Here is a 70,322-nt window from a genome sequence, read left to right on the forward strand (position 1 = left end):
AACATCTGGTGAGGAGTGAGACACAAAGCTGATAACATCTGTATCACCAGGTTTCACTGACGTTTAGAAGGTGCAGAAAGTTTTCTTCTTAACTTCGACGGTGACTGTCACACTGCGTGTTTGGCTCTGCTCCGGTTTAGTCTGGACAGAGGCTGGAGCAGGGAGAAATACGTGTTTAGAGATTTAACCTGCTTAAGGTTGACCTACTCTCAGAGGAAGAGCTCTGGGTGCTGGACCAAAGAAACCAGCTGTTTCTGGGAGACCCAGAAACAGGGGTGTTGTAGCGAGGGTTCCCGGGACCCTAACATGGGAGGGGCACTTAAAAAGCCTGGAACCGGGGGTTCGTCTGGGTCTGCGTTGACCGCACCGAGGAACGGTGCCGATGGTGAAGACTTGAGGCGAACCAGTCGTGTCACTGAAAGACCGAGCGAGAAAGGAAAGAGAGAGAAAACAGCCGCTGGTTGAATTCGGGTTCGTGACTCGGATGCTTTCGCCGTGAGACCCGTCTTTCTTCAGAGTTCACCTCAAGTCGTGACCATCAGCGTCAAAGCATTTACCCGAAGAAGACGGAGACCATCAGCGAGGATCAGAGGGGGCTGGGGGTCTGTCAAACTATTCAGCCAACGGTAACAGTCTACGTATCATGCTAATAGACGAGGCCTGAGAGCCCTCCCCGTGTTAGCGGTCGGGTCACCGACCCCCACTTACTTCCGTCCGTCCAGTCTGTGTTTGTTTTCTGGTTAAATAAACCTACCATTGTGTCATCTCTCACCTGGAACCTGTTGGACAGGAAACCACAGTGAACCTAACTGGGGGGGTCTGAGAAGGTCTCGTCACCGCTGTGTGTGGTAGCCTACAATGGGACAAACATCTCTTCTCCAGCTGCTCTGTAAGTGCAATATTTCAGTTCTTATATTTGCAGCATGTGGATGTTATAACGGGGGGAGGTGGCGTAGGATTGAGAAGGATTCAGATTTACCAGTTTGATTCGCGTGGAAACGTCCAGTCTCTCTACTGCGACGCAGCCTTGAAGAGCAGAGACGTGTTTGATCACTGTTCCTTGAGAGCCTCATATCAAAGTACGTCGGGAGCCTCTCCCACCTCCGCTGCCGTCACGGCAAAAGCAGTTGACGTTGACGAGGGGGGCAGGGACACGCGGAGACATTCGTCGGAGACTAATAATATAAAAACAGAGACTGGCGTGGAAATGTGACTGTGGTGACCGAAGTGACGGCTGTTTTATCTCCTTATCGGTCGCTGGGCTAAACTCGTCATCATTTCTTCTTTATTACAACCAGTGGTCAGTTTCTTTATCTTTGTAAAACCCAACTTTCATCCAGGGTCCAGTCAGCTGATAGTTGGAGCAGTACGTCTCCACCTTCAGAGCAAGTTGGGCCTTTTTATTTGGACATTTTTCTTTTACTTCAAAGCGCAGGCTATGACGTGATTAAGAGCCCGTCATGCAACCGCAGTCCTCGGTTTTGGGGGCCGCAGGTCCACGCGAGGAGCAGGTCGCCAGGACGTCCTCAATTTCAAAGGTTCCTCTTGTATCGCGTCATTGAAAATGAAGTTGTCTTCGAATGAGGTGCTACATTCAGGCCTGTAAAGTCCATCACCTGGGCTCTGGAAGGTGTGCAGGAGATTTCTACCATTGTCTGGCAACTAGACTAAACCATTCATTAAAAATGAATCAACACATTCATTGACTATAAAAACAAACGGATCTTATCTTAATCAATCATGATGCCGAGATTTCAAGTCCTGGTTGTTTCTGCTCAGCACTCGGCCTCTTTTCCACTTCAGAGCAGCACCGCTGGCCGCATGGTGTCACTTCCTGACGCTTGTACAAACACGGGAAGTGGTCAGAGCAGAGCAGCCAGGAGCAAATGCCATGAAAGTGCTGCTCTTCCGCAACGTTAGCACGCGTGGGATTTTGCACAGAAATCAACAGGCGGAGAAGGGTGGAGAAAAAGGCCCCAGGTGTAACTTCATCTCACCGCGCACCCCCCGAACCCAAACCACAGGGGTTCGGCTCAGTTTGAATCACAACTATATGGTTATGGTCTGTGGTTCGCCCCCACACACACACACGAAGCACACAGGTGCCTTATTTTTCACTGAAAACGCTGAATTTCTCCGACAGGTGAAGATTTCGCGGCCCTGATAATAAAGACTCGTGAATCTTTTTCTACGTGACCTTTAGACTTTCTAGTGGTCTTGGGATCTACATTAATACGAAAGTAGCAGCTCATTTTACAACTAGAGCTGAAATAATCATTAAAAATATGTAAAACCAACACAGGGACCCCCTCAAATATAACGACAGGCCTGCAGGAGCAGATTTGTGTCCTAAATCTCAGATTGGTTAAATGTCTAAACGTTAGTTTAATGAGCCTTCGGCACATGAAGTGTTGTAGTTAATGTGTTTGAAATGATACAGGTGAGATATCTAGTGGCTCAAACTCACACTACATTCATTTATTTCAAGTGCACTGTTTTCTTTACCGTTGTTACATGTTAAACCAACCCGAGTCTCCAGTGCTGACCTCGCCCCTCTGCCGCAGACCAAACCAAGGTCAGTAGGAGGAGGCTGCTGGAGCAGTCCCGAACTGTTTGGACAGAGCTGTGATCAAACTAATTCACCACCAGCTTAATACCAACACAGAGTCTGCCGTGTTGAAAGGGTGCAGTTGAAAACAGGCCACGACATGTCAAGACGCATTACACACACTTAGAAATCCAATCGGCCGTTTACGAGGCTGAGGATCTGCGACATCATTTGAGGAACACGTTTACAGACTAATGTTCGTGCAGCAAACCCAGAGAAATATCAAGCATTTTTGATGCTTTTACATACAGGAAATATTTTTCTCAAAATTGACTGAATTCCCTCCCAGCTCGTCTGACGGCGGCTCAGCAGCTCTCAGCTGTTCGACGGAGAGTCTGTCTCCCTGAGCTGCGAGGAGGACGACGGCTGTGCCGGACGGACGCCGAGGAGGAACACGACCAGGGACAGCAGGACTCGGTGCGGAGCTGGGTGGGGGAAACCAGCTGGTTCGTCCTGTAACATCAGCTACGTCCTCCCACTGGACAGTGGAGTTTACTGGTGCGAGTCCGGAGAGGGAGCGACCAGTGACGGGGTCAACATCACTGTCACTGGTAAGACCAGACTGTGGACTTAGTGTTGGTGAAGCCGTGATGCAGCGGATGAAATGCTGTAGTTTGTCTCCACGTCCAGATCGAGACGTGATCCTGCAGAGTCCTGTCCTGCCCGTGATGGAGGGACGTGATGTGACTCTGCACTGTAAAGCAAGGACCGCTCCCTCCACCCTCCCGGCCGCTTTCTATAAAGATGGCTCCCTCATCGGGACCGAGCCTGCAGGTCGCATGACCCTCCGCCATGTTTCCCGGTCTGACGAAGGCCTCTACAAGTGTCGCATCGGCAGCCGTGGAGAGTCTCCGTCCAGCTGGATCGCCGTCACAGGTCGGGAGGTCAAAGGTTAGTCCTCAACCATGCCGATGACCACAAATCCTGCTTTTAATCTCTTGATTGTTTTTCACTTCCTCCAGTGACTCCCACCACCACAACTCCTCCGTCACCCCTGGTTATGTCCGTTACTACCTCCATCTGTGGTTTTGGGCTACCGGTTGTACTGGCTCTGCTGGTGAGACGATGTGTCCGGAGGACGCCCAAAGATGAGACGCAGACTCACGTCACACTCAGCATTTCAGGTGTGGGTTTGGTTTTTCAGCGTTTGTCTTTTCCAAATGTTTTCCAGTCACGTGTTGTACAACGAGGGCTTCATTTGTCCTTCCGTTTCTGTGTGGACCCACTTGAGCCGTGGACCTGGACAGCGAGGACGATTTTGGACCGTCTGGGGCTTTGTGTGGGTTAACTTAGTTTCAGTTGCTTAGCTTATTAAGTAAGTATAAAGTTAAGCATAAATTTGTGTTGTGAAAAACACAAACCGACTTTTTCATCTCGCCATTTCACCTTCTCCAGCTTTTGTTGACATTATTTTTCACAGCATTAACTTTTTTAGTCACTTTTACGTTTATACGTTTGGTCTTGTACATTAAACATATACGCGTAACAGCCTCTTAGTCGAGTCCTCCTCAGTCCATGAAGTTTTGGACTCTCGTTTAGATTGTTGGGCCTGATCGGAAGGTTTTTATTTTTCCTGTGTTCCAAGTGTGACAGGTTGGGGGTATCTTTAGTGACGTGTGGCCAAAGTGTTGAGATGTGAACAGAAGTTCTGGAGCCATCTAGTGTCCTGTTTTCTGATAAAAACGCTTTTTTGTACTTGCTGTGAAAGTGTGACTGCAGGACTGACAGAAGGGAAACGAGGCAGCTCTCAGTCTTGACATGTTACGTTGCTCCATGTGCAAACTTGCCAAGATCTGCACACTGACTGCGTAAAGCAAAGTGATTCTGTTCGATTATGGGTTTTATTTATTAAACCTTATCATTGATCTGTTTGGTCACTGTTGATCACATGAAATGAACTCACTCCAGCATCGTTCGCTGTTTTCCTTTCTACTGGATACATCTTCCCTCCATTGTTCATTTTATTGGAATATAAGAGATTATTAGGCCCATTACTACTATTAATATTAATAGAAGTGTTGAACTGGTTGAAGGGCTTGCAAAATATTTATCGCTTGACTTTATTTTCCAGATAGTGGTCCAGCTCCAGTCCACTCAGCGGTGAGAAGAACAGCAGCGGTCGGTCATGAGCCAAACAGGACGACAGGTACAGCTGCTGCAAGGAGGCTGGGATCTATGTTTTTAGTTGCAGGGAGGAAGGACAAGATGGCACAGTACAGGTTCCACATAAAGATGTATAATAATACAACTAATAATTAGAATAATAGGCTGAATAAAGGTACGAATGAAACTAAATGTAACAATAGATGATAATCAGAATAATTGAGGCAGGGGGTGTTGAGCAGGTTCATGGGGCAGTAGGTGGTTTGTAGTCACAGATCCAGACTCTGCAGCACCAGGGGCAGAAACACCTGCAGAAAGCAACAGGATCAGAGGAAGACGAGGAAGCAGAAAACTAAAATTCACCTCGGCTCATTCGTATAAAGGGAGAGGATCCAAGTCTTTGTCGCCCACAGCAGCGCAGTCACAGATGTTACAGACTCACCCCTCGTGGGGTTTACTTCAAGCAAGTGGTCGCTGGCTCGGTTGCTCTCCTGCTCTTTCAGCACTTAAACTGAACTGTTTTTTGGATTCTACTATAACAAACGTTCACTCACACCAGTCGTGTGTTTGTGAAATGGAACAACTCTTCATAAAATACTCACGTGAGGTTTTGGAGGGAACTGATTATAGACTGACTCCACTTTCCTGTTTCGTAAATAACCAGAATACAGTCTCTTTCGCCTTTCACGGCAGCGGTGTTAAAAGACGAAAAAAAAAAAAGGTTGTAAGAAGAAGTTGAGAGTGCCGACTTCCTGATATCATCATGTCCTGAAACCAACACATTTTCCCCAAAATAAACATGGATGCCATTGTTTTTTAACGTAGCTGTTTTTGGGTCATTTCTTCATGCGTTACATGGCGTAGCACCAGCTGATAATCATCAGCATCATCACTGCTACTTTCTTTCGCAGAGAGCGATCCGACTGCAGTTTACGCGGCGGTGAGAAGAACGACAGACGTCACTTATGGACAAATATCCATCAGACCGGACAGCAGGAGAGGTACAGCTGCTCCTCTGTACCACTGACCCGCCTGCAGGGTGATTCATTTGTCCCGATCTGCCGCGGTTCTGTAGCAGTGAACTTACCTTCACTGACAGATAAACAACTGACGCTTGGATCATCGGAGTCACGGTGAGAATCAGCTGTGACTCCACATTCAGTCAATGTGTCCATCTTGACCGGTATTTCTGTATTTGCGTCTTAGCCGACGGCACCTGTTGCTAGATTCAGCTTGGTGAGCACAGGTGCTGGTTCCTGAGCCAGAAACCCTGAGAGGAACCACCTGAGGAGCCCGGTTCTTTAGGCCTTTGTAGACGAGTCCGGGGACGTTCTCCCAGTGTGGTTCTTATCTTAACAGCGCTGCTCAGGCTCCGCAGACCGGCTAACGTGCCTATCACCTAAACATAAACTCAGTCAGATGGATCCATGACAAAGTCAGACGCGGTCCTCCAGCAAGTCCGACAGAGCCTGAAACGTCATTCTTACTGTTTCTTAAATCTTACTTGAACCGTGTGTGTGCGCGCGCGTGTGTTCAGAGCTTCCACCACGGCCGGAGATCGTCTACTCTTCAATGAGGTCGAGCTCCACACCTCCACACCAGTCCGACCGCTGACGCCCTCCTGCTGGCTCACTGCTCACCAACTGGTCTCCAGAGCCCCTCACGCCGCAGAATTTTTTTAATTGTACGTTGTGTGTGTCCAGACTCCTACAGCTGCAATCAGCCAAACTTCCTTTTGGTTTTTGTGTTTTTGTGGGTTTTATTCGAATGTAGATCAATGACCAGCTGCAGCTAAGGGTCCATTGATTGATTAGTATTTTAATGCTCACTTTATTATTGTTCAAGCAAAACCATCAGCGTGTTGTGAAGGAAACCGATGTGAAGCTGTGATGCTCTTTGGATTTGGGGCTGTTGGTCAAATACAACAAAGAGTGTGAAATCATCTCTGTGGGAGATTAAAACAAACATTTTCAGCCTGTTCTGACATTTTACAGACGGAAAAGTTCGTCGACAAAATAGCAGGCGACAAACCGTTGGCTGCGTCTCCGGTTGGAAAGAAAGGGCTTGTGGCTGCTTTTCGTTCTGCAGGTGACTCTCAGGCGCTGCCCTCGGTGTGAAGCCGGGTGTTTAGTTCACCCCGGAGCTGACCGGGAGCGGTCCGCCGCAGCAGATCCACACGGGTTGTGACCAGATACCGCAGCGCATTATAGGAGCTGTTGCGTGTTTTCTGGCCTCAGACCGATTGAAGCTCCAGTGATGTCCTCTCCTGCTCCGAGATCTCTCACATTACCGTCAGTAGCGACGCGTCTAATCCCACGTTCAACTGCTCGGCGCCCCGCACGATGGCTCGCCACCGTGGGAAGCGACTAAGTGCATTTGCTCCGTTACAGCAAAGTGCAGTTTTCAGGAGCATTTCCACTTTCCGCTCATCTGTGGTTAACGATTCGGATTAATAATACAACAGGTATTCAACAAATAAACTGTGATGGGAATGGAGGGTTTATGGCGCGATACGATACGAGACGACCAGCAGGTGGCAGCGCAGGGGCTTCGGTCTGGTCTCTGGCCTCACGGTCAAAACGAAAGACGACAGGGCTGCGAGTGAGAGCAGGTCGGTTGGAGCCGAATCCACCAGTAATCGATATTCAGAGAAGGCTTTCGTTGCACGCGAACAAGAGCGACGCGACTTGAGTGTGGGTCGCAGAGCTGGGATCAGTTCCGGCACGTATTTAAACCAGTGTCCTGGTCCCGGGACTGAGACTCCCCCATAAAGCTAGAGCTGCGCTCCGAGTCGTAACTGAGGCGTTCCGCGGTGTCTGTCAGTGGGTTGTATCTGTTCTAGGAGATACGCATGTTGTTTGCCCTCAACACACACACACACACACACACTCCAGCTCTCACTCCGGCACAGCAACATGTGACCCAGCCAAACAGAGACTTGAGAGCTGCTCTTTGCAGCTGCTGCTTCGACCCAAACCGTTGAAACCGTTGAGTCGGTAACGTTGAAAATACGTGTTCTGCTGATGGGAGACGTGAACGGGGCGTCAGTCTTGAGCCCGAGCGGCAGTAAAATTCAACTTGTTGAGTCCATCCTTCAAAACGTCAGGACTCGCGCATTCGTTTCGTTAAAAAGTTAAATTCACGTCTATTTATTAAAATACGGCAGAGTCTTAAAGACTGAGGTTGCTCACGGAGCTCTGGACCAGACTGTGCGTCCCTGACAAGCCTACAGAATCCACATCAGTTCACCAAGTCTGAGAGACTAGTCTCCCCCTGGTCCAGCAGGTATCAGGTTTAAACATAGTAAATAACATCATCTTCTTATTGGCTGAGACCTCCGTCACTCCTCAGGTACGTGCCTCCCTCGTACGGACGTTTCACTCTGGACGTGATGGACTCTCCCCATTTAACGACTTATCTGTAGAAAAAGACGAGACACGGGACCCAAGGACAGTTTTTCACATTGTCCTGCCGTTTCCATATAAGGGGTCGTTTGTCACATATAGACAACCATGTGTCTTTGGGTGCCTTCTTTACAGAATAACACCTCTGTTTAGTACAAGCACCTGAGTTTAATAAGCACCATCAGCCGCTTTCTTTTAGTCTCATAGTAGGATAATATATAAAAACACATAAAAATAACCCTTCAAACTTCTGGCTTCCTGATTCTCTATCGTCGGAGTTTTGAAATGTGTTTCAACCCACAGTTTGACATCGGCTGAAAGCCCTGAATTGCTTCACTGTTTCGGTTTCGTTTTCTCGGAATCATTTCAGTGCAGTTACCAGTTGCAGTCGAGCTGTTGGCACAAAGCCGACTTCCTCAGGACATGTTTGTGAGGCGAAGGCAGTGTTTATCCTTCTTACAGCTTCCTCTTCTTCTTACAAAAGATCCTCTGATGAGAGTAAAACTCGCCGCTACTCAGTGCTGTACATGATTCTCTACATTCTTAAAGTTTTGTCCCTTAAGATTTCAGTGCCGGTTGATTTAGTGAGGCCCGAGCGGCTTCTGCTAAACCACCTCCTGGGATATTTTCAGAAAACCAGAAGCTGAGTGAAGTAAATACGATGGGGATACGTGAGAGAAACAGACCGGGGCATGAAAAGGTCAATGTGATTAGTAATAATAATGATAGCAAAAAATGTCCCTGGGCTCTGACTTGTTTAAATACTTTGGTCACGAGACACTTCCACTGGTGATGTGACGCAGCGACATGTTTACATGGAAACAGGACCAGAGAAAACCAGTCTGGCTGATCACAGCTCACTGCAACAGACTTCGTGGAGTCCTCTGCCCGATATGAGCGGGAGAGTGAACAACTAACCCCTCTGTGGTGTGACAGTGCTTGGTAAAGGTTCGGTTGGGTTTGGGTGAAGATACCTGTGTCGGTTACGGAACGCTCTGAAGACGTCCCGGGGGCCAGGCCCTTCTGTGCTGCGGGCGCCGTGTTATCATTTGAAACAACAGGAAGTGTGTCAGGAAACCGCCGTCGGTGCGGAAACCATTGCAGCAACAGCGAGGCAGACGTGTTGACGAGCTTGTTGCTGCTCAGCCCCAATTCTGCTCTAACTTTCACGGATTTTCGTCTCACCGTCGTCATATTATTTTACTCTCCTAAGTTCATCGCCGCGGAACATGATTCCCCCCCTGCTGGGGAAATGAGACGCTGTACTTTCCATGTGAATCATACGTGGAAACCAGTCGTCCCCACACACACGAAACCCAGTCACAGTCATGAAATGAAAGCGAGCGCACCGTGTCTTCGGTTCAGTCTCACGACTCAGCCTCAGGCGTATCTGAGCTCTCAAATGTTGCTTCCATCTAAAGCCGTGGCTCGGGTCCAAGAAAAACAAGTCAGCTTTGTTTTCGAAGCTCGTTCAGCCTGAAGTGGTGAGGGAGGTGTCGCGGGCTGTGAAGCAGCTCCTCTGCCCTGTACACGTTCAACGGTCAAAGGCCGTGTTTGCGTACCGCTTTTAATGCCGTACAGTCTTGATCAGATCTGTCGTGTAAGCAAATAAATGAAACACAGGCTGGTGTCTGACCCTCTTTTATGAGAAGTCTGAGGACTGGAGCCCTGTTTTTGTTAAAAGCCCTTGAGATCAACTCCGATGAGAGACTCAATGACTGTTGGACTGAGTCAACGTCCCCCTTTGTGTGTCTGTGTGTTTTCCACCTGCCGTTGCCTGCTACGCAGCTCGGCTGTGGCACCCGGGAGAGATCAGCGGCGCCTCAACAGGATCTGCGGGGTCGACGACTTTTAGAGGAACTTCTGCAGAAAAGAAACCAACCAGGAAACAGAAAGAAAACACCTTCGACTTCAGAGCACTTCCTTTATTATCATGCATGTTAAGTAAATATTTCCATGGCCAAAGGACAGAGGCAAAGGTTTTCCAATACAGAAAGCTCTTGATCCGTTAAAAAACAATTAATAAAGTGATGTCTGCATTTCGGTCCATAGGGGAGATGTTCTGTGGTCAACAGTAAACGTTTGAAAAATGTGTATTACTGCGAAGGCTTAGAGAAATAATTTTTTAAATGAAGTTAAGCAGGGAACGGCTCCTTTACTATTTAGAGTTCGCACGTTTTTTTCAGCTGCTCACTTGCTTCATTGTCGGGTGGGGGATTGTTCTTCTTGCGTCTGAGATTCCTGGCTAAGATTGTTACGGATGCAGAAGCAATAACAACAGCAATCACAGCAAATGACAAACCAGCGACAAGCGCAACGTTGTTGTTCCCGCCCGCTTCTCCTCCATCCTCGCTCCCTCCATCCTCGAGACCTGCGGAGCAGAGACCAGGTGTTAGGTATCAGATGTCAGGTAGGTGACGACTGAAGAACAGTTTCTACAAAGTCTCATCGACGACGTCTTTAGAAAACACAAACATGTGATCTGTGATGGTTCACTCTCACATCAACAACCAGGAAGCAGCTTCACTTCGAACTCGCCAGGGTCGCGACTCTGCCGGACTCGCCAGGGTCGCGACTCTGCCGGACTCGCCAGGGTCTGTTCGAACTCGGCAGAGGACTCGCCAGGGTCGGGACTCTTCAAGCACACCACAGTCTGGATTCTAGGAACTCACCTGACTGATGAACACTCAGCTTGATGACCTGGATGGGCTCGATGTTCAAACTGGCTCTCTTCTGGCGCCTCATTCCTCTCTGGATGACCCGACACTTGTATATTCCTTGGTCATCGGTCGTCACGTTCCTCAGGATCAGAGACACGTCACCGGTCTTGATCTGATGCCGGTCCAGCCTCACCCGGTGCTTAAAAGATTCGTACTGATTTTCCGGGTCAGACTGCTCGTCCCGGTACAAAATGACATACTGTGGCTCCAGGTCAGGTCTGTCCCACTCTACAGCCAGGATGGGGTAGTCGCTGGGAGTCTGACACGGCAGGACGATAGTCTCTCCCTGGGCCGCGGTGAGGCTGATCTTTGCTGAAGAAGAGGAAAAAGATGCAAAACGTATTTCAGTACCAGACCGGTTCCTGTTGGCCCGGAAGTAGCTAATGTACCTGGCGTCGTACCTGATGAGAGAATAACAGTAATGAGACAGAAGGAGCTAAAGGGCAGGACGGGCACTGCGCCCGCCTCGTCGTCAGCTGCGCCTAAACCCTCAGGGGGGCTTGCTCAGCCCGCGTCCGACACTCCGCGGCCTCTGACGACCGTGTGTGTTTTAGCGTGGCTAGCCAACCTGGCCACCTGGCCACCGAATCTCACGGAGGCGAAATCGGACCAGAAAAAAACCGTCCTGCGTCGGTTCGTTTCCTGGTCGGGCCCCAACGACACTACACGGATCCTCCCCCGTTGTTACAGGTTGACACTCTGGTCGAACGAATACACGACGAAACTCCCCGTGTCCGGATCGGTACTAACACGAGATAATAGAAGAATTTCAAAAAGAATTTTCAAAGGCTTCGGGCAAAGAAAACGAAAGTATACGAACACTTCCGGTTCCTTCCGTCGGCACGAACATGCGGGAGCCTCCGACCCCTCGAACGTAACATTAGAACAGAAGCGCAGTTCACCTTCAGAAGCGGACACCAGGAGACTGAGGGCCAGCCAGAGAGGCGCGGCTGTCGCGGCCGACATGTCGATCCCGTACTGCGGACGGCGGGTGTTCATGTCCGGTGGAGGAGCGCGCTTTGTTGTCCGGTGGAGTTTTCAGCGGATGTGTGTGTGATCTGGTGTGAGGCGGAGCCTGTTTCAAAAGGAACTGTGGAGCTCGATCGACCTTCCCTCTGGACTGCTTATCGAGACCCAGCCAGGCTGTGTGTGTGTGTGATCGTGTGTGTGTGTGTGTTCGTGTGTGTGTGTGTTCGTGTGTTCGTGTGTGTGGGGGGGGCATGTCTGCAAACCCAGCCCCTCTGCTTTCTGGCGGGGCAGCGGAGCGGTCAGCTTGGAGCCCGACAACAGACCGAGGCACTTTCGGTTTCCATTTGACTCAGGCGGTCTGGAATGAGGAGCCTCCAGCTCAGTCCGACCGAATGTCCTCACAGCTCAAGGGTTATTTTTATATGTTTTTATATATTATCCTACTGTGAGAGTAAAAGAAAGCGGCTGATGGTGCTTATTAAACTCAGGTTAAACTTAAAAGCGGTACGCAAACACGGCCTTTGACCGTTGAACGTGTACAGGGCAGAGGAGCTGCTTCACAGCCCGCGACACCTCCCTCACCACTTCAGGCTGAACGAGCTTCGAAAACAAAGCTGACTTGTTTTTCTTGGACCCGAGCCACGGCTTTAGATAGAAACAACATTTGAGAGCTCAGATACGCCTGAGGCTGAGTCGTGAGACTGAACCGAAGACACGGTGCGCTCGCTTTCATTTCATGACTGTGACTGGGTTTCGTGTGTGTGGGGACGACTGGTTTCCACGTATGATTCACATGGAAAGTACAGCGTCTCATTTCCCCAGCAGGGGGGGAATCATGTTCCGCGGCGATGAACTTAGGAGAGTAAAATAATATGACGACGGTGAGACGAAAATCCGTGAAAGTTAGAGCAGAATTGGGGCTGAGCAGCAACAAGCTCGTCAACACGTCTGCCTCGCTGTTGCTGCAATGGTTTCCGCACCGACGGCGGTTTCCTGACACACTTCCTGTTGTTTCAAATGATAACACGGCGCCCGCAGCACAGAAGGGCCTGGCCCCCGGGACGTCTTCAGAGCGTTCCGTAACCGACACAGGTATCTTCACCCAAACCCAACCGAACCTTTACCAAGCACTGTCACACCACAGAGGGGTTAGTTGTTCACTCTCCCGCTCATATCGGGCAGAGGACTCCACGAAGTCTGTTGCAGTGAGCTGTGATCAGCCAGACTGGTTTTCTCTGGTCCTGTTTCCATGTAAACATGTCGCTGCGTCACATCACCAGTGGAAGTGTCTCGTGACCAAAGTATTTAAACAAGTCAGAGCCCAGGGACATTTTTTGCTATCATTATTATTACTAATCACATTGACCTTTTCATGCCCCGGTCTGTTTCTCTCACGTATCCCCATCGTATTTACTTCACTCAGCTTCTGGTTTTCTGAAAATATCCCAGGAGGTGGTTTAGCAGAAGCCGCTCGGGCCTCACTAAATCAACCGGCACTGAAATCTTAAGGGACAAAACTTTAAGAATGTAGAGAATCATGTACAGCACTGAGTAGCGGCGAGTTTTACTCTCATCAGAGGATCTTTTGTAAGAAGAAGAGGAAGCTGTAAGAAGGATAAACACTGCCTTCGCCTCACAAACATGTCCTGAGGAAGTCGGCTTTGTGCCAACAGCTCGACTGCAACTGGTAACTGCACTGAAATGATTCCGAGAAAACGAAACCGAAACAGTGAAGCAATTCAGGGGCTTTCAGCCGATGTCAAACTGTGGGTTGAAACACATTTCAAAACTCCGACGATAGAGAATCAGGAAGCCAGAAGTTTGAAGGGTTATTTTTATGTGTTTTTATATATTATCCTACTATGAGACTAAAAGAAAGCGGCTGATGGTGCTTATTAAACTCAGGTGCTTGTACTAAACAGAGGTGTTATTCTGTAAAGAAGGCACCCAAAGACACATGGTTGTCTATATGTGACAAACGACCCCTTATATGGAAACGGCAGGACAATGTGAAAAACTGTCCTTGGGTCCCGTGTCTCGTCTTTTTCTACAGATAAGTCGTTAAATGGGGAGAGTCCATCACGTCCAGAGTGAAACGTCCGTACGAGGGAGGCACGTACCTGAGGAGTGACGGAGGTCTCAGCCAATAAGAAGATGATGTTATTTACTATGTTTAAACCTGATACCTGCTGGACCAGGGGGAGACTAGTCTCTCAGACCCGGTGAACTGATGTGGATTCTGTAGGCTTGTCAGGGATGCAGAGTCTGGTCCAGATCTCTTTGAGCAACCTCAGTCTTTAAGACTCTGCCGTATTTTAATAAATAGACGTGAATTTAACTTTTTAACTAAACGAATGCGCGAGTCCTGACATTTCGAAGGATGGACTCAACACAGACCGATTCCCAGTTCAAAGGGCCCCGGCAGCCACACGGGCCTGCACGCCGTTCGGGCAGGAACCGCTTCCGTCCGCTGACTGTCAGCACATCCGTCCTGGAGCAAAACACTACTTGAAACCGGTGTGTTCTAAACATGACGTTGGCAAAGTTTGTCAGTGGGAAATGTAAATGTTGCAGCCAATGACTCTGTTGCACAGCTCAGATTCATCCAGCTGCAGCCGCAGCACGAACCCCAACGACGACCACGACGACGCGCCGAGCGTGTAGTATACGGAAGGATCCGGCAGGCGCAGGTTTACCGGTGCGAGAAAAAGTTGCTGCGAGCCATTTTTGGTTCGTTGTTGCCGGTCACGAGCAGGTTTTAGACAAACCTTTTTGTAACTGAACAGTGGAAACCGTTTTGGGCCGGGCCAGCGGGAGCTTTGTAGACCATCACAGATTTTAGTGGATAAGCGTTTCCCGTTGCTTGTGAATTGTCCGTTGGGGGTCACGGGGGTCAGTCACCATCCGGGACGGGACAGGGAACGATTGGATCATTTGCTGAGTGTTTTTTCAGGTTAAGATAGATCAAAATCCCGGAGGTCCAAGGGCAAACCCGGTACCCAGCAGAGGCCTTGGGAGACAGTTTGAACCCCTTCTTCTGGTTTATTAGGTGGTGAGGATGATGTGAAGAGGATGAAGGAGACTCCCCTGACACCGTCTTGATTGCCTATAGTCAAGCACCTGCAGGTCTGCTCGTGAGAGGGTGTGAAGCCAGTGAACCGCTCTGGAAACCGGCCTTGACCGCCGACTCTTAAACACGGCAGTGGTCTTCCTGAAAGACGTCGCTAACGTGTGGCTTTAATCACGAAGCGCTAACCCCTTTCCGGACTGGGAGGCCTCCTCCGACGACCTTTGACCCAGGGCCTCTATGAGAACACACGGCTTCAGCTCTACATATGTGACCATACACCTCACCCTCCTCTTAGGTTTTTTTTTTTTAAAGGTTTACATTGTGTTTTATTCTTTGCGTCTTTAAACGTACACACGCAACCACCAAACTAAATTCCCTGTGCAAATGATCAGCACCGGGCCATAAAGCGGGTTTCGGTTTCTGACCTGTGTGCTGCAGGCTTAAGTTGCTTAGGTCACTTTGACCCCAAACACAAAAGATGTGTGTTGGCTTTGAAAAAAACAGCCGGGTTCGTTTTGACTTTGACAGCAGAGGACCCCATAAAATGGCCAAGGGTCACTGTCTTTCATCTGGTAGCTCACAGGTTCTTCCAGCCCGGCACAGCCCAGTCACATGGTTCCACAAACTGTTCGTAAGAAACTGTTTGATAAGTGCATGACATTGATTTAAATATTACAAAAAACATTCAAAAGAAAGGGCAACTTTGTAAAGACTTGCTGAATTAACTTTATAGTCAACTTCATTTGAAATGAGTGGGCTGAGTTTTCCGTTTCAAAATATATCTGTGACGAATAAACCTGGCATGCACGGTGCCGTGCGTGTGCTACTTCTTGGAGGCCCACCATTTTGTCTGCAGCTAGAGCCAGCGCTGGCGTGGCCTACATAGGGCACATTTCTCCGTGAGCAGCTGGGGGCAGAGCTGAGACCACGAAACCCCCAAAGCTCACAAAAGCTGCAAGGACTGCCTGTCAAAATTAGCCCAGGGTCCGAGCACGTGTCACTGAAGGTAGAAGCCCTGGAGCACTGGAGGATCCACCGGGAGCCCTGGACCGAAGGGCCCGGGCCTGGAGGCTCAGACCTGAGTGCAGCCCCTCTCGCCCTCTTACACTCCCATTCAAACACTCCGTTAAATCACAGCGATCCCAGTCCCTGGTATGCTAACTGTCCATTATCATGACCGTGCAGAACACATATTTAAGTGTAGATGCAAAGTACAGGAATGCGTTTCCACCCCTCACAGATGAGCATGAACTTAGTTTCTCACTGAGTAACTGACGAGCTGCTCTCGGTGCCATCCCCGAGCAAACACCTCCCTCTGCTGGTCTTATGAAACCAGCCCGATGTGAATCTAAGTGCCACAGTTACCACAGGGTGTCGTCGTGTTTGCTAAATGACCAAACTGCACCTTCTACTGAGAGGCCTCGCTTTTCACAAGCCTGTTATCAGCTGGTCAACAGAAACGTCTGAGGGCAGGAAAGTGACCTTTTAAATAACAGCTACGGGGTAGAAAAAGGAGTTTGTATGTTATTTAATTATGTCGGTTCAACGTGTTAAAACAGTGGTTACATGTAACCAGCCAAATAAACACTGAGTGATAAAGTTGCTTTCTCAGAATGACCTGGCGCAAACGGTCTCTAGCGCATCGTCGGGGGGCGTTTACGGACAGTGTTGCCAACTTAGCGCCTTTGTCGCTGGATTAGCCGACTTTTTTACAGAGCCTTCTAGCGACTTTTCTTTCAAAGAAGCACCTAGCGACAAATCTCCTGACTTTCTATTCAATTCCATTCGATTCACTGTTATTTCTATAGCAGCCAGCACCTTTCATGTAGAGCAGGTCTGGACCAGGAATCTTTATAGTTGTATTTACAGAGACCCAACATTAACATTAACAGGTAGAAACCTTGAACAGAACCCAGCTCGTGGGGGGGGGGGGGGGGGGGTTCAGAGAGAGAACATGGCACAGTACAGGTTCCACATAAAGATGTATAATAATACAACTAATAATTAGAATAATAGGCTGAATAAAGGTACTAATGAAACTAAATGTAACAATAGATGATAATCAGAATAATTGAGGCAGGGGGTGTTGAGCAGGTTCATGGGGCAGTAGGTGGTTTGTAGTCACAGATCCAGACTCTGCAGCACCAGGGGCAGAAACATCCTCAGAAAGCAACAGGATCAGAGGAAGACGAGGAAGCAGAAAACTAAGGGAGAGAGGAGAAGACGAGTTAGTGATGAGCACTGATGGGACATGAATGTGTACAGATGGAGAGGGAGAGGAGGAGAGAGGAGCTCGGTGCATCATGGGAGGTCCCCCACCAGTCTGGGCCTATAGCAGCATGACTAGGGGGTGGTTCAGGACCAGCCTGAGCCAGACCTGAGTATAAGCTTATCAAGAAGGAAGGTTTGAAGCCTGCTCTTAGACCCGGAGAGGGTGTCTGCCTCCTGGACCCGGACTGGAAGATGGTTCCACAGTAGAGGAGCCTGATAACTGAAGGCTCTGCCCCCGTTCTACTTCTGGAGACTCTAGGAACCACGAGCGAGCCTGGGTTCTGGGAGCACAGGGTTCTACTGGGGCAATGGGGTTCCTGACCATTAAGGGGGTTGGTTGCAGGTGAGGAGGATTTTAAATTCTGTTCTGGATTTTACAGGGAGCCAATGCAGAGAAGCAAACAGAGAAATGTGGTCTCTTTTGATAGTTCCTGTCAGTCCTGGTGCTGCAGCGTTCTGGATCAGCTGGAGAGTAATTAAAGATTTGTTGGGACATCCTGATAATAAGGATTTGCAATAATCCAGCCTGGAGGTAACGAAGGCATGGACTAGTTTCTCTGCGTCTTTTTGAGACAGGATGTGGCTGCTTTTTACAATGTTAGGTAGGAGATAAAAGGCAGAGGTTGAAGTTTGTTTTGTCTGGAAGTTAAAGGACGTATCCCGATCAAAGAGAACTACAAGGGTCCTAACGGTGGTGCTGGAGGCCGGGGCGAAGCCATCTAGAGTAACTATATCATTAGATAATGAGTTTCTGAGGTGTTTGGGGCCAAGTACAATAACTTCAGTTTGTCTGAGTTTATGGTCAAACCTTAGCTGGTCTCCGTAGAAGAGCGAGCGTGAGGTGGGTCTTTCCCTCCGCCGGGACACACCTTTATGTGTCTCATTCAATTTCCCGCACGTCAATTGAAACAGACCCGAATGAGCCTCTAACTTTCTCTCTGACTGATCATTTTACAGGTGAATACACCTGAAATCGCAGCTCGGCCGTCGTCTTTAACTCATGTGTCTGTTCGGTTATAAAACCAGGATTTCAGCAGCAGCTCGGAAGTGACAGATGGTTAACATGTCGTCTCAACGGGCCACGTTTCAGTCACTGTTTCATCCTTGTTCCGTTTTCTGACAACAGAAGCAGAAGAACATGTAGATGAGAACAGCTTTATTGGGAATTCAGCCGCATTAAAACACTGTATTTGTGAGCACAGAGAGTAGGAGACAGATAAAGGGCGAGTCCAGCCACATTCTAGGATTTGACCTGGTCTTGTATGCCTTTGCTTTGGTGGTAGAGATAAGTCATCTTTACATAATAACAGAAGAAAAAACCACAGACACAGAGGAAGAGGGCGGGCGTTACTCAGTGTAACTAGCAAAATATTGAAAAGTTGATCACATTTCATTGAAGAGGAAAATGAAGGAAACATCTCTACTGGGTCTTTTCTGTAAGTAGAGAATCTGTGTGTTGTTCCGTTTTAACCTCTGTGCTTTTACAGTCTGCTGGGTCGGGTCCAGTTGCCCTCGACTCAACTCCTCTTGGATGAAAACTCTTCATTAAAATGAACGTTAACGGGGTAGCGTCGGGATCGTTCAGGTGTATCTTACCACAACGCTCAAAGGCCCACATGTACATGTAAACGGTTACCGGTGTGTGTAATCATTCCTCCTGTTGGTTATACCGAAAACACGCAGGACAGCATCCGCAGTCCTCGATCCTTTAACATGATGTGACCAGACCGGAGATCTTAGAACAACCCGGGGACTAAGCTTCCCCCGTTACATTTTGTGAGACTAATGATAATCCTTCTTAATTCTTCTTAATGATGGAACATCTGTTTTCTCTGCGCTGGGTTTGTCTGTTTTTGGGTGGAATTGTGTTGCGTGTTAAACTAAAACCAACCTGAGTGTCATTTCTCTGCAGTCCTGACCTCGTTGCTGTGCCGCACAACAAACCAAGGTCAGTAACCTTCTTTGATCCCGGCTTACTTCTGTTGACCCATTCAGGTTTTGATTACTTTGACGCTTTCGGCAGGGGACTCTTTAGATGTTTACAGGCTTCGCACGCTGACGGCTGCTGTTTTCACAGTTTTTGAGAGGTGAACACATTTCGCACCGATTTCACACTGCTGGAGAACTCAGTAGTAGGGAACATCTGTACAGTTGGAGGCGCGGAAAATCAGCATTTTTACTGTTGAAAAACAATCACGGAGGGTGTTTTAGGTGAAGCCTTTGTGTTGCAAGGTGTTTCACTGCAATACTTTGGTGATTTTACTCATAATATAAAGTTTCAGCAGTATCCGATTTCAACCCTCCCAGCTCGTCTGACGGCGAGTCCCAGCAGCTCTCAGCTGTTCGACGGAGAGTCTGTCTCCCTGAGCTGCGAGGAGGACGACGGCTCTGCCGGACGGACGCCGAGGAGGAACACGACCAGACGACAGATGACTGAGTGTGGAGCTGGGTGGGGGAAACCAGCTGGTTTGTCCTGTAACATCAGCTACGTCCTCCCACTGGACAGTGGAGTTTACTGGTGCGAGTCCGGAGAGGGAGCGACCAGTGACGGGGTCAACATCACTGTCACCGGTAAGACCAGACAGCAGCTGGTTCAGCTACCGGAGGAAGAGAGCAAGTCGCACCAAGAGCGTTTTTTGATGACAACCAGGTCGCTGTTTTCCTCCAAATTCACTGCAACAGACGTCTGAGCAGCTTATTGACAACAAGTACTGAGCATAAAAACCTTAATCTGCAGGTACCAGAACTGCTCTGTCCAGTGCACCAGGATGCAGAATTCAACTAGTTTCATGTCCTGTCACTTGTAGTTGCTTCTTCTTTATTTCACTGGTTATCACCTTTGTTAAATTGTACCAGGAAGGGATTTTTGTTCTTTTTAAGAGACTTTAAGGGAAAAGTTGAGACGGATAGAAACAAGAATAACCAGCATGAATTCTCCACTCGAAAGGTTAAGGCATACCGTCTGATTTCAGCGGCTGGCAGTCAATCTCTTTCAACGTGTCCCGTAGCATTAGAGCAACGCTAACGATCCATAACGTTGAAAGGTCTCCTCGGTTTTTAAATCGGCAAGAAAAGAAAGCCTGACCTAGAACCGCGGAGTCGAGAGAACATGTAGACATCCAGACCAAGCTCCGACTAGAAATGACCAGGGTTGAGTACATTCAGAATTTAAAGCGTAAACACAAGAAATAGTCACTTCAAATGCATCGTTACAGAGAGAAAGAGGGAGAGTGTGGCACTGTGGGCGATGATTGTCAGAACACGACATTCTTCCCGTTTCCCATCTCATTTGTTCACCGCTCCCACCTCAGTTTACCCCTGGATCAACCTGGATTCTCTTCTCTTGCTCTCCCTCCCTGTTGACATCTCAAAGTAATATCAGCGCAGTTTAGGGAAAGGAACGCACACATGCAACATGAATGCTGTTACTGTTATCATCACAGCACAGGCCTACCTCATACATCGGCCACGCGTGCGACGCAGCAGACGCAGTAGAACGATGTTGTGTAGGACTGGTCGCAGCTTAGTGAGGCCAAAGCCGCACCTTCAGCTACACGCCGAGGAAAATAACCCCAATCTTTCCGTGTCCGGTGCACAAGATGCGAGGAGAGGTTCATGTCTTATACTTGCAGTCCCCTATTTGAAAAATCCTACAGAGCAGTGCCAGCAGGCACAGGGATTCCTAACTTACCTGAAATGAAATCATATCAGTTTGTGCTTCGTGTAATGTGTTTAGGATCTCCACTAAACGTAAATCTGTGGGTCGGCGGATGAAATGCTGTAGTTTGTCTCCACGTCCAGATCGAGACGTGATCCTGCAGAGTCCTGTCCTGCCCGTGATGGAGGGACGTGATGTGACTCTGCACTGTAAAGCAAGGACCGCTCCCTCCACCCTCCCGGCCGCTTTCTATAAAGATGGCTCCCTCATCGGGACCGAGCCTGCAGGTCGCATGACCCTCCGCCATGTTTCCCGGTCTGACGAAGGCCTCTACAAGTGTCGCATCGGCAGCCGTGGAGAGTCTCCGTCCAGCTGGATCGCCGTCACAGGTCGGGAGGTCAAAGGTTAGTCTTCAGTTTACCTTGCTGATTTTCCTCTTTTGACCTTATTAGCGCAGCGCTAACAACGACAACACTCATTATAATGCGAAACCATTTCTAACTTCGCCTTCAGAAATGAACCATGGTGTGAAAGTCGTCTGTTTGATATGTGGTCTTTGTAAACCCCGTTGGAGACGGGTTATGGATCCACTTCTGTGTCTCTGTTTTTTCTAAAAGACACAGACCTCAGATCAGTTTGTTTTAACCATAAATAGCATCATGTGTTATTATGTTCGTGTGCTTAATATGAGCATTTATTTTTAAAGATGATTTGAAATCAGCTTCCTAACGTGGTGAACAATTAACCAGAGACCAGCTTGTGCTGGGATCACGCCAGATCATCACGCTGACGTTCCGACCTCATGAATACTCAGCCTTCATTTTGATCTGGACTTTACACCTAGAGAGTTTCGTGACTGTGACGCTTCTGTCACGGTGACAGATAGAGTCCTCGAAACCACCTCTGTGGTAGTTCCCGCTACAGTAGGTATCTCCGCGACCGCACTTTGCCATGACGACACGCACACACACGCACGTTACCGGCCACGTTGTCGCTGCTGGGAACGAGCACCCTGAGTGAGGTCTCTGAGTTTAATCTTCTAACTCTCTGACCAGTAAAACCAGTCGGTGTCTCATCCTTTTTTAGTTTTTGCCTTTAGTAATTATTTTTGTTCATTTTAGAGAAACCCACATCCACCTCTTCACCTCCGTCCAGCCCGGCCCCGTCTCTCTCCATGTTGCTGCCCGTCACACCCGTCTGTGGTCTGGTTGTACTGGTGTTACTGGTTCTGCTGGTGAGACGACGTGTTTGCAGGAAACCTGAAGGTGAGGACACGAGCTTCCGGATTTCAGAATTTGGTTTCCTTTTTCTGTACAATTTATTTTTAAATTATGGAAATTCTGTTAAACGTGTATCCCAGTTGACGACGACTGCGTTTTCCATTTACAGTCTGTTTCTGCTTCCGATGTGCACGTTAATATTTCCAGATTTATTTTAGATTGACACGCTTCAGCCGTGTTTCCCCTCAGTTTTCTTCAATTAAATGTCAGCCGTGAGTTTTGTGTCGTACGTTACCTTGTTGTCCATTTTTTGGTTCTTTCCGGCTGCTGCAGTAAAAGTGGGAGAGGATGACATCAGAGGTGACGTCACATACAGCGACGTCAGAATATTACGTCCCCAGCGACAGCCAATCAGACGGAGTCGAGGTAGCACCTGTTTGTGCCGTGTGTGTGTGTGTGTGTGTGTGCTCCTGTTCTTCTGTCTTTGCGAGGAGCAATTTTAGGTTTTGAGGTGATGCGTTTTAAAAAGTTTTAAACCTGAACAGGTGAGGACATTTTCATAAAGTGAGACAACTCTTAGAGAGGAAGGCTATTTGCGTGAAGTGAAGGCGTCTTGTCTGACCTTCGCCCCTTCGAAAGGTTGAGACCTGAGTTCGCTGCTGAAGTGCGACTCTTATTTAGGTCAGTGGGGATAGTTTTAGGAGGTCATGCAGATTTTTTCCACCATGAACCAGGTCAAGAAACACAGGCTGATGCCCACACGTGCCTCCCGACCTGAACATCACCGACAATCTGTGGGCAGATCTCAACTCAATACTGACTCATTCTGGCGTCGAAACTTTTGCAGATGCCACAGTGGCTGTTTATTTTTTCCATCAACAGAGCATTAACATTTACAGAAAGGTTCATTCTAATTAATGTTAAGGTTGGATTCGCTTCTTTTTTTTTTGATTAAAAAGTTTGCGTACAACTGTAACAATACACTGCACTTATATCTGATTTGTTCGAATGATGCATTTTTCCAAACCACTATCTGACACAAACGTAGCCTTCTTTAACGCATGAGGTTTAAAACTGTAGAGTCGTCTGTTCTGTGAGAAGGCAATGTTTGCGGCGTGCGCTGCGCTGGACCGTCTGCTTTGTACCCTGCGGTGAATCTGTTAACAGAAGCTAACAGCTCTGTGGTCATCCAGTTTCCTGTTTTTGAATAAAAACCCTTCAGCTGAACATGGACCTGCACGTTTTTTTATTTAGAAAAAAAAAGAAGAAAGAAAAAAAATCCACTTTATAACTGTTCAGATTCCTGTTCTCTGTCCGCTATGCTGACACACGACCGACCTAAAAAGGGGAAGTGTTTTACTGTTTAATTTGATTATTATTGACATGAAGTGAACCTGCTTAAGCCTTTTACTTTTAATGTGACACCAACATTTTACTTTCTATGTATCTCAGTATTTACATTAAAATTATGACTCACATTTGGTTTTCACTTTATTAAATGAAGTGTTTTGTAGTTTGACGTGTTCATCCAGTGGTGAACATGCCGACTTGTGTTGTGCTCATTCGGTTTTCCAGTGCAAATAAATCCCCCCTTCCCAGCTTTCACAGCAGCAGTAGAGTCGAGGGGGAAAAAAACTGTAAATGTAAATTGTACTTCAATTCTTGTAGCTGTGGACTTTTACACTTCTGTCTTCAGCCATCAGCTCGTGTTTGCTACTGTGGTTTATCAATTTTCCATTACGTCCTATTCGGATACTACACGAGAAATAGTATTATTATTGCCTTTAGCAGGAGCACAAATAATATGAGTGCTACTTGTACAATGGTTACTGCAGTAGTAGAAGCAGTAGCTATACCATCAGTATCCGTTGCAGTACCTGCAGTAATGTAACTTGTATGTATTTTCTTTCCCAGAGATTGATCCGGCTGCAGTCTACTCAGCAGTGAGAACGGACGACGTCAGTTATGGACACATAGTTTTCAAAGACAGCAAGTCAGAGACGAGAGGTACAGCTGCTCGTCTTGTCTCCACCAGGGTCGACAGCCGTGCACTGTGAGGCCGCGCTGTCCGCTAAATGCTACCATCAGCACGCTAACATGCTCACAGTGACAATGCTAACATGCTGATGTTTAGCAGCTGTAATGTTTATGACCGTGTTCACCATCTTAGTTTAGTGTTAGCATTCTAACATTAGCTGATTAGCTGATTGCTTCCACAGTAAAAGTACTTCATATAGTTCCAGTATCAAAGTAAAAGTACTTCCTGTAGTTCCAGTATCACAGTAAAAGTACTTACTGTAGTTCCAGTATCACAGTAAAAGTACTCATGTAGTCCCAGTATCACAGTAAAAGTACTTCATTGTGCAGGGACCCGTCTCCTGTGACTGGTCTCTGATTCGATCAGATCATTGATCCTGAGTCACGGAGGCTTCGGCAGCGTTTTACTGGTGGAGCTGCTTTTAGTTTAGTCCACTGGTTCCCAACCCGGGGGTCGGGCCCCTCCAGAGGGTCGCCAGGAAAATCTGCTTTTAACTACTTTATATACAGGTAGATAGTTTTTTATGACACACTGGGCCATTTGACATCTTTGAGCCTCAGACAGTTATTTGAATAAAACTGTGTGAGAGGTTTAGAGGGTAAACTACATCTGAAATCACCTGAAACATTTTATGATTATGTTGAGTATTTTAATGTCGATCCTGTCCTGAAAAGTGACTTGTGATTGTAGTTGTTTAATAAATGTAGTGGTAAAAATATAAAGTAACATAACATAGAAATACTAAAGTAAAATAAAAATGACCACAAAAAGCTGTACTTACGTACAGTACTTGAGTAAATGTACTTAGTTACCTTCCACCACTGAGAGTGATTAGAATTTCGTTTCGTAACAATCCATCTGAAAGTTGATGAGATATTTCAGTCGGGACCGAAGTGGTGGACCGACTAGCAGAGCTAAAGATCGCTCAGCTCAGAACACAGCTACAGAGAGAAAACGGCCCAACTCTGCCGCACCCTCCTCAAAAAGCAGTGACGCGGACTGCGAGTTCTGCTGCAGCTGGACACACGGTGGCAAAAACGCCCTTGGATTCGCTTTTGCGGTTCACGGCAGCAGTTTGGTCCCCGCAGTTGGCGGTGATCATCATTCTTAAGTCACAGCACCTTTAAAAACAGAAGTCACAACGTGCTCTACGGGACGAGATCCCTCACCGGCTTCCCACCCGCATGAACACAGCCAGTGGCGTTCCTCGGACTGTTACCTGAACCCAAACATCTGCCCTGTGGTTGTGTAGGAGAACATTAGCCCTGCAACACCCGTGTGCCACGTCCAGCGCCTTTCCACCCTGGATTCAGCCTGTCAGGCGATGCTTCACGGCCGTAACTGTTACTTAATGGTATAAAGCTGGAGACAGTTAATTTTAGGTTTAAAGTTAGAAATGACAGAGTCTTTAAGCTCCAGGAGACTCTGCTTCAGTTCGACCCCATTATGGTCCAGTTTGGTCCCTTAACAAGCTCCACACATTAAACCAATAAATCACTGGAATCATCCAAATTTAGATGATGAATATTGGTATAAACCAGAACCTTAATCTATTGATTATTAGTTTGTAAAGATTTTTAAATCTTCTGTTTATCGTTCAGTTTAACAGACACGTGAACAAGAAGACATGAGGACTTAATTTGAAGCAGGATGTAAAAGAGCAGACGGACCCGGCGCCAGGCCAAAGCTACCGGCTGCGTGTTCTCTGCGTCTCAAACTGGCCTTTAATAAAGCTGATAATTTTTTAGTTGGTGAAACCACAGCAACGACTTCCTCCTGTTGCGTCCAGGGAACGGGGGTCTGAAGCTGCCTAGGTTTCTCACCAGCGCCTGTTCCGCTGTGGCCGACGTTGTTGTGTATAAGATGGGGTGATGCGTTTACCTGTTTTGCAGTTTGAAATGTGTCAGCTTTGTGGTCGTCCAGTTTCCTGTTTCAGATGAATACCCTCCACTCACATTTGACGACTTTAGTGATGTTAAGAAGAAGAGAACAACAGCCTGCTGACATTTATAAATCCCCATCCTGTTCTCATTCGCCGGGGTCCCCTTTGGCGTCTGAACACGGACGCACGGGCTCTAAATCTCTCTACTGAGCTACATGGGAAATAGTTAAAGTATTGGCAGTCGTATTACTACTGCTGCCGGTAGTGCTAACGCTCGCGCTAAATATACTAGTAGTGCTGGTATCAGTTGTACTACTTGCAGTAGTATCCTTTCACTGCAGGGCTGTTAATAAAAACTTTATTAAAGTTTAGAACTGTGCAGATTTGCGTATCTCTGTCTGCTCTGCACACACACAACCGACCTAAAAACATGGGGGGGGGGGGGTTAAATGTTTTCTGGATAAACTTCAGTATTATACAGTGTTTTCCTTTTCCAGACGCTTACGACAGCAATATTTTACATTCTATGTATCTTAGTAGTTTACAATAACATCAATCATTTTGCGTTATGTTCTAATTTGAATATTATAAGACAAGCACAAAAATAAGTTTTATTATTGATTGTTGATTGATTGATCTGTATTTTTCTTTCCCAGAGATTGATCCAGCTGCAGTCTACTCAGCAGTGAGAACGGACGACGTCAGTTATGGACACATAGTCATCAGACCAAACAGGACCAGAGGTAGAGCTGCTCTTAATGTTGGACAGAGACAAGCTAGTATTTCCGCCCTGCTTCCGGTCTTTATGCTAAGCTAAGCTAACTAAATTCTCAGCCATTACTTGCCCATGTTTAACACGTTGATGAGATGGATATCAATCTTTTAAAAAAGAAAGAAAGTAAATGTGTCTCGTCTTTCTACTGTAACATCAGCAGGATAAAACATGGAGACGTACAAACCAGTTAAAAAGACCTTTGTCTTGGCGTCTTAGCCTCAGGTTACACCTCTGTTACCAGATGCTCTTATTTTCTGTGAATTGGCAGCTACAATTCTGGGGGTAGTCTTCATGAAATGTTTATGATTTAAGCTAATCCCTGACACCAAACACCACGTGTCTAGTAGGCTAGAAACAGAAGCTACACTGACATTATCTGTTACTGCTGTAACAGTGTAGTATTGTGAACAATACATTCCAATATCTGAAATGATGTAGTTATGTTTTCTGTCACTGAAGGATTTCGAAGAGTCTCCGTCTAGATTTTATGACTGAGGTCTGAGCCCGGTATCTTAGGAATTCCGTTCACGTTGGACGATTCACGATTTACGCCCGGGGCCAAACGTTCAGTGTCAGTGCAGGAATGAACGTGTCCTTTACGTGGACCAGGTGAAAGTCAGGGTGTGCAGGTTGAAGTTCTGGGTGGAGGTGCAGGACATCAGACCCTCATACAAGTGACCAGAGATCGCGACCTGTCACAGACCTTTTTTTTAATTAACTGTAAACCAAGATCATTCCCGGACCTCAACCATACTGTAGTTACCTGCTGCAGATGCTGTAGAAAGCAGGAATTCAGAAAAACGTCAGCATTGACCACCCTGTCTGAAGCAGTCAATCAATTAATCGATTAGTCGATCAACCAACTATTTTGACAGGTGATTTTTCAAGCAAAAATGCCAAACATTCACTGGGTCCAGAGAACTTTCCGCTGTTCTCTGTTTTGTGTCACTGTAAACTGAATCTCCACATGAATTTTGCCAGATACGTTAATTAACAACATTTCCTCATTATAGTGATGGAAAACCTAATCTGGTCAGCGTTACGTTCCTAACACGTTTAGCAGTACATAAATGTAAATTCTTGGAGACTGGGTTGGTATTGTGCAGACTTACCGTGTCACCTGTGTGTTTTCATTTAGCGTGTCCGCCACAGCCAGAGATCATCTACTCTTCACTGAGGTCGACCTTCACACCTTCACACCGGTGCGACCGCTGACGTCCAGCTGCTGGCCTGTAACTGCTCGCCACAGCCCCTCACACCAGATTACGTTCGTTTTTTAAAACATTTTTACGTGTTGTGTTTCTTGTTCTCACTAAATTAGATCCGCAGAGCAACAGAGACACAAACATCTCAAGTTTAGAGCAACTTTTTGATTTTTTAAAAAAATGGCTTTTCTCCACAAAGTCAGTGAAATAAAAAACTAAAATGAATGTTTCATTTTTCAGTACACTGCACAGAGCCAACATGTTACTTCTTTTGTCATACTTTCATTTATACATTCCTGGTGAACATAATCTGATGATAACCTCCAGCTGTTTTGTGAATAAAGTCTTCGTTAACTTTAGTGTTCTTTATATTTTATTGATGTTTTTTGGAACCTGCTCTCGTTGCCGCTGCACTGAACCGGTTTCTGTACGGGATCAATAAACTTCGGTCTCATTTATTGTTTTTTCTCGCGTGGTTCTGTGGGTTTCACAAAGCTGTCAGATGGAAAATTTGACTTGCTCCAGTTTGGTTGAGGTTTAATCGATTCACACCTCTTTTAAGTGCAGATAACAATGAACAAACATACAAAACCCCAACCGCAGACCATAAACACTAAGAACAACGTTCAGCTGTTGGAAACTCACTACAGAACAAGCTTCAGTACAGTTTGTGTGTGTTTGAAGAGTTTTGCTTCAGTGAAACAAAGAAATTCCAACTGGTAAAATGTCTCCTCATTTAGTTCAGAAGCTGTTTAAACTAGGGATCAAGTTTTTTTACGTGCTGATACGGAGTCAGATCTGATACTTGTATTTACCCGAATGTGATTAAATATGTATGTGACACATTGAAATAACAGCTGCAGATACTAAATCTGACACTTATTTTTGATCGAAGTACCGAAGGTACTGATTCGAAACTACTGATCAACATAAATTTTGGATCTGATCTCAAGGAAAGTTTAACTGTTGAATGTGAAATGTGTTGGAGGTTCTGACCTACAGAAGTGGTGTTACAGAGCGATCCCTCTCCCCCCACAAAAGATCTTTGGTCAGGTTTGGACACGCAAACCGACAGCAGACGAGTTTCATTTCGCATTTTCATTTTCGTCATCAAGCTACTGGCAGAAATAACGCCGAGACATCCAACCTCGTGGCTTTCATGCAGTCATTTATGTTGGTTAAGTTACCGAGATGGTCACCTTTCACAGACGAGTAAAGCTGAGCGTCATCTGCGTAAAAGTCAAAAGTTGTGTTGAAACTGTCAATTTAAAAACCCATCGGTAACATATACATATAAAAAAATGTATAAACTTCTTTCTTAAAGCACCTAGAAACAATATTTTTCAATACCAATATACGAAATGACAATATAAAACAATGTGACAGTGTGAAAGGCGTCTGTGGTGGTGATGAAGCTACAGAGAATTATCAGCTGAACCTGAATCAGCTCCCCCCGGCTTCACGGAGCTTTACACGGAGTCTCAGCTCGTTGTTTATCTGCTCCGGTTCACTCTCACCGCTCTCATGGCGTCGTTTTCAGCCGCAGCAGGCAGATGTTTTCAGAGAAACAGCTGTAAAAAAGCCGCCGTCCACCACCTGCTCAGTTCTGGACCTAGATTCATCAGGTGACACACACACACCAGATCCAGATGAAGGCTCATGTTGCTCTGTAACAGCTGGATGTGGAAATAAACAGCTGCTTGACGATATGTAAGCATTGTGTTCACAGCTTGTGTCTGCTGCCCCCAAGTGGGCAAAAAAAGGAATTCAGAAATAGTATATCTCAGGATTTCCTGTATCAACAGGTTTGGCTCACATCTAACCATGATGGTAACCTCAGCCTCACGGCTAACCTGCTCACCCAGTGAAGACAAACGTAGAATCTGAGTGAAAATCTCTACACAAAATTCACCTCGGCTCATTCGTATAAAGGGAGAGGATCCAAGTCTTTGTCGCCCACAGCAGCGCAGTCACAGATGTTACAGACTCACCCCTCGTGGGGTTTACTTCAAGCAAGTGGTCGCTGGCTCGGTTGCTCTCCTGCTCTTTCAGCACTTAAACTGAACTGTTTTTTGGATTCTACTATAACAAACGTTCACTCACACCAGTCGTGTGTTTGTGAAATGGAACAACTCTTCATAAAATACTCACGTGAGGTTTTGGAGGGAAATGATTATAGACTGACGCTCTCTTTATATGCTACTGAAGTCCCCTGTGAGGACAATCTTATAAACGTACTGTACATATCGTTAACCTCTAGAATATAGGTCTGACAACTCTCTTCTCTCTGGACCACACAGATGCACCCAAACCTCCCCAAAACAGCCGCCTAACCTCTTTCATCATCTGTACCTTTCAGTGATGGAAGGTGGTATATGGCCATTTTGGGAATAGGATTTGTGAAGTGCTACAGAACTCATCACCCCGTCTTTCCCCAGACTCCCAGCTTTGTTTGTATTGTACCCAGTAACAATTAAAGAGGCACCGGGTGTAAAAATACTTACAGAATATTCTCTTTAAGTTCCCCCTGCAGCTCGGTTTGTGAATATTAGAAAGTCTGACCAGTCATTTTTCAGGGCTGTCGTTAGAAATTGGGAAACCACCAGCCTGGTTAAAAAGCAGAGCGGGGAAGTAGCACCATGGGGAATTATACTTAAACATTTCTCTTGAAGACATGATTGATGGTTTGAAAATCTAAAATGTCTAAAACATTACATCCCCACAGGTCAGCAGTTTGAGAAAACACCCAAACCAGCCCGCCTGGCACCGACAATCATCCCGCGGTCAAACTCACTGAGATCACATTCGGACGTGAACAGTAACTGGAGCTCCTGACCTGTATCTGCAGGATTTTATGCACCGCACTGCTGCCACCACAGGTGTGCAGGTGATCCCGTTGAGTGTGGATCCCACATTGTCTATATTTACATGATTATGGGAAACGAGACAGCTGTCAGTTTGTGTCAGAGACCTGTTGCTGTAGTGTTTTGCTCAAATATGAATAAGGCGACGGTGTGGATGCAGGTATCTGCCATTCTCCAGTCTAAGGTTCGCATGGCTGAAAAGAATTAGTCCCAGGATAACAAGGATCGGTATCAGGGCAGCTCCAGGCACATTTCAAAAGATCTGCATGGGCGGAAATAAAGTCAATGAAATCCTGACGCTTTCATCACTATACTCTACATCACTGGGCTGTGTACTCGCTAGTTCCAACAACTCCGGCAGAGTGACGCCTCTTCCCCAGCTGATGTGAGCTCTACAGAGTAAATAACAGAAAACTGATCCTTGTTGACAGTGTCTGTTTTCCTGCTCTTTGCTGTAGATACGGAGCCAGGATATCCAGTGAAAGATTGGTTGCTGCTCATACCTTTTAACGATCTAGGCACTTTTTCCAGCTTAAAAACCTCCAAGAGGCAGTGTGACCAGTAATACGCAGGTGTCTTCCCTGCACTGTGGCACGCTCTGCTGTTCGTGCAAATGCACTAGTTTACAATAATCTGGTTTTAAACGAAAACTGTATCTCTGACAGGTACAGGGAAGGCGCGAGTCTATAGGTGCTCTCACACATGCACGGCAACCCTGAACTTTTCCAGACACGACCCAGAGGAGCTGTACGCGTGTGAACGCAAACGTCCGAATCAGCTGGACCGGACATTAAACGCACTTTACGCCGCCAGCGCCATGAGAGGCCATGAGAACATGATCCAAACAATAACCGTCACCATCCAAACATCACAGAGGAAAACAACAACCACACAACAGTTTATCAAGACATTATCTTCTTTGTATGATTTTATCATAACAATACAATATAAAGTAGTTATATAAATATAGAATATAAACAGCACATGTAATAAACCCACAGTTTATTTATATTTTACATTATAAGCACAAACTTATCCTAAATATTAATAAACATTTTCTTTATATTAACGTCTCTTATTAATATTACATGTTCAATTAAATAAACAAAGAGAAACAATAACCTAACTTATTTTCGGTTTCTGGCCTCATTGGCTGAATCCAAATGTCTGGACTTCATCGCGCTCGCAGACTTGCGGACTTAACGGGCGCGTTCCCGGGAAGTCCATCAGTGCTGAGGGCTATCTACCGATCTGCTATAGAACTCAAGCGGACTTTCTGCGGTCTTCCAGAGAGTCCGCACAAGGTGCAAATTTAACCAAATTTTGCTCTGAAAATGCCCCATAATCCATCGAGGTACGGACGTGATGATATGATACAGAAATCAAATGTACCATACTTATTTAAGATGACTGCTTTTTTCACTTTCGTTGTGCGAGTTCATCGACGCAGTAAGGCTTCTTACTGCACATACAGCTCGTGAGCAGGCCCAATCACTTAGATTTGTCATAATCTGCAAAACCGAACGGGCACAGGCTGGTTTTTGTCCTCCTGCGGTGCCAGGATCCTCAGTCGAGGGTTTAACGTTACAGGTCATATAAAAGGACCATTTTACTGCACATTCTGACCGGATCTGTTCTGCGTTATCCCCACCCGACCCCACCCATCCCCACCCAACCAACCCCCCAAGGTGAGCGAGGACCCGCCCCTACCCTGCCTCTGATTGGCCAGTACCCGCTGCCTTCGTGAGTTGGGTTGGTTAGGTTTAGGCATGATGATGACTTGTTAGGGTTAGAGTAAGAATGTCAGGGTAAGCCAATCGGAAGTGGGGTGGGGGCGGGTCTTCGGCTCTCAGGTGGTTTAAAAAAAAAATAAATAAATAAAATTAAAAATTAAAAGAAAAAAACGCGCTCAGTCCAGAAATCCGGAGGATGCACATTTGGATCCACAGTCTCAGCTGCGCTTCTCCGCTCTCCTCGGCGCAAAAACGTGCTCCTGCGGTGCCGTCAAATTACCGAGCCGGTGCGGGCGCAGACGCAGAAAACAGACCTGCGTCCGAGGAGAACTGCGTAAACCTGCGCTCACCCTAACGCTGGCTTCGCGCCTGCAGGGAAGAGGCCGCCTGATAAGGAACCAGACATTTCCGCAGGAGGAAAGTTTGGCTTTTTACCATCCTCCGTAACGCATCACAGCGTGCGTCCGCCAGGTACAAGCGTGTGACGTGGGACGCCAATAAACACGCACACGGCGGCGGCGGCCAATTTTAAAAGCCGCGGGCCTGACAGAAAACGTGGCTCCTGTGAAGAAGGTGTGGACAAGACAAAGACAAAGACAGCGGCTCGACCTCGTCCAAACTCATCCACAAAGGTGAGTTGATGCCTGTAAATCCGCGAAGTAGCCCACGTGTTAGCCTTACCTGATCCTCGCCGTCACGACCGCCAGGTGTTTGGGCTCGTGTTAGGCTGCTTACCTGTGTGACATAACGTGGTTGTTCGGGGTCACATGTTTAACTGTTGCGCGCTTTTATTGAGTTCCCAGAAACGAGCCAGTTCACAGAATTCAACAGGGAGAAGCGGGAGAGGGGCACAGTGTCAATCCATGGTAGACCCTTATTAGTAATGGATCCAGTTCAGCCTTTCTGGGCCTTACTCCACCCACGCAGTCACAGCGGCTCTGGTGCGCACGGACTGCGCCTGCGTCACCAGGCGCACCTGCTCCTCTGGTTCACGTAGGAGCGGCGGCGGCGCCCCCTGAACCGGAGGGCCTGGGTGCAGGTGGAGGGTGTGGTGGTTAATGAACTGGCCGCAGCTCTGAAACAGCTGAGCCAATCTCTTTTCAGTCCAGAAACTCTGGGCTGACGGATCCGAATGAGCCCCCCTCCCCGCCTCTCAAATACCGCACACATACCAGCGCAAAGGAAGGTTAGGAAATGACCAAACTGTGGAAACAGTAGAGGCCTGAGACTCTGACTAACCTTTTTTTTTTTTCTTTCTCTTCCAGGTAGATCTACGAACAGTAAGTGTCCTTTTTTTTTTTTTTCTTTTAATGCTGTGCTGTGTTTTCCCTCTTTCCCCCTCTCTGTCCAACATGGCCGCCGTGCCCTTTCCCCCCTCTCTGTCCAACATGGCCGCCGTGCCCTTTCCCCCCTCTCTGTCCAACATGGCCGCCGTGCCTTTTTTTCCCCCCTCTCTGTCCAACATGGCCGCCGTGCCTTTTTCCCCCCTCTCTGTCCAACATGGCCGCCGTGCCCTTTCCCCCCTCTGTCCAACATGGCCCCCGTGCCTTTTTTCCCCCCTCTCTGTCCAACATGGCCGCCGTGCCTTTTTCCCCCCTCTCTGTCCAACATGGCCGCCGTGCCTTCCCCCCCCTGTGTCCAACATGGCCGCCGTGCCTCTGTGTCTGTCCACTGTGCCATGACCGTGCTTTGTGTCAGCCGCCTATGTTATCTTTCTATATACCACTGTGACTTTCTATTTTTGCGTCCTTCCACCATACCTGTCCGTCCGTTCGTCTAATAATTTTGGATCAACATTTATTGTCCTGCTGGATCTACAAAAGTAAATGCCGTTTTTATTTATGTGTAGTGGTTGGCTCGGCCCCCGTGCCATGACAGTATATTTCTATTTCCTTGTCCGGCCAACATCGCTGCCCGTCCGCCCGTCAGTTCGTCCGTCCCGTCCAATTTGGCATTTTTTTTTCCCCCCTGGATCTTCAAACAAGGTAAGTGGCATTTGTCTTTTACTTGTGTTGTGGTTTTGCTTGGCCGCCGTGCCATGAGTGCGTTTCTATTTCTCCATCCGTCCATCCAACATGGCTGCCTAGGCTTCCGTCCATCCGTCGTTTCCGTCCGTACGTCCGTTTTTTTCTGTCCTGCTGGATCTACAAACAAGTAAGTGCCGTTTTTCTTAAAATTATCTGTTGTTTCTTGGCCGCCGTGCCGATCTTTCTTTGTCTGTCTGTTGGCCTGGCCTCCCTGGCTGTGGCCTGTTCTGAGTGTGACGGCCTGTTTCTATGGCCAGGCATTGTCAAGGTTTTTCCAAAGTCTTGTATCAGTCTCGGTTGTCATGTGCTCTCTGTTTAGGGTTAAGCAGAGTTTACTTTGTGATTTGGTGGTTTCGTTCCGGTATTTGATACAGTTCTTTTGTGTTGAGGATTTGGTTGGGTCAGATTGGTGTCTGTCCTGAAGCTGGTGTGGGCAGAGCTTCTGGACCAGCCTGGAGAGTGGACTCCTGGCACGTAAAGTCCTGGTAGTGGTAGTGGTAGGGGTTACTAGATTTGAGCTGGCTGGTCTTTGTTTTTGGTGTGTGTGTGTGTGTGTGTGTGTGTGTGTGTGTGTGTGTGTGTGTGTTGTTTTTTTTTTTTTTTTTTCTTAAAATTTAATTTTAATTGAGTGTTTTATGCATAATTCTGCATGCAGGGCTTTCACAGGATATTTGTCCCATTGTGGGAGGTCTCTGTCTTCACGTCTGTCTGGCTGGCCGGCCGGCCGGCCTCGTCGGCTGGACGGCTGGCCTCCCGTCTGTCTGGCTGGACGTTTGTCTGGACGGCTGGCCTCCCGTCTGTCTGGCTGGACGTTTGTCTGGACGGCTGGCCTCCCGTCTGTCTGGCTGGACGTTTGTCTGGACGGCTGGCCTCCCGTCTGTCTGGCTGGACGTTTGTCTGGACGGCTGGCCTCCCGTCTGTCTGGCTGGACGTTTGTCTGGACGGCTGGCCTCCCGTCTGTCTGGCTGGACGGCTGGCCTCCCGTCTGTCTGGCTGGACGGCTGGCCTCCCGTCTGTCTGGCTGGACGGCTGGCCTCCCGTCTGTCTGGCTGGACGGCTGGCCTCCCGTCTGTCTGGCTGGACGGCTGGCCTCCCGTCTGTCTGGCTGGACGGCTGGCCTCCCGTCTGTCTGGCTGGACGGCTGGCCTCCCGTCTGTCTGGCTGGACGGCTGGCCTCCCGTCTGTCTGTCTGGACGTTTGTCTGGACGGCTGGCCTCCCGTCTGTCTGTCTGGACGGCCGGCCTGTCTGGCCTGTCCTGTCCTGTTCTGTCTGTTCTCTCTGTCTGGCCTGTTCTGTCTGTCCGGCCGTCTGTTCTGTCTGTTCTGTCTGTCTGGCCTGTCTGTTCTGTCTGTCTGGCCTGTTCTGTCTGGCCTGTTCTCTCTGTTCTCTCTGTCTGGCCTGTTCTGTCTGGCCTGTTCTCTCTGTTCTCTCTGTCTGGCCTGTTCTGTCTGGCCTGTCTGGTCTGTTCTCTCTCTGTCTGGCCTGTTCTGTCTGTTCTGTCTGTTCTCTCTGTCTGGCCTGTCCTGTCTGTTCTGTCTGTTCTGGCCTGTTCTGTCTGGCCTGTCCTGTTCTGTCTGTCTGGCCTGTCTGTTCTGTCTGTTCTGGCCTGTCCTGTTCTGTCTGGCCTGTCTGTTCTGTCTGTCTGGCCTGTCTGTTCTGGCCTGTCTGTTCTGTCTGGCCTGTCCTGTCTGTTCTGTCTGTCTGGCCTGGCCTGTCTGGCCTGTTCTGTCTGTTCTGTCTGGCCTGTCCTGTCTGTCTGGTGGCCTGTTCTCTCTGTCTGTTCTGTCTGGCCTGTCCTGTCCTGTCTGGTGGCCTGTTCTCTCTGTCTGTTCTGTCTGGCCTGTCTGGCCTGTCCTGTCCTGTCTGGTGGCCTGTTCTCTCTGTCTGTTCTGTCTGGCCTGTCTGTCCTGTCTGGTGGCCTGTTCTCTGTTCTGTCTGTCTGTTCTGTCTGGCCTGTCCTGTCCTGTCTGGTGGCCTGTTCTGTCTGTCTGTTCTGTCTGGCCTGTCCTGTCTGTGTCTGTCTGGCCTGTCTGTCTGTCTGTCTGTCTGTCTGTCTGGCCTGTCTGTTCTGTCTGTCTGTCTCTCTCTGTCTCTGTCTGTTCTGTCCGTCTGTCTGTCTGTCCGGCCGTCTGTCTGTCTGTTCTGTCTGTCTGTCTGTCTGTTCTGTCTGTCTGTCTGTCTGTCTGTTCTGTCTCTGTCTGGTCTGTCTGTTCTGTCTGTCTGTCTGTTCTGTCTGTTCTGTCTGTCTGTCTGTCTCCTGTCTGTCTGTTGGCCTGTCTGGCCTGTCTGTGTCTGTCTCTGTCTCTGTCTGTCTGGCCTCCTGTCTGGCCTGTCTGTCTCTGTCTGGCCTGTCTCTGTCTGTTCTGTCTGTCTGTTCTGTCTGTCTGTCCGGCCGTCTGTCTGGCCGTCTGTCTGTTCTGTCTGTCTGTTCTGTCTGGCCTGTCTGTTGTGTCTGGTCTGTCTGTCTGTCTGGCCTGTCTGTCTGTCTGTCTGTCTGGCCGGCCGTCTGGTCTGTCTGTCTGTCTGGCCTGTCTGTCTGGCCTGTGTCTGTCTGTCTGTCTGGCCTCTGTGTCTGGCCTCTGTTCCTCTGTCTGTCTGCCTCCTGTCTGTCTCTGTCTGTCTGTCTGTGTCTGTCTGTCTGTCTGTCTGTCTGTCTGTCTCGTCTGTCTCTGGCCTGTCTGTCTGGCCTGTCTGTGTCTGTCTCGTCTGTCTGGCTGCCAGCCGTCTGTCACGTCTGTCTGTCCAGACAGCGCTGGCTGGCTGGCCTGGTGTCTTCCTCTCTGTCTGTGTCTAATCAGTTTGGATCAGTGTTGGTGCAATACCTTTTTTTTTTCAGGTGGATCTAAAACCGGTAAGTGTCATTTTTATTTTTCATGTTTTTAGCTTTCCCACCATGCATGACTGTACTGTCTCGACCACCCTTTCTTTATGTCTGTCATTGTGTCTCCCTCTCACTCTGTCTTTCCAACATGTCCACTGTGCCATGACTGTCTATCTATCTCTGTCTGGTCTAATCAGTTTGGATCAGTGTTGGTGCAATACCTTTTTTTTTTCAGGTGGATCTACTAACAGTAAGTGTCATTTTTCGAAAATTTTATTTAGCTCTGTTTTAGCTTTCCCACCATGCATGACAGGGTGATCAAGATGGCACAGTCTGTTTGTCTTTCTCCATGTCTTTATCTCAGTTTTATCTCTCCATACGAGTACAAAAAGTCAGGCATTTTGATAGTCGGGGGTTTCTGTGATCTCTGGGAGGAATTCTGTCCGTCCGAGATTGGTCTGACACTGCATATTAGTTTTTTCTTGGCACACCTTGTACTAAACTCAGATCCGTTATCATTCATATTTGATATATGCTTTTAATCTGTTGATGAACATACTTAATTCGGTGTGCTCATGCTTGATAAATGAGTTGTTTGCTGTGATTGGAACAACCTAGTTTGTGTGGCATGATATTCTACCCTTATAACATCATAGTTGACCTCAGGTTGCATTCCAAATCAATGTAAAGAGCATTTGGTAACATTTTGAATATTTCCATTATTAAATATTAACTGGAGAGCATTGTTCTTGCTACACCTCAACTGTTGATTACTAAGGCTTTAAAAATGACTTGCTCATTGTCCACTTAATGAGTGTTTAGAATCAATAAATAGAACATGGCTATGCTCTTGGTTAATTGTCCCTAACTGTATTCATTCTTTTGGCATTCTCAATTAGTTATTCAGCCCATGGATGATGTATTATGAACGCATTTAAAATCTGTATTGGCATCTGAGTGTGTATCATATAAAATCCTTGCTAATTCCGTAAATTGGTTATTTGCCTGGTTCCATTATTCCATCATCAAATGGTGGAAGTTTGGTGGGCAGGCTTGGTTTAGATGGATTTAAGGATCCTCCAAACCAAGAGAGTTGTGTTTTGAATTACTGCATTGCTTATCAGTCTCACTGAATGTAGTTTTGCTGCCGTCCAAATTTAATTTGGGTGTTTGTTTTTTTTTTTTTTGGTGCTTATTGCACTTCAGGGTTGATTGGATTTTTAAGTTAAAGGCTGGCTTGTCTCGCTCTGCCAAGTTTAGTTCCAACAGGAGAATCGAGTAGGCCTGGCGATGGAAAGTTTCGTTTTTCGTGTTGGGAGGCCTCCCAGCAGGGGAATTTATCCCACCCTTGCAAAGCATTAAGTCACCAAGGTAAGATTCACCACGGTATCAATTGACGCAGGGATATTTTGGGCAGTTTCCTACGTGCACGGGATTGTCCTCTGAACGGTTTGTTGCTTGCTTGGTACAAAGGGTACCAGGCAGGAATGCGTTTTGGTCCATGTGTGGGAGCAAACCTGGCAGAGAGAAACAACTCAGATACCCTTTTTTTTTAAGTTTCTGAAGAAGCTACTGTACACTCAGTTTGGGTATATTTGCTTAATTTTCCATCTATTGGTGATGAGGACAACAGCAATGATGACTAACAAAACCCAACTGATGTATCAAATGTACCAAGTTAACACCATATTTTACAAACACACTGTGGGCTGAATTCTAGAGAAGGTCTTAAGGTTGAGAGGCGTCTCGAATTAGAAACGGAGGATAGTGTTGGAGCTCTTAAACCTTGCTTGCAATTAGAGCAAGATGCTGCAAGGAGAGTACTTGTATTAGATGAAGTACTGCCATTATTAACAAGTGATAAATTGTCCCTATACTGTTGTTGTTTTTAAAAAAAAATAAAAAAAATTTCGTTACTAATTTGCTTTGCAAAATTATGCTGCTTATCCTCTTTTCTACAGCCAGGTATTCCTGAACAAAGTTAATCCTAATGGGTTTTCTAAATTGACATGTGTGATCGATCAAACTCTCAAACCAATTCATAATGGGGCTGGCTGGCTTGCTTTATGTATGTGGGAAAGCCGAGATGTTATGTTTGTAAGTTTAAGCCGACTGTAATGAGAGGTGCAAATCACCTGCAGCGGAGACTGTTTAAAAAAGGAGAAGGGAAAGCGAGACGGGAAGAGTAGTGGAACAGAGAGGAGGCGACAGCTGTGGTGTTAAGAGTGACAGATTGTATAAATTTACGTCCCAGGTTTAATCTCTCCATTGTTAAATAAATCCAGAGTGATTTTCCATTTCAGAAGTCGATTAAAAAAAAAACTCTCACTACCTTAGAAACTGTCTCCAAGACACTAGAGGGGAAGACAGAATTAAGGCCTTATGCTAGCGGTTGAAGGAGCAGAGTGAAGACATTGTTGAAGTGTGCAGAATGGGCTTCATTACAAAGGGTTAAATTAGCCTGAGGGGTTAGTGTGACCACAGAAGGAACAGTCGAGAGACATGCAGACGTGTCACCTCCCTCTAATGGCTGCCCTACAAAACCTGAGACAGAAGAAGGAAGCTCTTCCCCCTCCACACCAAGCTTCTGCCTCATTTGAGAACAATGTGCTTCTTCCTTACTCATCACTGTCACTTAGCGCTCCAGCGGAGGAATGGCATGACCAGAAGAGATTGTTGATAGGACAGGCTTGCATGGTCATACGGATCATTCTACATAGTTGAAAGCAATGGCCAAGGAGGAGAACAGATTTCAGTAACAGCAAAAGAGTCAATACGCGTTGTCAGAACTTCCCTTCTCTGAAGCCGAAAGACTCCAGTTCTGAAGTTTGGACAAAACTTTGTGTTACACCCAGTCCTCAAGAGTTCTGGACCCCAAAAAACCATTCCTAGCCAATTACGAGAATTCTCTCCTTCCTTCTAATATTTCCATTGTGGAAGATTTACTGTACATCTAGGATTTCCTTTGTAATTTAACCTTGTACTCTGTGTAGTGTTTGATCCTTTTGTATGTTACCTTTTTGTGTGAACCCTTAACTTGCATTTCAACACCTCTGTCTCTCTGGGCCCAAGACACAGAGCTGGTGACCTGCTCGAATGACTAATCAGGATTTATGGTATGTCTGAGCTACATGTCGTATGGTCAGATGGCATCTGAAACCCCCTTCCTCTGACATCAGATAGGTGGTCTGAAAATGTGTGCCATCATCTGTCTGTATATCTTCAGCGTTAGTTCTGAGTGGCCGTAACCCAGCCCTTAGTTTGTAAAGAGTTGAAGTGCTGTAGGAGATGACCTTTCTCTCGGTGCACATCCAGACAGAATCAGCAACATTTGGAGAAATCTTTTTGAACATTTTCTTTTTTCTGTTCTAAAAAATAAATTATGTATCCTGAAGGAGAGTTTTGTTTTATAAATACAGGATTCAAAGAGCCAGGACTCCTTAACACTACAGAGAACAAGGTCAACTGAGTCGACTCATATCATATAAGAAGGGAAGGCTTTTCTCCTTCCCCTTCTTCTCTGTGTGTGAGGAAGTCTGTGCTGTAAGCAGAGTTATAGCTAATTTACTCTGCTGCTGAATCTGTCTTAAAGCTGTACGTTAAGTGACTTAGAGGCATTTAAGGAATTGGAAAAGGTACCTGGGGGAAAAAAAAGAGAAAAACATAGCCCTTCGAGTAAGCATGTAGACCACGGTTGCGCAGTTTCCAAAACTAGACAAGGATCCATCTGGTTTTGTGAATCAGCTGACCATGGTACACTATTGTTATGATCCTACTTCGACACACACACAAATTGATGTTGACATGTTTTGGGAATAGCTTTGGTGATATAGAGCAAACTATTGGCTCTCTCAGATCAAGATACTTTGGGATAATGCACAAGGTAGACAGCTGCATAAGGGTGATGTAAAATTCAGTGAATGCATATGCTAGAAAGAAAGCATGTTTGGTTAACATCACCACTTGTAGACAGTGATGTGAGTGTTTAAGCCTTTGGGAAAATCAGGGTAAAGCATTTCAAGTCGTCTGTTTTTGTCAATGGTCTACTGCCACATCTTGCACGTAAACAAGCTCATGCTGAATTAGGAAATGGCTCCGTTTGCAGATGTGACAACAGCAACAGTGAATTTCGAAAGGCCACGCAAAGAGAAAATGGGATTGTTTAAGCAGAGAGAAATTTTTAGGGGAGGTTACAGAATTAGGAGCAGAGGAAGAACTCTGTCAACCAGGCGATGGCTGTTTTCTTATGCAAACAACCAGAACTTTGGATTAAGCGTTATCCCAAATGACTTTCTAAAATGCACCAATCATAGTATGAAGTGGGTGTCAATGTCAGATTGTCGATTTTGAAAAGTTACAGATAATGGGCTGACACAGACACCTGTTAGCCGATGTTGGAAAGGTGTGGGGGCAGGGGGGTTTCCGATGCTATCCCATATATCAAACTGTAAATAAACCACAAATCCAGATTGAATCTTGACATAAACTTGCCACATCAACATTAATATTTGAATATGCTGCCATGTTATATTTTATATTTACATCTTATATTGTAGTAACAAATTGTATGAACTGATTCTTCACTCTATAGCTGAACTTCCAATGATTCTGTACGAAACTGTCAATCCTTTAGCTCCTTTTATATGGGTTCTTCTGCTGTTATTCTTAAGCATAAAAATGTATATGAAGTAAAACTAAAGTATTGTTTTTCTTCTTTTAGTCTCATGTTTTTGTTTTTTCATTTTCGATACTGTCAACAATATATGTAAATAGTATCTTTATGCACAGGAAGAGGGTCCCTTTTGTGGATCTTCCCAAGCTTCTGTCTTCCCACTATACAATGTTATGTTTATCCATTTTGTTTACTCCAGTTTCACTGTTTTATTTAGTACTTTCGTCTGTTTTGTTGTAACTTTGCCATTTTTCCTTGTCACTTGGATGATGGCAACCTCTTCCTCCATAGTGTTTGATCCGTTGAACTTTCCCTTTTTGTTTGACCCTTTGAATTCGATTTTCAACACTCCTATGTCCCTGCTGAGATGATTATGCTGTACACGGTATAAAGTGACAATGCCTGAGAGAGATCTTCTCAGCCTCTCTCAATGTGCTCACATTCTGACAGAATCAGCAGCATTTGGAGCCATATTTCGTTCTTTGTTTTTCCTAATCTTCAAAATCAATCTGAAGACCGAGGTGCACGTAGGACAGAAAATTGGAGTTCACAGAAGACTAGCCGGACTGCTGAGTGTATTTGGAAGGGAATGCAAAGAGCACAAGACCACTCTCAAATATATAAAGGGATGTGCCCTAAGAATTGCAGAACGGGAATGGGGTGAAGATACAGATGAAAGTTTCGAGTTGTTGATGAACTGAGGACTGGACGGATGCCGAGACTCCCAACAGGCTCTCCACCCCGGAGGAATGGATGCACTTGACTGCTCCACAACACACCAGTGAAGTATTTGAAAACACCAGATACGACATTCGGGGAAAACAAAGCCTTTGTGAGAGAAAGTGGGCAGACAGAAGAAGTAAATGGGTGGCAACCAAAGGTCATGTTGAAGGTTCTGATTCCTCAGGGGTTGCAACCAAGATGGAGTGAGCCTTTTGATGCCTTACTAACTACACCATACTCAGTGTAGCCTAATTGAACTTAGATTCAGGATCTAGGTAGAATCAAATTTCATAAGACCAACCAACTTGTAATCTCTTAAATATAAGGCCCCTGCAGTATTTGAATTGGCAGTTGGTGCTCACCAGGTGATAACATTGGATGAGTCTCAAGAAAACTTTCTTGCTTTCTTGCATTGTTTCTGACCAGTCTCGGATGGACGGACAAGGTGAGGTATGGGAATAGTAGCCAGTGCCCTTAGTGGCAGGCCTCAATGTGTCTGTACCCACAGGTGAAATCTGAATAGCAAACTCTTGTATTTCATGTGAAAAAACTGTGTTGTACTATTGACATCTGGGTTATTCTTTGGCCCAGAATGACCAAGGGAGTGGGTGAGGAAATTTTTTCCCGTACTGTTTGGGAAGCCCCGACATAAAAATCCCTTCTGTAGCAAAATGGTTAACCATCGGACTCACACAGTTGTTCAATTCTGAGAATTCAGTCCGGTTTTGTCAAAGTAGATCAGAAACCAATTGACACCACTTTCTGCGTAAGCTTCCTAATACAAACTAATATTTGAGCTAAAAAAGTTGGCCTTTATCAGAGCCCATCAAGGAAGTCTTTGTTTCTTGCACGCTTACAAGTTCTAAAACACAAGTGATTTGATTTTTCTTCCTGTGCTTGGAAAGTTGACTTCTTTTTAATCTGAGACAATTTTTTTTTTTTTTTTTTTTGACATTTGACCACTTCTCCATTCCTAAATGACTCTTATCAACAATCAGTACAAAAAAGCATATACTTGTCAGTCTCGGCATCTGATGTCCTACCAATGGATAGGCCCCAACTAAGTGGGCACAAATTTAGTGTACGACGGTACAATAGGAATGTCTAAACACAAGGGCTTGAGTTTCTGCAGAATTTGGTGTTTCCATTCAAAGAACTCAGAGGCACTGTTAGAAGATTTGATAAATTACAAGAAAACATCTTATTGTACTTTCTGGTTGAATACTTGCAGGACGCACAAGCCATATGGTAGGTTCAGCAGTTTCCCGTGACCCAGAAGTTGTCTCATGGATACCTGTGAATAAAACGAAGGCCAAGCTACACCAAGCCCACGTTGATGATCTCTTCAGGTACTGTATGTTATCCACTACTGTTTAATCTTTGCTTTATACTTATGCTAATTGTTTTTCTTTGTTTTAGATGTCCAACCTTAAGGAAGTTTGGGATGTCGTGGCCTTACCTAAGCTCACCAAGGACAGCACACCGCCTTGACCTTCTGACCTCACCTCTGAATGACTGCTATGTGCAGCCACTCTGCAAACTACAGGACTTGGCCAACCGCTCTGCCCCCTGTTTAACCACAGCGGGTGAAGTCCAAGTAGTGCTGGGTTTGGGGTTAACAAAATTTCCATTGTCCCTGAGCCTACTTCATCCAGGAGCCTTAAGAGGGATTTCCTCTGAAACGCAAACTATGACCATTAATGTACGCTTAAACAAGATGCATGTTCTGTGAACACAAGTTGTACGAGCTTTCCTTGAACTATGTACCACCTAAACAGGACACCCGTCTCGGGAAAGCGCAAACAAACATAATTGGGGGGGGGGGGGGGGATTTTGGATGTATTTTAGCTGTTGTCATTCTCAATGGGTATTCAGCCCATAGATTATGTATTATGAATGTATTTAAAATCTGATCTCATGATCTCGTGTTCGGTATCAAGTAAAATCATTGTTTATTTCCTGAGTTGGTTGTTTTGCCTGGTTCATTTTTCCATCATCAAAGTTGAATGAAGAGCTGGTCAGTCATGCTGACAGATTTACTTTTCATTTACATTTTTCTCATTTTGATGAGTCGGCTCCCTACTTGACATGGAGAACTTACAGCTATGGCAGCTGCTGGAGCCACAATACCCAATAAGCATCCCAGAATTCTTAAAGGTTGAATCAGTATATTCTATCAAAACAATTAGACAAATTCCTTTTCCATAGACAGACTTTGAAACCTTATGCATTATAGCAGAGCACCGCTTTTACTGTAAATATACAGCTGCCTTTCTCAGTGCAGCCATGCTTAATTTAATCAGACAAAAACACAAATAGATAGGTCTTGGTAATGAGAGGTCTACTGATGGACAAACGACATTGTAGGGCTTATATGTATTATGTGAACTTCACAGGTCAGTCTCAGTTTTTAAGTGGTCCACCTCAGCAAATAGTGGCAAGACTCGGTGGTGGTGTCGTTTTTGCCACGCTGCTTGGCACCATCTGGGAATACTTCTGCCATGAATCCAGAGGGGACATGACCTGACCTGGACTCCAGCTTGGTCCACGTGTGTCATGATGGCATTTTGGATCATCAGAATCCGTCATACAAGGGAAGAACATCAGTGTCCACTGACAAAATGAAGTGTGGCAACCTTTTTGCTGAAACTTTCCAAAGTCAAACTGAGGGAAAATACAGATGCCTCATTCCATCCCACAATAAAACCCATCTTGTCCAGCTTGTTGTAAGTGGATATACAATGTGTTAAAAGTCAATGGCCTTTTTGATATGCACAGTAGTTTTGTAGTAGTTGCACAAACATCGACAAGCTGCTGAAGTTTCCAGGCATCATGAGGAAATAGTATGTAGGTGATTATCTGTAATGTGGTCTCATGTATGAAAGATTTTGCTCAGCTGTTCTTTGCTAAATAGTCCTCTGCTGTAACTATTTTTGACTCATTTCATTACCTACTAGTGCTCAATTGTAAAATTAAATCACACTGAAACAAAACTGGGGTCATTTAAGTTTTATTCGTTTGAACAGGGCTGAATTAACCCACCACAGGGGGGCCCTGGGATAAGAATGAGCTGTGGGCCCCTAGGTACCCCCCCTCATTCTCTGTGTACTACTATTATGTGTTTGTGGTAGCTTTATCAAACAGAATTTTATTTTGGGAAATGCACAACATAAGGCCTTTAGTGAAGATTTTAGCTCCATGGCCCTCTACAAGATGGGGCCTCAAGATCAGGTAAGAATGCAGGTGCTCTTGAGGCCCCTACAATTTATCTTAAATGACTGTTTTAGTGGTGCTCATTGGATTAACAAAATCATTGGTAATTTAATTAGTTGCCACACATTTAACGTGGAGGCCTCGGGCCCTGAGGCAGCTGATGTCGGCGTGGCCCAGTCTGGTCTTCCTCTTCACCGGGTCGATGTCTCGGGAGACATCTGCTTCATTGTCCTTGTTCTCTGCCTTGTGTTCATATGCAAATGCTGTCTACAAAACAATTCATCATCTTTCAGAATTTTTTTTTATTTGCTTTTGCACAAATTATCATCAACGCCACGAGTCAATTAGTCATAGAAAAATGTCCTCCCTTTTTAAATGGTTAATGTCTCATTATGGATCCAGAGAAGTAGGTAAATAAACTCATATATTATTGCAGTTTCAACTGGTTACAGTAGAGCTGATAATTTCACGTTCACTGCTGGTCCACATGAAAAACGTACAGGAGATGCTGTAGAATCTGCTACATGTTGAAAAACATACCTCATAAGGCTGTTGGACAACAGCGGGGATCCAATCAGGTAATGTGATATGGAGATAATCTTTTTTTCCTGATTGAGTGTTTAAAGATAAAGTAACCACATAGCAATGTTTTTGGTTAATCCAGTGGATTAGATCTTGACTGGTTCACCACTGGTCATGGTTAGGAACTGATTATTACAGTCATTTGATGTGTATGTGTTTTTAACAACTGTGCAAAACTTCAAAAGATTCTTGATCTGCACTATGAGTGTTGAACAACAACCTGTTCTCCTTAAGAATTGGATGATCCTGCATTCAGTGCCAACCGTGTATGGCTACATTGGTAAGTAAATGGCTTAAAATTTCCCTCTAAAACTTGGTGAAGGAAAAGTCGAATTTCTCCGAAAAACAAGACACGTAACTTTAAACCGGAGGAGACGGAGTCAGTTCATTTCTACATCTGTCGACGTCTCAGATGACTGATCGGTGTGACGGGCACTGCTGGAAAATGATATATATATACATGGTGAATTTTGTAAAATGGATGGGGAAAAAAAACTCGTCTGTTGATTGTTCCATTTACCGATGTAGTTTTAGCCTCAGCCGGGCTCTGGGGATGGAAAACAGCCAGTATCCAGTTCATTACGAGCACCCAGCTAACACTAATGTGGTGTAATCTAACAGTCCTGTAATAAATCCTCCCCCCATCAAGGTTATAACGCTCAAGTAGAAAGCTGTTCTCTTTGCATCTTCCAGCAACAAGCTCAGATCTGGGACAGCAAACGTCAGAGAGTAAAGACTGGAGCGCTACTGCGTCTCCATCAGAGTCAAAGAGGACAAAGGCAGAAAGGCAAGACCATGTTCACCAGGCTGTGACAACTCGTGATTTTTCTTTTGCTTTGACAAAACATTGAATACAGGGTAAAAGAAGGGAACGTGAACAGAACTTTACACAAAAAAACAAAACAAAGAATTAGTCCAGTGCCAGGGAAGACCATTCAAAGGGGGGGGCGGACAGTAGACTGGAAGACCAGCACCCACAGTAGATACTGGACAGATGAAAACAACCATCAGAAGGCAGCTGCAAAAGGAAGGAAACATCTCAGAGGGCAAATTTTACAGTATTTCAAAAGCAAACACTAGAACGTTCATCTTAAAAATGATGCTCGGTGATGACGTCAGCAATGACATCTTCATACTGTCCGTCCAATCCCTCATTATCCTCGCTGGGTGGGGGTGTTGTCATGGAAACAGGCGGGGCCCTCTCTGCAGAGTTAAGTAATAATTTTATAAATGATCAGATGTCATTTAGAATCAACCAGAAGAAAAAGTTTACTGTGTTTTTTATTTGATTTGATTTGATTGATTCAACAAGGTCGAAGTTTTTTGGTCCAGACTGAAACGTCTCAACAACTGATGGATGGACTATGATGAAATGTGGTTCAGACGTTAATGTTTCCCGCAGGATGAACCTTAATAACTCTGCCGATCCTCTGACTTCTCATCTAGCGCCATCATCAGGTCTACATTAGAATGCGTCTGATACTTTGGTTAATGACTAAAATACCTCCCTGCTGTGGAGGCAGCTCTTCCCTTAGATACTGGAGGGTCAGTGAATGATTCAGATTCGTTACCTCTTGGAATTTGTAGGCATTTAAACAACAGGAGGAGAGTGGAGATGAAGTATGGAGAGCACACCACGATGTAGCGGATCGTTTTCAGCATCGGCAGGGTTGGTTCAGAGGCTGGAGCTGCGCTGTGGGTGTCTAGAAAAAGAAAGGCACCAGGTCTGGTAATGTCTAAAACGTACATTTACATCCACGCTAGAAACAGTCAGCAACATTTGGCTCCATAGAAAAAAGGAAAAGTCTGTTTTTTTTGACTGTGAGATGAGGTCAGCAGATACACCCGTCGCCTTCACTGTAATGTGTATTTTAAATAAAAGCAAATCGAATGTCCTACACCACACAGCCTCCGTTTGTTTTCATACACCCCCATAAGGAGCCGCTTTTAAAAACACAAAGCTTCACTTTGCCTTCAGACAAACGTACGAGGCAACAACAAATGTTGGATTTCCACTCACAGAAAATACGGAAACGCCACCAGTTTTATAGGTTAACATGGCCAGCAGCGATCAAGGAAATGACAGGGTGTTTGTTTTTAACAAATAACGACCACAGCAAACGAAGCTAAATACATCACTGAGTGCATAAATTTGGTTTCACAAGCGTCCTTGTTTTTAACAGTACCACCGGGTTTGGTTGTAGTGCTTCAATCTATTTCAGTTACTAAGGAAGGCGATTGGAGAACTTACATTTATGTATGTTTATCGATAGAGAACTCTATGGTTTTACTCATTATTCTTTTGTTAAAATCAAACAGTAATGTTCAAAAGAAATGAACTCGTCCAAACTTGTCAGAATCGGCAAAAAAAAATGACTTAAATGATTATCATAGTAATTACTGAGTAATTTACTGTCGACCGACTAATTGATCTTAAAATAAAGAAAAATAACATTTGACATTTTTGTTGAATTTTCACTTAAAATTTGGAAAGGAAACCTGCCGACAGTCACATTGACACCAGACCTCACCTCTGACAAACAGCCAGCTGGACGGAGACTCTCCACGGCTGCCGATGTGACACTTGTAGAGGCCTTCGTCAGACCGGGAAACATGGCGGAGGGTCATGTGACCTGCAGTCTCGGTCCCGATGAGGGAGCCATCTTTATAGAAAGCGGCCGAGAGGGTGGAGGGAGCGGTCCTTGCTTTACAGTGCAGAGTCACATCACGTCCCTCCATCACGGGGAGGACAGGACTCTGCAGGATCACGTCTCGATCTGGACGTGGAGACAAATGCATTAGTACGTGCAGCTAGTGAATCCGATTGAGGGCTGATGAATGTTACTCCTTTTTTAGGTTGCATTTATGCCCTAAGATGAAAAAAAACACACGGATACAGGCTTTTTCAGAGGGGAATTTACATGCGCTTGCTGACTCTGTAAATGTCTCGAAGATGATTAAATATACAAACTAGAAGTTACTATGAACTTAGGAAGGACTTTTCGTTGTCATTTAGAAAAGGATTTATGAGTGGCTGCTGCAACCTAGTCCTGGATAAAGAGCTGCAGGTTCATGCAGCTGTGTCAAGTGAACACTGGGCGAATTGTCACACACGGACATATAAAGTTGGCGTCTTGGTCACAGACGCGCTATGAAGTCCTACAGGACCAGAGAGTTCCCGTCCTGCCAGGCTGCTGCCAGCATCGGAGCGGCCAAGGGAAACGAGGTGCGCCGGCCTGCCTCGCGCTGCCCTCCATTTCCGTTAGTTCTGTGGCTCCTGAATGGCTCTGTGGAACCCCAACAATACCAAAACAGTGGAGCTTTGCACAATGACCAGGAGCAAGTCACTGTGCTGACTGATTTGGGTCGGATGGGTGTCGGTCTGTTGGAAGTTACAGTGTGTAAGATAAAACGATCTGGAAATATAACAATCTACACTTAGAAATACTGCTGAAATAACAAAAAAACTGTTTATTGTTCATTTGTTCTTTAACGGTTACAACACTATGATTTCAATATATGGCTTAATCTGTGTTAACCACGTTCCAGCTCGCCAAAGAAAAACCCGTCCATTGTCATACATTTTCAGGACTATAAAAGTTTAACCAAAAAGCTGAGACTCTTTCTTAACTATTCTCTTGTTCTAAATCAGTTTGGTTCCTCGATTGCTCCTACCGTACACAGTGATGTTGACAGAGTTGCTCCGCTGCCTGGCAGGCGACTCGCACCAGTAAACGGCGCTGTCAGGCTGCTTGGCTGTTCGGAGGACGCAGCCAAAGGAAGTAGGAGTCCCCCATGCCTCGCCGCAGCCGGACAGCTCGCCTCTAAAAGTTGTGAACCTTTTGATGCGCCAACCGTGAAAGCTGCTGTTGTCACCGCAGTTCAGAGACAGATTATCGTATTCAATCAGCTGAGACGAGTCAGGAGACACCGTGAGAGACGCCGGGTCGGAATCGTCTGTGGAGAGACAGACTCTCCTTGAGTTCTGAAGCCGGAGGCAAAGTGTGTTCAGCTTCGGTTCCTCTAACGTCCATTAGATCAGTTTATTGGACCACAATACCCATTCAAAGAACATTTTTTGGAATGGCAACCCAAACCACCCGACCCCCAGTATAACATGCATATATGTCCACAGATAATTACTAGTTTTAATGACTTAAGATTTAATATAGGCCCGTTCTCAATCACTCAGATAATAAAAAGCCAACAGGTGCTCTGCGGATTAGAAGATAAATATGTAACTAGAAATAAGCTGAGTACAATTAAATACACCAATATGTTAAATGTATTTCTTTTACTTTGGTCAAAATGATATTGAGCTTATATTTGAGGTGTACAAGGACAGACAAAGCAAAAAGGTACTTTAGTGCGAAAAATGATGGATATCGCTTTCACAAGCAGGCAAAACCTGAGTGTTTGGTATGATTTTAGTTTTGGCCTGTGGGCTCAGATCCAGTCGGCTCAGACCATCGCGTCTCTGGCCATCATTATTTTTCTGAGTTTTAATATTGAGATTCAATATTTGTTGCCCTTTTCTTCTCTTCTGATATCTTTGAAAAAACAGTTAATATAATGTTTTTGAATGCACTTTATTAAAAATGCACATTTCATGAAGAACGCTATGAAAAATCTTGCCGCACCCTTTGCCCGCTCTCAAGACATCCCACTTTTGGGAACCGCTGCACTGGATCAAAGTTCAGCTCTTTTTTTTTAATTTTACTACTTCTAGTACTTCTTTACCTGTCATCAGCAGCCAGCTGGTTGGGGACTCCCCAAGGCCTCTGATCCGACATTTGTAGGCACCTTCGTTAGACTTGGAAAAATTGTGTATGGTCACGTGACCTGGACGCTCAGACCAAATCAAGATGTCGTTTTTATAGAAGTCAGCTGGGAGGTCGGAGGATGTCTTTGCTGTACAGCGCAGAGTGACGTCACCTCGCTCCATCACAGGGAGGACGGGACTCTGCAGGATCACTGGTTTATCTGGAGAAAGATGGGAGACGCTTTCACGCCTACAACTAGGGAGTTTGATCAGTGGCTGCAGAATGAGAGAGGAAAAATGTAATCGGAACAACGAAACCAGGAAAATGACAGAGGCTTCTTTGAAGGAAATGTACATGTGCTGTCTCTTGATTGCGCAGAAGGTTGTGGTCTATAGGGAGCTGTTGCACCGTCAAGGCGTCAGTATGCCTCAAACGAAGTTCTGGTTAGATCGTCAAATATCATCGGAAATCCCTCCGTTCACAGCTTTCCAATGTTGGAACTTGGTGGGCTGCATCTGAAGATTTCTGTAACTTACCGTAACTTTAACACAACGTCTTAATGCAGTAATGGTCCAGGTGAGAGAGAAAGTGAAAGCAGGCGGGGTTTTGAACTTCCCCTCCGCTCATTTTTCTTTCTACACACATCTGACTCTGTCATTTTTCATGTGAACGACCGAGTGCAACACTGTGAATGTCTGAAGGGAGATTGTGTCTGAAGAACCAGACTTATGGACGCAAATCGTCTACAATCCGCAGAGACAAACTGAGAAAACATGCCTGCTCTGCGGTGGAGAGCACAGGTAGCTGTGCTAATGCTAATGCCAATGTTAGGTGAGCAGAGAGCGGTTCAGACTTTGAGAACCGGATTTACTGACGAGAGTCGATCTGTTGTATTGCCGCAGAGCAGAGTCACACGGACGCTGTGGTTGTCAACAAGTAAACAGCTGTTACCGTGGTAACTGTACAAAACAAATGGTTAAAAGACGTGAAAAGTAAAAATGCACGACAAAAACGTCTAATAAACATTTTCATCAAATGAATAAATCGAGTTCAGGTGCCAGAATTAAAACTGGACTCTAGGTGGTTGCTATTTAAAAAATATGTATTCATTGTATTTACTTGGGTGTATTATTTTATTGCAGTAGCTGTGTGAAAACAAAAATCCCCACTCGTCTTAAAACCCAGCGATTCGCTTCTGTTTGTTTTCTTTTGTATTGAAATAATCAGCAGTGACAAAGACCCATCAGGAGAGAGATGAGTCACACTCGTATCAAATCTGTGGTTAGAGTAGTTGCATGAACTGGTCCTGAAACAGGAAGAACAAGAGAAGTGTGTGTGCGGTCTCGTCTAGCGGGCAAACTGAAGTGAGGCTTTGTGAGTCTTACCAGTGACGGTGATGTTGACGGCGTAGCTGCTGTGTCTGTGTTTTGACTCACACCAGTACACCCCACTGGTAGACAGCTTGACCGTCTTCATGTCGCAGGTAGAGGAAGTCCGGTTGCCCCAGCCCGACCCACACTGGGACAGCTCCAAGCTGGGAACACATCACCCCAGTTTATCAGTCATTTACACATGTGGAAGGAGGCGGTGTGTCTCGATGTTAAACATGTCAGTGGCTTTTTGATTTAACCTATAGAGTCACCTCGTTGATCCACTTTGGCACTTTTTAAATTTTACTGTGATGTTCTTTGTTCAGTGGATTTTGGTGAAACGTCTGAGAATCAAGCACCTGACCTTCATCCTGTCTCCTAGTAATTATGTTTCTCTACAACTAATTTGAGACAGCAAATGAAAATAATAGGAAACGCTGTCCAGATTACGTTTCAACATAATGAGGAAATGTTCATTTATTTATTTGACAAGTCACAAATACGTTGATCCTGGCCGTATCAGTCAAATGTTCACAGACAACGTGTTTGTTCTGCAGCACAACATCCACCTGTAGTGACTCGTCTAGGCTCTCGCAGCGCCTGGTCTGGTTTAATACAGAAAAAGTTCACAGCGGCATCAGACACAACCTGTTTATTTACACTGAACCCGAACCTCCATCTTTCCCGAACCTCTAGCAAAGAGCTGCTGTTGCCTGAACCACAGACGGGACTCTGGATGTGGTCCTGATCTCTGTACGTCCTACATTCACCCCAACCACTGCTCAGTGACACCAGTGCAGTTTATAAATGTAGTCCTTCATTCACTCAACAAAAAAGCAATTGGGGGTCTTCTACATCTTCAAAACCTCCAATTTATAAAAAATGTTTATGCTGGTATCCCAGCGTTAGTGGACAAATGAGAACCAGAATCAAAACCATTGGTTGTTGTTCAGTGTCTCCAGCCCGATGTCCTAAGAATTAAGTCCACATTGGACAATTCTTCACCTCCTGATTAAGTCCAATACCAGCGTTAAGTGCCAACTCAGGAAGCAGCGTGTCCTCTGTACAAAGTTAGTGTTTCGTGCGGGAGACCGGAGTTCTCATCCCCTCACAGAGCCGCATTGACTGTAAACATAATTTTCCTCGACCTTACCCAGAGTCAACACGTGCAGATACTGTGGAAAGCTAGACCTTTTCAAACTCGTCGTTGAACTTAAATTAGGGTTTTGCGCATTTGCTCAATATCGACGTTCTTGTCCGGCCACTCTTGATCTCAGTTGAGTGCCGAGAACCCACCAGCGAGCGGGGTTTAAAACCGGAGCGCGCCAAGCGACAGTAACCCCGTAAAACACAAAATGTGTGTTGTCCCTGCTGCTGTCCCCCATAAAATCCAGGGCAGGATCAGAGCTGCCAGCAGCCTTCTCATTTCTTTTAGATTTTATCAGCTGCATCCACATTTATTCTGGCAGGCAGCCGATCAGCTTAATTTACCGGCAACTTGGATTTACATTTCTGTCACTTTAATCAGGGTCAGCTTGTTCTGTCAGACCTTGCAATACAATGTTACCTAACGTTGGCTCAGCGGCCAAAGGGGAGACTGAGGCCCCGTTTCCACTTGTCATTTCAAGTCTCTTGTACCCAGATAAAATGCAGATGAGATTTCAGTCTTTCTCTTACACTTTTACAGATCTGCGTCTCTGTTGGTCTTTGTTTCCTCGGCCACATGTAAATCTCAGGGTAGGTGACAACAGTAACAACCAACCATAATCTAACGATTCATTTGTACGAACTACGAGCGAGACAGACGTTTTATCGTCACCCATACAGATGCTTTCAAACTTCTTCAACATCTGGCCAGAATGAGTCTCAATCCTCCTCCGGCTGTGGTTTGAACAATCAGATCAGATATTAATAATTCCTCTTTCAAATGTAATGATTAGAGTAGAGAGCGTCATATCCTGTGGTACATTTTCATCCACCTGTTTCTATGGACATTTGCACATAAAAAAACCTGAGACAAAATATTGCAAAAATGTTTTTACGCTTGTCTGAGTTGGAGAAGTTGGCGTATCGATAAAAAGCCAATTCAACACAGCACAATGGAAACAGACGTAGCGACCAAACGCTGACGTAGATGAAGCACGAAGAGAGGAGCCGTGAGGAGGCTGGAACCTTCCTCACATTAACATGAAACCAGCAGAAACATCAGATTCCATCATGTTCTCCATCGTCTGAGCTCTGACTGCAGCTCTTCTAACGACCTCGTCTCGTTGCATCCTCTTCTTCTAATATTCACATGGAAGCGACATTCATTCATAATTTTCTTTTTTTTTTTGCGGATTGTCTGGAAGTTCAGTGAAAACTTGCGACTCGAGCTCCTGTATTGTGAACAGTTTATTTGGTTTTATAGATTAGGATGAATTATCATTCATCACTCGCTTTGTAATTTTTCAAACGTTCCCTCCTCCTAACTGCATGAACGTCAGAGAGCAATAAAGGAGACTAAATGTTGCCCGTGAAGAATTATGAATGTGCACCGAGTTGGTTTCTATGAAGCTTAAACCAAGAGCCTCCTGGAAGGAAGCACACAGACCTAAAAACCGATGGATGATTCGGACAATGATGGTCAGGAATGGAAAGTTTATTGGATTTGTTGATGCAGTAAAAGTGCTGTGGTGTTTTTGGTGTTTTGGTTGTAAACTGACCCTTTTGTTGTGACTCTCCACACCGTCCATTCGCCGGTGCCGCGGTGCTCACAGCTCACGGAGACCTGCTCGTACTCGAAATACTGAGACCTGTTGGGAGCGACCGTCACAGAGGCTGAGAGAGGAAGAGAGAAATAGGCCATTGTTGCTTGGTTAATCCCTTCATTAACCGTTTTATGATGTTTGTCCAGGTCCAGGTCGTTTTTCATGATTAACTGACGATATGATTAGGAATTATTCTTAAAAGCAGCTCGGGAGCACAGACAGTACTGTGATGAAAATATCAGTAAATCCAAGCACTTGGTAAATAACTCTAGGTCTTACCATCCTTGCTGGTTTTTGTTGATGTGGTGAAACAGCTGTTAATTCTATGTGATATTGAAAGTGTCTTTAAAAGTCATAGATTTACTCGGTTAAACCCTTCTCAGCTTCTCTAGGGCATCACTGCATTACTTCAGGCCTTCTAAAAAAAAAAAAATCTCACTGTAGAAACATGAGTCGAACTTTGAACAGGTCCCGAGATTTAGACCCACGTGGATGTAAAACAGCTTTGTGATGACGCCGTTCTGAAGTGTATGAGGAGAGCAATGTAAAAAAACCTAGTTATTGTAGTTTGTAGTCATTCTAGCGGCAGGGCTCTGAGTCGGTCCACCACTTTGGTCCAGACTGTGACGACGCTGGTGATCCTCCGAGCTTTTGTCCAGCGCCGACATCAGGTCGACATTTTGATTCAAACTAATGACATCAACCAATCGATCGAATGTTTGATATGTGGAACGTTTAAAAGAAGAATGTGTGGTGAGAGAGTTTGTGCAGAGTTTTTTTTTTTTGTGTGGTTTGAACAGTCGTCTGTGTCAAAGGCTAATTTACAAACCTTTGTCTGATCGATCTTATCGTTCTTCTTTTCTCTTTATTCCGCTGTTCATTTTTGTCTTCATTGATCCGGCCTGTCTGTTTTGACGTGAGAGCTATAAATGAATCGATCGCCTTTCTGACGTTAATTACCGACGACAGAGACCTCGCTGCTGATGATGGTTTGCGCCACGGCCGTGTGTAACGACCCTGCTCCGGCTCAGTAGAGCCTCACTGATGCGAACCGGATTCGATCCAGCCGCCCCCAGCGCTCAGTGGGCGGTGGGGGTGGCTGGGGACCTTTGCTGCATCTCTCTCGCACGTTTCCTGTCATAAATAAGTAGCGGATGAATGTCATTCGTGTTACACTGGTTATCTGCACAAGTCCCGCAAATTAACGACGAAGTACGTTCTAAGTCCGTAGATTTTTACATCCACAGCAAAGTCCCAACACATGAACTAATGATTACAATCTCCACTTCTAAAAGGAACTCGTTCCGAAGCAGTCACGCTCATACATGAGGCGGGAAACTCACCGCGGCCGAGGGCAGACGTCTGGCAGATCAGCATCACTGACACAGTCACTGTGAAAACAGAGCGCGCACATTCACGCTGTCTGAATCACACACACGAATGGTTGTTCATAATAGAACTTCACAATTTAACAATTCAGCACATTTTTGACCCGATTCCCTTGGAAGAATCTACCGCCTTTAAATTAAAACACATCTCTATTCATGTTGTTATTTATCATTATAATATTATTAACTGTGGGTTTGACTTGGACTGCAGTGTTTCTGATGATAATTGTGATTCTTAATGAGTTGCAGAAGTTTTCTCTACTTACAGAGGAAAAGCAGAGTTGCCTTCATGGTGTCTGCAGGTTGAGGTTTCACACTGACCGTCTTGAGGCAAGAACATGCTGTTAAACCACAGGGAGGGGGAGGGGGGGTCATGTGAGTACAGCAAACAGTAGAGTAGAAAAACAGATTCTTCGTTTGCCTTAGTTGTAGTTTTCATTGATTAACACACATTTTATGCATGTTTTCATCTTGTGTCATGCTCTTGGATGTTTGCTGTTATCGGATGGTGTGAATCTGAGCAGAGACGCGAAGGTAAAAAGACCGAGCTCACATCCTGTTTTGTCTTGTCGCGTTTCAGTACCTCAAACTCGAAGCTTTACAGAAGCTGCTTCATGCAGCTGCGTTTGCTCTCCTGAAAGTCTTTTTCTGTCTAAGTTTAAATTCTCACGTTCATGGATGTGCTCTCACTCTTCAGCACTTTCCAAAGCCCATGTTAGTCACTGACCCCTTCTTTCAATGGAATAGCTCCCTCACACTGCAACAAGAAGACTCCGGGAAGCAACACGGATCTTTTCGGAGCTTGGTATCTGCACTAGTACGTACGGCTTCCGGGAAATGGTCACAGCCTCGCACTGCGAGTCCAACACCGACGTAAAACTCTCGCCTTGTCGGCTTTTACGTGTCACCAAACTAACTGCCAGAGCCCGAGAAGGAAGCGTTACAGCCGTTTTTAAAAACAGGGTTACGAACGCGCTTGGGTACTGAGTGGCAAAGTTTAGCTTTCAGCAGTGCAGGTGGTGACTGACACGTCGCCAGTCATCGCTGCAGACCAGCCGACTCGACTGCTGCCGTTCCTCGCTCTCCTCGACCAGCGCCAGGACGTTTGAATGAGCTGTTGCCCCGGTCTACCCGGGTCTGGACCTTTCAAGCCACAGAGTTCAGCGCACGCTGACACGATATGGAGTGAAAGTGAAGCACTACGTTTCATTATCCTCCAAAAATATGGAGCTGTAGGCTGCATAAAGCTGATTAGTAAGAAGCTAGGGTTTTTATAGGTTAACTTAGCTGTGATAATTGCGTTGATGCTACGTGTGTATTACTTTTAGAGCCAATAAGCGTATCTAGGCTGTATTATGACAGCAGCAGAAGTAAGAGACAACCTGAAGATAATAAGTATTTAAATAAAAATTCAGGCAGGCAGCAGGAGTGACGTCTGCTGAAGCTCCCGAGCGGTCGCCTCAGTAATTCTCATCGTGTACAACAAGTGTGAAGTGCAACGAGTCCGAGAGGTCTGGTCCAGTCGGCCCAGGTTGAGCCGACTCAGGTCGGGTGTCACACAATGAGCACTGAACACTAAACACAGGTGAGTTGTATTTGTTTTTGTTTAAGAACCTAATTTAAATTCATCAGAATGGTGCCAATAATTGTGTCAAGTGGACTTTTGATGTCGCTGTTTCTTACGTCACTATATGAGTCTCTTTTCGTTGTTCAGCAACTTGGATATTTTATTAAGTATTTTGAATTTATTTCTTCAGATATTCTAAATTCAGGGGAGCCCATAACTTCAACCAGGCGTGTAGACGGCTGGGAGCTAGTTAGGTGACGTGTTAAGCTACTGTCAGCAACATCACACCCAGGCCACGATCCGTCCTGTAGTGTGTTTTAGATCTGAACACACGTGACCTTTTTGAATTTGTTTTTATTTGTTTGTATAGAAACTAAATAGGTTGTATCTGATTCATTTTGACAGGGTTTCCTAATGTTTGAGGCTATTGTTTATTTAAAGCTATCTAGCTTTTGATTTTTTGGAGTCAGTTATTTAAAAAGCGGATTAGTCACAGGTGAACATGCCAAAACTTAGGTTAGATTTAGCGTCAGGTGTCGGGGTTCCTCACTACTGTCGTGTTTGGTTTACTGATACCAGACCTCTGTTGTAGTTTCTTTATTTTTTTAGTTGGTTTTCTGTGGTTCCTTGAAAATAGCTACACTGTGGTGTGAGGTGCAAAGAAGAAAACTGGTGAAATTAGTAGCAGAGAAACAGGAAACACCTGTTTTGGCGATGAAAGCAGAGGCAGAATTGTATATTGTATTGTTTTCTATCGTAACTATTCAACTCCTGCGCAAGGTTGACTTACCTTTTTCAAAGACACACAGCAGCTCTCATTTGCTGTTCTTGTTTACTGCACAGTGCTGTGAAGGTGGATCTGCCCCATGTGTTTTTAGTGGAGCAAAGGTAAAGACCAAAATCTATGAGTCTGGGGGATCGTATGGTATCAGAACTTTTCTGCATAAAGTAACTGAATGTCTCGTGCATCTCCTCGTACATATGGTGGTTTTTTGCATCGTAACATTAGTGTAATGTTCGGTTGCTATGTCATATACAAATGTTTGACACCCCCCCCCCGTGAATTACATATTTTATTGATTTTTGAAGTGAAAAGAAGTAACTCAACCCCTGCAGCAAACTGTGCATTAACATTTGAAGAAAGGCTCATTACAGTAAAAAAATTAGACAGTAATTGTGGCATGTATAAATGTTTGATCACCCTACTCATCAGTACTAAGTGACTACCCCCTCCCCCTTTATGGGGATGTAATATTCTGCTGTCTTGTTGTGTAGGAGCCAGTGGCAGAGGAATCTAAATATCAGCAGATTGTGTAGGTTGAAGAGAGGTTGGTTAATTGAGGTTTGCTCAAAACGTCGCTAGATTTGTCACCAGGTGTGTGAGTCTCAAAGTTAGAAACTCAGACCTAATGGCCCCTGGAGACGTTTGTCATTTAGGCTAAAAACGAGAAGCTGCAACCTGACTGTTCGCTAATTAAAAAAAAAAAAAAAAAGAGCAAAGAAACATAAATGGTTTGGTAAGAGACTAGTTAGTGTGCTTAACGAATTCAGATGACGTGCCAACCCTCAGTGGATGACGTTTATCACAGGGTGTTGTCCCAACAAATGAATGAATAAATTAAAGTAAAATGGTGCGATGTCTTAAATGAAGAGGTCACACTGTGATTTTGACAATAAGCATTTATTGAGCTTTCACTGTAACACACGATAGAACATTTAGAAATCAGTTCATGACAAAATATGTTGGAAGTGTTGGAAATATTACCAGCTTGTTAGCCAGCTCACTACCACTGTCTGGGGGGCTGCAGGCATCACTTCTATGATATGATGATAAATCAGCGTGATTTGCTCATTTACTTGCTACTGCACACATGAGAAAATTAATTCATCAATGTCATAACTGATCTCAGAACAGCTTGACAAGCACACCCGTCTGTAGCTAGCTATAGCCAGTCACCCGCCAAAGACCCCAGGATTATCCTCAATTCACAAACGTCCAAAAACTGCAACTTGGAGCTAAATCACACTGAGGTGTCTGAAACAAGGAATTAGTCAAAGTCTGTCGTTAAAGGTGATTAAACTTCAGTCGTTAGATACTGTTCTGTTCACATTGTGCAGTAATTTAGTCCTAACATGACAAACTGCAATCATACAACCATGTTGAATTGTTGAGCGTCTTCAATCTAACATGGAAAAACCTGCCTATTCAGCTCGCCAGCTCATTAAAACAGTTTCGTACCACCTCAGTGCAATGAACACATGAAGCATTGACTTCATACTTTTAATGTGATCTGGTATTTCTTTCTTTATGAAAGAAAAATAATGACAATATTATGAGATAGTGAGTCAAAACCTTATAGCATTTCATAATTACAGTTTAAATTTTGACTTTAACATCATAAATCGGATAAAGTGGGATTTACTTTTACATGACTTTGGCATAATAAAGTCGTCATTTTTACCTTTTTATATATACTATACGCGTCACAATTTTACTATCTTGTAGCTTTCATAGTATCTCAAAGTGTTTATAAGTTTGCATCTGTTAGAAATGTTGGATGTGAGTTTTTAGTTGTAAAATCAAATGAAACAGGTAGTGATTTCTCTTCTTTTGCTATTAATCATTCTGTCATATACAGTAGAGGTAACACATCAATAGCTGAACACTTGGTTAGTGACAGTAGCTAACAAAAGCTAGCATTAGCATGTCAAAGCATAAAAGAAACATACAGTAAATACATATATATATATAAAAGTCGTTTGCGGCTACATACAGTTCATCATCTATATAAAGCTTTTTTTAAGTTTGTCCAATCAGAGGCCTCATAGCTTGCTCTCAAGGGTTGCATTGTCTTTTTCTCGACCAATCCCGTTGCTGCTTGGACTCACGGTTTCGCCCTCTGTTCCTTCTGCTGTGTTTTAGATTTTAAAAAAAAAGTCACTAACATTACCATCTATTCATGTCGTGGAGAACCAAACATGACTTCTTATTGAATCGAGGGTCAAATTGTGAAAGGATAAACAACTGACCTTTGACCTGCCGGGCCAGGAGGCGCGGTCCTGCCAATCCGATACCCAGCGCTCCAATGGGAGCTGTGGTCAGGATGGCTAACACGGCTAAGGTTAGCACATCCAATCCAAACTTTATGGAAGGGTCATCCCCAGCCTCCCTTGCCATGTCCAATGCCTTCGAGCCGATAGCAGCCTGACACACAAACAAATAAAGACACATTAGAAAGGCACTTTTACAGTCCACACATTTCTACTTAGCATAAGCACGACCCCTAGTTCCCCTAGGTCTTTCAGGAGGTTCACATAGTCACTCTGTTACATAGGAGGTTCAAGGGGTCAGGGAGAAGGTTCCTGAGATCCTTTGGGTGGTTATAGTCACTGGCGAGATTCCAATGGCCATTTTGGAGGTTCAATGTTCAATGAGGAACTTCTTAAGGTGGTACCCATGTAATCACTGAGGAGTTAGTTGTGGACAAGCGAGCATTAGAATGTCCAGAACCCTCCCTAAGGACCCTTTGGTAATTGAGGAGGTTCTAATCGTGATCATGGGTGGTTGTAGTCATTATTAAAAAGTTTGGGTAGTTACAGAGGAGGTTTTATGTGGCATTCAGCTGGTTCTAATAGTCAGTGAAGAGGTTTTAGTTGTTATTGAGGTTCTGAAGGTCATTTGGATGGTTTTTAGCATCATCTAAAAGATTTTAGTATTCATTAAGGAGGTCAGTGAGGAGGTTTTAGTGGTCCTTCTGGAGGTTAAGTTGTTACTTGGTAGGTTATTGTCATGATTGACGTGGTTATCATTGGTCCTAGAGGATATCTTGTGGGTCAATTCAGTGCTGCTTGGGATCACTGAATTTGACCCATGAGATTCCAGTGAACCTTTGTTTTTACTGAGGAGGTTCTAGTAAGTGCAGGTGAGTCTAGTGATCAGTTAGTAGGTTATAGTCAAGATTGAGGAGGTTGCAGTGGTCCTTTTGAGTGGTTAGGGATAGTCCTAGAAGAGGTTTTGTTGGGCATTTGGTGGTTATTTGGTCACTGATGAGGTTCCAGGGGTCCTGCTGCTGCTGTACACAGACCTGAACAGTGGCTTTAGGCAGCCAGGCCACAGCGATGAAGAGTTTCTCCTTCAGGTTGAATCCTCCGAAATGAACCAGCAGGAAGGTCACGAGCAGACGGATCACCAGACCAATACTGATACAGGCCATACCCAGACCTGAACACGCAGAGGCACCAACAAAGTGTGTCAAAATGGTTGTAAGGTGGTTCCACAGTATATTCAGTCTAACATTGTTTTTTGTATTGTTCTTACCCACGGTGCTGGGGCTGAGGGTTGCTATGGTGATTTCTGCTCCAATCAGACCAAACAGGAGAGGCTGGAACAAATCCCATGACAGACCCACCATGGCTGCCACTGGGGCCTGGATATAAAGATAAGCACATCTGGATTTAACAGTTAAAAGACAGGCTGACGCTTGATCCAGATTTGAGTGGTTCTGATATGTTTTACCTTGTCGGTCTTCCAGCCCAGGGCAGCCAGGAAGGCCAGCACAAGCGTAGAGAGACCACCAGCTCCGGCAAAACCAATTACATGACTGAAGAAGACCGAAAATAGGGACAGACCCAATAACATAAGAGTCCTCCTCAACACCAGGTCCTCCTGCAGGAAGACAGAGAAACAGAGTATGTTAAAAAAAAAATACATAAAATTTGAATGAAGTTCGGTGTAGATTTTATAAAACTTAAGTATAAAACAATGTCAAACCTGGTCTTTGCTGGGGAAGCAGCACAAGAACAGACCAAGGATCAGTCCGGCTATGATCCCTCCCACCACCTCCAGAAGACCTTTCAGTATGTTCATCCATGTAGAACCTGCAGGACAAACATAGTTTATAAAACAGATAGAGCAGAACAGAATAAAATAGAACAGAAAACATTCCCTGACCTTTAGAGAAGGCGATTCCCAGGCATGTGGAGAACCCTGTTATGGCCAAAATATCATCAAAACTCCCAGCAGCCATTAGCAGGGTGGGGATTCCCTGAATGTTAACAGAACAACAATACATCATTACAGGACTAGAATATGTTCTTGCCATATTAGTGGTTCTTATGATAAGTAAAGATTATCCAGTGGTCATTGGGAGATTTTTAAGGTCTTTAAGGTGGTTCTTTTGGTAACAGAGATGGCTCTTGGGTTCTTCGGGGATGGTATAGGAGTCAATTAAGGGGTTCTAGCGGTCATTGATGAGATTCTAGAGGTCCTTTGGGATGTATTAGGGGTCCTATAGAATGTTTGTTTTAGTGCTGCTTGAGTTGGTTCTAGAGGTCCTTTTGATCCATAGTTGTCATTTAGAAGATTCAAGTAGTCAAAGACGAGGTTTTAGGAGTCATTTTGTAGAGGCTCCTTTGATCATAGAGGAGGTTAAAGGGGAAGTGTACAAGGTTCTTTCTGTCAATGAAGAGCATTGGGTGGCCTTGTAGCAGCTGTTAGTGATCCTTGCAGATGCTCTATGGTTCCTATACATGGTTCTAGTGGTCATTGAGAAGGGGCTTGGGATCATTTAGGAGGTTTCTATGTCCATCAAGGAGGTCCCAGGCTTCCTTTTAGATGGTTCCTGTGATCATTGATGAGGCTCTAGAGTTCTTGTAAATATTAAGGGTGTTCTTGTAGTCACTGAGTAGGGTTGGTTAGTTGGTCTCCTAGGAGGTATTACTGGTCAATGCAGAGGTTCTATGGGTCCTGCAATTGGTGCTTGTGGTCAGTAAAGAGGTTCTAGAGGTCCTTTGGGTGGTTGTAGCTATCATTTATAAGCTGCTAAAAGTCACAGAGGATGTTTAGGGGGTTCTAGCGGTGACTGACTGAGTGGCTTATCTTTCTGGCTGTCCTCCTGCGCCCCCCAGTGGCAGACTGTAGAATCAGCTGTGATCAGTGTAATGTGTCGAGTTACGGCAGAAGGTGACGATTTACCTTCTCAACCCCGTATCCTTCTCTCTGCAGGAGCAGCATCGAAGGAACGACGACTGCTGGAGACACTGCAGCCAGGACAAAACTACACACACACAGGTACAGTTTAATCTTTCATAATCTTACAGGTATAGATAAAAATAGAACTGTGTGTGTGTGTTACCCCAGTATGAAGCCCCAGACCCAGGGCAGACCCAGCAGGAAGTGAGAAACCACAGCAATGATGCAGGCCTCCATCACACAGGGGCCGATCGCAACACGCACACACACCGCCTTCAGACGACGCAACGCCTGCGCACACACACAGATTTAAACATTTGTAAATACATCAGCACGGTCATCAAGTGTGTACGGTATGTTCTACTCTGCGTGTGTGCGCGTACCGAGGGGTCGAGGCCCAGCCCAGCTCTGGTCAGGATGATTGACAGTGCGATGTTCCTCAGAGCTGCAGACCAGTGAGTGTCGATGAAGACGGCCTCCGTTACGTAGGGAACGTTACGCAACACCAGACCTGCCAGCAGCATACCTGCATGTATACACACACACACACACACACGCTCAGAATAAATTGAGAAACAGGAGAGGGCGTTAGGATTGGTCTAAATTCAACAAAAGCAAGACTAGAGTGAATGAATGAGTCTAGACTAGATCAAGAATATAGTAGATCAGTTGGGATCAGATGATGCCAGGTTGGGTCGTACCAAGCAGTGGAGGGAAGGGGGGCAGCGTGGGCAGTTGGATCATTCCCACCAGTTTCCCTCCGAGCACGGAGCAGATGAAGAGGATGACGATGCCGAACAGGTTCCCTCCAGGTAAACACTCACTTCCCGTGATGGACCAGACGACTCCGAACAGCAGAGCGAACAGACACACTGCGCGCACACACACACACAGATTAACAGCAGGTGACTCGTTACTGATACTGACCACGTGTCGTCTTCTGTCTTTCCTACAGATAAATAGTCAGACGTTTTGATTTGAGACGTGTTTGTTACCTTTAGTGATGAGCAGGCTGATGAGTCCCTGAGGACGAGGACATCTGTCCTTAAGACTGATACAAGACGAACAGCAGGAGGACGAGTCCGACACTGCCATCTTCATCTAAACACACGGAGACACGGGTGTGTATGCATACGTTTTTAGATATGATTCTGTTGCCATAAAGCATGACCGGTGGGCTGATGTCCGTCACGAATCAGTCCAGATCGCCGTGGTAACAGCAACATAATCACTCAATCGGCAGGTATATGAACACCTGGGCAAACTCTCGCTGTCTGAGTCGAGAGACACCTCAAAAGCTATGCTATATGGCCAAAAGTAAAAGGACACCATTTTGTGTACTTTCAGTCTCAGTCTGTTCTTCTTGGTTGGGGCCTTTTAGCTCCAATTAAGGGGAAATCTTAATGCTCACGTATAGAATAATAATAATAGACAACAGTGTTCTTCCAACTTCGTGTCAAAGGTTTGTGTTTGTCTCTGATGAACGTCCATAAATCACAGTAAAAAGACGTTTCCTATAGCTGCAGAACTTCATTCAGAGTCTCCCTGTTTCTAAGTTTCCTTCAGTGTCACAGTGACCCAGTGACAGTTGTCTGAACGTCCACGGCTACGCTGAGAACAGGAGCTGGTCACAGCTGATCCAGCAGCTGTTAATGTTCCAAAATGTAAACAAATGCAAAGAAACTCAGGACTGACGATCCATTAATAAAAGCTGTTTTCACCAGTAGAGTTATTTTGACTAAACCAAGACTCAGAATGTCTCATTTCTTATGTTGCTGCAACACTGACACTCTGCAAACACACAGGTTTACACAAAAAAAACCCCAGAAGATTGGAAGCACATTCTGGCTGCAATGTTCCGCTGTCCACATACTTTTGGCTTCAATCTGTTGATCTTTGCATGCCATTGGCTGTTTATTATAAACTGGTTTATTACAGAACCAGCTGTTCACTGAGAGACCCTGAGTTTAACCCACCACAACAACAGCACGCTTCTACTTTCTATTAATAGTCGGCCTTTCCCAGAGTTCTGTGTGTGTGTGTGTGTGTGTGTGTGTGTGTGTGTGTTTGTGTTGTTGACCACTCACCTCGGCGGTGTCGTCCAGATCGTCTGTCTTCCTCTGCGGCAGGACGGTGATCTCTCTCTCCTGCTGACTGACCTGAACTTTACTCCCTCGCTTTACCACAGACGTGTGTGTGTGTGTGTGTGTGTGTGTCAATTAGTAATGAAAGAGAGAGAGGGAGAGAGACATAGACAGTGAATTAAGTGTTGCTCTTTGTCCTCCACAGCATGTCAGTGATGGAAGAAGTCCTCGGATCCTGCATCATGTTTTATAAATCTGAGCCAGTAACTTATCAGATAAATGTAGTGGTGCAGTACTTGAGTAAATGTACTTAGTTACTTTCCAGCACTGGTGTGGGCAGATGGACTGACGTATTTATTTACTGAACGTTAGATTCTCTTCTTCGTTTGCGTTCTGCTGAGAGAAAACACCGTGTTACCTGTCCTGAGCGAGCTCAGACTTTGATCCTCATCGGTCACATTTCCGGACAGATCAATAGGAAAAATGATCCTTGTGTCAATTCTCATTTGTTCTTTTCTAAAGATAAAATCTCTTAACATCACACACAGTCTTTTGTTTGCACATTCCTTCTCTTGTTTTTCCTGCACTTCTCCATTTGTTCTTCCTTTTTCCCTCCGTCTGTCGCTTAATAAACAAGATTTATTGTTTCATCACAGTAATGATTAAACAGATTAACGCTGTGTGTGTGTCTCTGTCACTAAAGTCTAATCCTATTATTATTATTTAACTTCTGATCCTTTAAAATGAAGCAGTGTCTACTTGTCATCAACAGTTGCTTCTATCTATTGATTACGTGCAGCTCAACCACTTAATCTGAGGCTTTAAGAAGTTTCTTGTTACTCAGTAGCCTGATCCATCTCACAACTTTTTAGATGTATTACGTACAAATCCAGCATTTTACTGCCATCTCTGCTCAGGAAGTTGGACCAGACCATAAACGGCTGGTTTGTGAATGGAGTTCCTGAGAGAAGCTCGGTTTCTTTGTTTACACGGGACGTCCCACCTGAAAGCTGAAACTGCTCCAAACCTTCAGATTATCACTCGACTCAACAAACGCAAGGTACCGCATTTTAATTGAGCTTTACTTTAGCGCCATCCTCTGGGCAAATCGTACTTTTTTGGTTCCCATTACAAGTAAAAGTTCAGAAGTTTTATCAGCTTCATGTAGTTAAAGTATCACAAGGAGAAGTTCTCATCTCATTCTCCTGTGACTGGTCTCTGATTCGATCAGATCATTGATCCTGAGTCACGGAGGCTTCAGCAGCGGTTCACTGCTGGAGCTGCTCCAGGTGGAGCTGCTTTTAGTTTAGTCCACTGGTTCCCAACCCGGGGGTCGGGTGAACCCACGGGAGAGGACAGAAGAAGAAACACAAAGTTCTGTTTTAGTGAAATATCGGATCGTTTGAATAAAACCGTGTGAGAACATGACGAGGAGACACAGCTACACACTGATTTTATACGAGGCCGGGAAACACATTCTATGATCCTACGTGTTTTTTTTCTGCAAAATCTTAATCTGAAGAGCTAAAGTATAACTTTCAGTAGAATCAAGTACCGTGTTACTCTCCACCACTGGTTAAACGCTGTAGTTTGTCAGTCTACTGAGTCGGCGTTTTATCACTCATCTAACGTTACACTCGGCTTCAACCCCCCCTTCAGTGTGTGTGTGTGGTACAGGAGCTGCAGAGACACACTGCGCTCAGAATTTAGCACAGGTGGACTCCAGTCAAGGTGCAGAAACATCTCAAAGATGACCAAGAGAAAAGGGAGGCGGCTGAGCCCAACGTCAAGTCTCGGTGTGATATTTCCGTTTTCCTTCTTAATAAAAATGTCTAAAATTCAGTTTTCTCTTTGTCACTGTGGGAAAATACATTTAAACAATTTCAGCATCAGGCTGCAACATGACAACATGTGAAGGCGTCTAAACGTTTCCTGTAGTTTAAGATTCATTTATCATCAGAGGACGCACACAACCAGCCAATCAGAGCAGTCGGTTCATTTCACACACGCACAACAAAGCCATGGAAAATGAATGAAACATTTAGTCTCTGAACTGAAGCACCTGTCGGTCAGGTGGTGGGCGGAGCCACACTGTGGGTTGCTGTGTTTTAAATATGGGTTTTGTTCGTGTGGTGCTCTGAGATACTTCAGGCTCTTATGCTAATTCATTTATATTTCATATATCTGTGCATACACACAGTCATAAACACATGCTTATTTTAAATATTGATCTATTGTTTTTACCTCTTTAATCATGATTACGATTAACTGCAGTATATTTGAAATATAGTGTCATATCTCTCACTGTCCTACTTTGGTTGGGAATATGAGGAACCTGCAGTGTTGGTTAAAATCCGTTTTTTGTACAAATATGACACCAAAGCGCATAAATATGTATAAAGATATGGGTGTTGCACTGCGTATAGCTTTTCATTTCAGTTTACTCGTTACTCTTCTCTGCATATATCTTTCTAAATGTGATGTGGTGCCGACGTTCTTGCTCTGTAGCATAAAAACAGAATCAAACTTTGCTGTTTTCCACTCTTCACTTTGTCACCTGTTGTTCGCAGCAATGAAACAGGTTACAAAGCTAAATATAGATACCCATAATTCCACTCTCAATGTCCTATACACGCTACGTTTTAATCAGATCATTAAAACAACGTATGAAATGAAATCCTTGTTGTGCATTTTATAAATATATAGAAAATTAGCTAATGTATCATATCTGATATGTTTTAAGAATGTTATTGCAAATTATTAGTTGTTTGTAAAAATACAAAATTCAATCTTAGCACAACTTTCTAAAACTTAGCAGCTCAGTAAGTCACGTGTGCCTCAACGCGTCCTGCACGCCGCTGATAATCCACCAGAGGGCGGTAAACACGACGTTGGACGCTTTAACGAGATGTGAACAGTCGGTACCTCGGCTTGTTCCAGCTTCGGTCCATCGTCGCTCGTCCGACAGTAACGCTTAGTGGCTTCCTCGTCCATCATCTGCACCAGACACACACACACAACATTTGAACTCTATACTAAGGAGGACCTTCATTTATAAAGCTGTAAACCTGTAATTATAATACTCCAGTTTGTTCCAGGAAATTATTCAAAGATCAGCTGACCTGCCAGAAAGACACGGACCAACTGAACACAAATATGACACATAATCAGAAGCAAATGAGTTTTTTCCAGAAAATTCTTAATAATTACGGTACTGAAACTTGTCTACAGGCAAATATACAATTCATTGGAGAATAAAGTGTCCAGTGGAAATTCACTTTTGTTCAACAACTAGCGTGAAAGCGATCAAATATTGATAATTAATCCGTTACACACTCACAAAAGGACAATGATGACAAATCCTCACAATCCCAGCTGTCTTCCAACACACACACACACAAGGTTATTAAGATGAATTTTCTGTAGTATCTGTGTGTTATACACACTCTTACCTTTGGTTGATACAGAGCTGTGTGACTGGAACAAAGAGGAGAAGACGACTGGCAGCTTAGTCATCAACCAGCAACGAGAGACACAGAGTGTGTGTGTGTGTTAATAACAGTTGGGTTAAACTCTGTTGTGTTTGTCGCGCTGCAAAATGACAGACGTCTCACACACACGGGAAAGCCTGGCATTATGGGAACACAGGTCGCTACCAGGCTGTAACGCACACACAGAGCAGAGTTGCGTTCATGGTCACCTGCAGACACGAACATGTCTTATTATCACTGCGATAATAGCAGGTGTGTGTCAGTGTGTGCGTACATGTGCAGCTCTGACAGCATTGTTCCACTCGAACACCTGACGTTAACACACCTCGCGGCCGCTGACATGATTGACAGCTTGACATTAAAGGGACGTTCCAACAGA

The 70,322-nt window shown here is 45.3% G+C and overlaps 4 protein-coding genes across 5 annotated transcripts; 1 reads left to right on the forward strand and 3 right to left on the reverse strand.

The window, feature by feature from the left end:
• Positions 1-1,580: 1,580 nt before the first annotated feature.
• Positions 1,581-28,276, forward strand: LOC120797745 (basement membrane-specific heparan sulfate proteoglycan core protein-like). Its single transcript, XM_040141593.1, has 15 exons — positions 1,581-1,630; positions 2,918-3,159; positions 3,239-3,484; positions 3,571-3,732; positions 4,680-4,821; positions 6,249-6,357; positions 18,545-18,581; positions 19,058-19,093; positions 19,453-19,716; positions 20,947-21,207; positions 21,925-22,068; positions 22,357-22,449; positions 23,938-24,030; positions 26,600-26,686; positions 27,857-28,276. The coding sequence occupies exons 1-15, from the start codon at positions 1,581-1,583 to the stop codon at positions 27,931-27,933; spliced, it is 2,043 nt and encodes a 680-aa protein (XP_039997527.1). The 3' UTR covers positions 27,934-28,276.
• Positions 10,026-11,962, reverse strand: LOC120797302 (coxsackievirus and adenovirus receptor homolog). The gene is made up of 3 exons (XM_040140859.1): positions 11,738-11,962; positions 10,788-11,147; positions 10,026-10,486 (listed from the first exon to the last, which is right to left on the reverse strand). Exons 1-3 carry the CDS (start codon positions 11,832-11,834, stop codon positions 10,278-10,280), a joined length of 666 nt encoding a protein of 221 aa, XP_039996793.1. The 5' UTR covers positions 11,835-11,962; the 3' UTR covers positions 10,026-10,277.
• A 19,373-nt stretch (positions 28,277-47,649) lies between the features above and the next one.
• LOC120797746 (Fc receptor-like protein 5) lies at positions 47,650-55,540 on the reverse strand. The gene is made up of 7 exons (XM_040141594.1): positions 55,398-55,540; positions 52,708-52,856; positions 51,300-51,542; positions 50,229-50,516; positions 49,091-49,330; positions 48,131-48,262; positions 47,650-47,762 (listed from the first exon to the last, which is right to left on the reverse strand). The coding sequence occupies exons 1-7, from the start codon at positions 55,538-55,540 to the stop codon at positions 47,650-47,652; spliced, it is 1,308 nt and encodes a 435-aa protein (XP_039997528.1).
• Positions 55,541-60,103: 4,563 nt separating this feature from the next.
• LOC120797264 (sodium/hydrogen exchanger 9B2) lies at positions 60,104-66,511 on the reverse strand. 2 transcript variants are annotated; one of them, XM_040140788.1, is made up of 13 exons: positions 66,456-66,511; positions 65,364-65,469; positions 65,070-65,240; positions 64,752-64,894; positions 64,532-64,659; positions 64,372-64,453; positions 63,349-63,442; positions 63,169-63,275; positions 62,914-63,063; positions 62,716-62,824; positions 62,483-62,619; positions 61,428-61,602; positions 60,104-61,306 (listed from the first exon to the last, which is right to left on the reverse strand). In XM_040140788.1, the coding sequence occupies exons 2-13, from the start codon at positions 65,467-65,469 to the stop codon at positions 61,221-61,223; spliced, it is 1,488 nt and encodes a 495-aa protein (XP_039996722.1). In that variant the 5' UTR covers positions 66,456-66,511; the 3' UTR covers positions 60,104-61,220. The 2 variants fall into 2 exon arrangements, with proteins under 2 accessions (XP_039996722.1, XP_039996721.1); XM_040140787.1 differs by having other exon boundaries at positions 60,104-61,309.
• Between the last annotated feature and the right edge of the window lie 3,811 nt (positions 66,512-70,322).

The sequence above is a fragment of the Xiphias gladius genome, chromosome 12 (genome assembly GCF_016859285.1).
Source record: "Xiphias gladius isolate SHS-SW01 ecotype Sanya breed wild chromosome 12, ASM1685928v1, whole genome shotgun sequence".
Classification (NCBI taxonomy): domain Eukaryota; kingdom Metazoa; phylum Chordata; class Actinopteri; order Istiophoriformes; family Xiphiidae; genus Xiphias; species Xiphias gladius.

Bases quoted from the DNA above. Each gene is read 5' to 3' on its own strand.
- LOC120797302 (XM_040140859.1), bottom strand. From the start codon at position 11,834: ATGAACACCCGCCGTCCGCAGTACGGGATCGACATGTCGGCCGCGACA. The intron at 11,148-11,737 runs GTGAACTGCGCT...CCTCTTCTTCAG, and splicing joins CCTGGTGTCCGCTTCTGAAG to CAAAGATCAGCCTCACCGCG. The intron at 10,487-10,787 runs GTGAGTTCCTAG...TCTGCTCCGCAG, and splicing joins GCTGAGTGTTCATCAGTCAG to GTCTCGAGGATGGAGGGAGC.
- LOC120797746 (XM_040141594.1), bottom strand. From the start codon at position 55,540: ATGGCCTATTTCTCTCTTCCTCTCTCAGCCTCTGTGACGGTCGCTCCC. The intron at 50,517-51,299 runs GTAAAGAAGTAC...GTCTCTCCACAG, and splicing joins CAGCTGGCTGCTGATGACAG to ACGATTCCGACCCGGCGTCT. The intron at 47,763-48,130 runs GTAACGAATCTG...TTAACTCTGCAG, and splicing joins ATGCCTACAAATTCCAAGAG to AGAGGGCCCCGCCTGTTTCC.
- LOC120797264 (XM_040140787.1), bottom strand. From the start codon at position 65,469: ATGAAGATGGCAGTGTCGGACTCGTCCTCCTGCTGTTCGTCTTGTATC. The intron at 65,241-65,363 runs GTAACAAACACG...GTGTGCGCGCAG, and splicing joins CAGCCTGCTCATCACTAAAG to TGTGTCTGTTCGCTCTGCTG. The intron at 63,064-63,168 runs GTTTGACATTGT...GTCTTCCTGCAG, and splicing joins GCTTCCCCAGCAAAGACCAG to GAGGACCTGGTGTTGAGGAG.
- LOC120797745 (XM_040141593.1), top strand. From the start codon at position 1,581: ATGAGGTGCTACATTCAGGCCTGTAAAGTCCATCACCTGGGCTCTGGA. The intron at 3,733-4,679 runs GTGTGGGTTTGG...TTTATTTTCCAG, and splicing joins CGTCACACTCAGCATTTCAG to ATAGTGGTCCAGCTCCAGTC. The intron at 22,069-22,356 runs GTGAGGACACGA...CGGCTGCTGCAG, and splicing joins TGTTTGCAGGAAACCTGAAG to TAAAAGTGGGAGAGGATGAC.